General features: G+C 42.7%; 1 protein-coding gene across 12 annotated transcripts; it reads left to right on the top strand.

The window, feature by feature from the left end:
- Positions 1 to 10,987: 10,987 nt before the first annotated feature.
- On the top strand, positions 10,988 to 51,564 carry LOC132888076 (ATP-sensitive inward rectifier potassium channel 1-like). Of its 12 annotated transcripts, XM_060924028.1 has the most exons (5): positions 10,989 to 11,247; positions 29,608 to 29,716; positions 35,318 to 35,356; positions 35,491 to 36,538; positions 48,522 to 51,564. In XM_060924028.1, the coding sequence occupies exon 5, from the start codon at positions 48,539 to 48,541 to the stop codon at positions 49,655 to 49,657; it is 1,119 nt and encodes a 372-aa protein (XP_060780011.1). In that variant the 5' UTR covers positions 10,989 to 11,247; positions 29,608 to 29,716; positions 35,318 to 35,356; positions 35,491 to 36,538; positions 48,522 to 48,538; the 3' UTR covers positions 49,658 to 51,564. The 12 variants fall into 12 exon arrangements, with proteins under 12 accessions (XP_060780012.1, XP_060780009.1, XP_060780006.1 ...); XM_060924029.1 differs by lacking the exon at positions 29,608 to 29,716 and adding an exon at positions 46,776 to 46,927 and having other exon boundaries at positions 10,988 to 11,247; positions 35,318 to 36,538; XM_060924026.1 differs by lacking the exon at positions 29,608 to 29,716 and adding an exon at positions 46,362 to 46,927 and having other exon boundaries at positions 10,988 to 11,247; positions 35,318 to 36,538.
- Positions 51,565 to 61,623: the final 10,059 nt, after the last annotated feature.

Genomic DNA, 61,623 nt, shown 5'->3' with positions numbered 1-61,623 from the left:
AACTTGATGTTTCATCATTTATAGCCAGTAATGACAATGGTAAAGTCTTGCCTTAGCTTTAGTCATTGTTAAAATTATGTAAATGTACTATAAGTAGGGGCCGAGGGGATAATGGACAACACGGCGTTTAAAATTTGACGCATCGCTGATGTGGTAGGGGCCAACGACATGGAGCTTTTTTTTCAGTCAGATGATTTTTCTTTTTTTTTTGCTTTAATCCATGAGTGCAGACATCCCAAGTCTCCCGGAAGTTCCGGGAGTCTCCCGCATATTGATAGTGGCTCCCTGATGCCCGCAAATTGGAGAATATCTCCCGGAATCTAGAGCAAGTGAGCAAGAGCGTGCACGCGAAACATTAATGTCTGCATCGCGCATATGACGGAGTGCGCGAGGGAGCCTGTGTGTGTGCCTGTTCATGTAGCGCATGCTCGACAAAAGGCATCCTGATTGGTTTACAGACATCCAAACTCATTTAGAACAGTGTAGAAATGAGCAGGAGAAAAACAGGGAGGGCTCGGAAAATGACTGCAGGCCGGAATCAAACCCAGGTCCCCGGATTTATGGTGTGGCGCCTTATACACCTGAGCCACAAAGTCCTGTTGGTATTGCTTTTAAATAGCCTACTTAAATCCTTAAAATGAGTCATGTAACGCATGTCTTCTGTGATCTGATCTCCAATGGTGAAATAAACCAGTTGTGATATGAGTACAGTCTGTTATTTTAGAAGATAAATTTAATATATCATTTAATATATAGCCTATAATGAAAAATAATATTTTATAATATAATATCACGACATATTACTGTCTGTAACTGTTCGTCACTAAAGCGTTTTCTAAGATCATAATGTCTGATATCTCATCTCATTATCTCTAGCCGCTTTATCCTGTTCTACAGGGTCGCAGGCAAGCTGGAGCCTATCCCAGCTGACTACGGGCAAAAGGCAGGGTACACCCTGGACAAGTCACCAGGTCATCACAGGGCTGACACATAGACACAGACAACCATTCACGGTCAATTTAGAGTCACCAGTTAACCTAACCTGCATGTTTTTGGAGTGTGGGGGAAACCAGAACACCCAGAGGAAACCCACACAGACACAGGAAAAACAGGCAAACTCCACACAGAAAGGCCCTCGTCGGCCGCTGGGCTTGAACCCAGGACCTTTTTGCTGTGAGGCAACAGTGCTAACCACTACACCACTGTGCCACCATGTCTGATGATATTATTTTTTATTACATATTAATATTACAACATCACTTTTAGCGATTTTAACAAAAGGTCTGCAAACATGGTTTTTTTTTCTCAAGACCACATTTACACCGTAATGTAATCATATGAAAAATACCATTACAGACTGGTGGAGCAGCGTGCCGAAAATAATATGTATTTGGTCCAAGGTGTGGGTTTTTTTCATACGTCACTGGCTCTTTTGCCAGTAGCGCATCACTTGCGCAGGTCTGGGGTTACCCTGCAATTTTCGGGTTGTTCTATTATTATTAGGCTACCGCATAAAAGCGGTCACATTGTGTGCTCAATACCTGTATACAGCGCTGAAATAAACATTTTGCAATGAATAAGAAGTGTTTTGAGTTAACAGCATATTTTTAACACTAGAAGGCCCAAAGTGCAGACTTTAGTCTGCAATGAAATCCCCCCCCAAATTTGTGAATAAGGCTACATCCACACGACAACGGCAATGAGATGTTATTTAAAAATATATCACGTCCAAATGGGCAACGATCAGTAAAATATCAGGTCCATATGGCAACGCAACGCTTGTTGAAAACGATGCAATACACATGCCACACCTCTAGGGGCGCTGTAAGACAGTCCCTTCGGAGACACCAGAACAATAGAAGAAGTAAGGACGCATGCGCATAAACTATTATGCGCGAGACTTCATATTAGCCACAAAGTCAGGAAAATCTGTTCGTAAAATTACATTATAATGACCAAATACAATGAAAAGTATTTTTCCAGTCTCACCTGTGAAAGGTAATCCCATGTGATCTCGTTTGGACGGCAAACCTGTTGGTACAGTTAAATGCAGCTAATCTTTATTCTCCGCTTTGACCTATCCAATATGGCGACGAGGATAACGTATAATTCTACGCGGAAGGCGGCGTCTTTAATCGTCCGGAATAAATTGAATGCTACACATTGATGGATTAATTTGTTGTTTCTCACCTGTGAAAGGTAATCCCATGTGATCTCGTTTGGACGGTAAACCTGTTGGTACAGTTAAACGCAGCACATGAATCTTTATTCTCCGCTTTGACCTATCCAATATGGCGGCGAGGATGACGTATGATTCTACATGGAAGGCGGCGTCTTTAATGGTCCGGAATAAATTGAATGCTACACGTTGATGGATTAATTTGCTCTTCTACGCCCTTTTTGAGGAATGTATTGTAGGATTTAAACCAACATCTGAAGAGGTGAGATCGCTCCTTTTTTTCCCTATTTTTGCATGTGGGATTGACTCTGCCCTAAGGGCAGAGTCTCTCTCTCTCTCTCTCTCTCTCTCTCTCACTTTGCACCATTACACAATAAATATTCACAGTGAAAATATTTTGTAAGCGCATTTCATGAACCAAGTTATAGGATTTGTTGACAACTCGCATCGAGTTCGTTACACTTCTACCCGGCGTGAAGCACTCACAGTCATGTGGTTGTGACGTCATCGTAAACAAATCCGTTCTACTCATCCAGACGACTTCACAACGGTAACGTTGCCAGATCTTTCCACTCTGGAACCCGTTCTCAAAAAGATTGCGTTTTGGGCACCCAAAACACCAGTGCCGTGTGGACGCCAGGCCTAAACGATAAGCAATTGTATCGGAGTCACCTGAATCCGTTGCCGTGTGGACAGGGCCTAAGTCTAACGTACCATTACCTGCCTCCCATTGTTGTGTAAAGAAGCCTAATTATTGTGTTACCTGAGAAATAGCCTCTTTGTTTCTAACCCTAACCAGACTTCGTCACAATCACAACCAAGGCAACCAAGAAGGATCAGTTCTAAGCCTATCCCCAAATCCTGGCTCTAACCCCAACCTGAGCTCACCCCTAACCCAACCCCTAGCCTTAGCCCCTAGCCCAAAACCTAGCCTCAAATAATGTGGCAAAAGTACCGTAGGAAAGACTCACCATGGGAATGTGGAAACTACTAGATGGGACAACTCTATGCTACATTTCTGTGCTTTGTATAGCCTCCATGTGTAGTGAGTCTGCTTTTCTTAGTGTGAAATAAATGTTTATTTTCTTCCTGAAGTTATACCGTCTGTAGTTTTTCCAAGCTGAAATTGTGTTTTTTGGGGCACTCAGTTCTCTGTCCTCTGACATTGTAAGCTTGGCAGAGTAAATTGTCACTGAAATTAGGGTGTAACCTAAAACCAAATTACCATTCATGAATAGCAACCTCAGTGGGGGGTGGAGTGGCTGTTCACAATACAATGGAGACAGTTAGCACCTTGAGAGGAATACACAATTTTTGCAGAGAGGAGGGGGCATGCAGCAGAAGTGGGCCTTTTCACATCACTCGCTGCTGTGTGCGAGCTTCCCTGCCCCCTATTTGTTGAAAATCTTCTGTAGATGTCGGGGTTGTATATTGATTTATTATTATTATAATTGTTAATAATTAAACGTGATAAATCTGGTTATTAGGAACAAAGGAGGGCATAGTGGGAAATGATACGGTAACTGTCTCTTGTCGGTTCAAATACGATACTGTTTTGTGATTACACTGTACCGGTTAATAAAAATAGACAAATGGCATGAACCTCTCTACTGTCTCTTATTACACTAAAGAAAGGGCCTGGCCGAGTCATTGCGTATTACTGAAAAAAAGAAAGAACGAATGATACACGGATTGTGTATCATTCGTTCTTTCCATTTTTAATTGGCAATCAAAAAATGAAAATAAATTGTTTTTCATTTCAATTTTAGGCTCATATAAAAAAAAAGAAAAACCAGTCATTTTTTCATTTTTTTGTGTTAAAATAAAAACAAATAACAAAATAACCAGTCACTTTTTCATTTTTTGATTTTTGATTGCCATTTGAAAATAGAAAGAACGAATGACACACTGATTCATGTCCTCTAATAAAAAGCAAAGTTGGTCTGACACAATATGTTGAAAGCGACAAAATGAATGCCATGTTGTTATTGTTATCATTATTTATTATTACTATCAGTGGTCGAGTTGTAAAATCAAACCAGGGGGGATGGTCGCGTGTCGACCCATCGGTCGGTCCGTCGGTGGGAAACTGGTTTGCTTTTAGGAGGGTTTGCATACAACGTAGGTCTGTGGACCTTGTTCATTTACCAGACATACAGTATTTTGTGCTGATAAAGTGTGTAGTACACACTGTGTACCGTTTTTATTGTTGTAAAAAGCATAATACACTGGTATTTTACTGTAAAACATGCACAGTGTGGATGTCGTGTCATATTTAGTCAGTCTCCTGGCTGACATACCTACCACATTCTCCATATTAGGGTGAAATGCAGATGACAAATTTGAAGTGCAACTTCATAGTCATGGTAGGCTCCTTTTAAATCATTTGGTAAATAATTTATTAAAACCTCAGCAGGCAATGTAAATGAACAACTGAATCTTTTCATATCAAGTCAATAGAATTTTTATTCAAAGCTGAACATTGGGAACATTGAATTAAATACAGAGGTAGGTAGATAAAACCAATAAGCTAAAACAAGCAACAGTAAATTGTAAATCTTCAGCTCTTCAGCTGTTGGTTCTCCTGCTTGCTCCTGCTCCTGTATTGTCTCACACTCCGGGTCTTCCAGCTCCTGTCGCACTGTGTTGCAGTTGCTGCTGACTGTCATCTGGAATAAAGAGCAGTGGATAAGATAATCTCATCTCATTATCTCTAGCCGCTTTATCCTTCTACAGGGTCGCAGGCAAGCTGGAGCCTATCCCAGCTGACTACGGGCGAAAGGCAGGGTACACCCTGGACAAGTCGCCAGGTTATCACAGGGCTGACACATAGACACAGACAACCATTCACACTCACACCTACGGTCAATTTAGAGCCACTAGTTAACCTAACCTGCATGTCTTTGGACTGTGGGGGAAACCGGAGCACCCGGAGGAAACCCACACGGACACGGGGAGAACATGCAAACTCCACACAGAAAGGCCCTCGCCGGCCCTGGGGCTCGAACCCAGGACCTTCTTGCTGTGAGGCGACAGCGCTAACCACTACACCACCGTGCCGCCCGGATAAGAAAATTTAATTAAATATAATTATAATGTTATTTCTGTTTTATTTATTATCTGAACGAGGATTTGAGCTTTGAAAAATGACCGGATTCTTTCTGTAACATTGATTCCCGCTGTTATCTAGGTCACGTGACACCATAACATTGACGGTTACCAAGGAGCTGCCTTGGATACTTTGATACTTTGCTTCGATACATACCAGCACTTTGATACATACTGGATACAAGCTAGCAAAATGAGTTAAAAGCAGGCATCTTTGGAAAGTTTCTTTGGAAAGGGGAAAAGGCCCATTGAGGAGACAGAAGAAGAGCCTATGACGAAGAAAAAGAAAGCTGCATTTTAGCAGACACTTTGTCAAGTCCTACACCAATCCTGCTCTGCCTTACATGTTGTGACCGGCTCTCTAATGAGGCAATGAAGCCTTCAAAACTGCTAGTGTAATTTATTTTAGCCTTCCTGTCTTGAATAACACTTTTTGTTGCCTGAAGAATAACAAACGAACGTCCAGGCTGATTAAATTAATGGCCTTATACAAGAAATCAAAGCTAACATGAACCTGAGTAAGCTATCGATAGCTGGATAGACTCCAAACTAACATTCATTATGATAGCTGTGTTGTTATCCGCCGCCCACAAATTAGGCTCCATATCGGTAACTTTACAGCATGATAGTGGGCTCACAGAAAGTGTGACTGATATTCGTAACTCTTGACTTACCTCCTGAAATGTTTTTTTCTTGCGATCTTAAAGCCGAACTTGCTTAGGTCTTGCTGTCCACTCCGCTTGGCCATGATGCTGCAATCCGCTGCTGTCACTGACGCCGAATGAAATAAAAAATAACGGAACCCCAACTGAATGTCACCTCCTCAAAAGCTTCGCTTGCGCGTGCCCTCTCTCGCGGTAGCTTACTGTATGCTCAGTTTCAGCAAAGCTACGTGGAATGGCATTTCTAATTCCAATGCTAAATAGAAGTAATGTCCACATTTATTGATAAAATTGCTCAAGGGAAGGGAGGGGGGGTGCCCATTTTAGAGGGTGGATGATTTTGACCATTTTTTATTCCAGGGGGGAAGGCATCCCCTCCATCCCCCCTCAACTCGAGTACAGATTACTATTATATTGAGATAATAATAATTAAGAGATCATCAGCTTAACATTAACAGCTTAATATATTAAATGAATAGGATGTATGAATAAATTACTTGATATATACATGCACATGCAATTTTTCTGTTTCATAGACGCAGAGATGATGATGGACTTTCGCTGAGGATCATGGGAAGGCTAATGTAGCGTGGGGAATAGAGAAAATCAATAATCTTAAACTAGAGTTATTATTTCGTTTTGGTTTCCCTGTTTATTATTTGTTCTATTTTGAGTTGGAAAAAGGAAAACAAACACCAATCCCTCATTTTTTGGTCATACAGAAAAACAGGAAAACGAAATATTGAGTGTTTTTTTTTTCAGATTAAATGGAATACTTGAATGATCGGATGATACATGGACCTACATGTAACACTAAAAAGTGCACAGTGCTTCATTGCAAGAGTCATTTTTTAAAATATTTATTTTTGAGCGAGTAAACCCAAGGCAAGAATCAAACCATGTTTCAGGAGTTACCGGTACAGGACGTGCAGTAACCACCAGACTACCAAGACCCGCAGTTTCGTCTGCTCCTGCACTGAAAAAGTAACCTACCATATAGAATTTACCCAATAAATCTGAGGTAACAATTTGCATTGACTTGTTTGGGGTACATTTAATTGCATATATTGAGTATAAAATAACTGAAATAAAAAGCTATGAAATACTTAAATTGGGTAAAATTTACCTCACATTTATGTATCTATTCTACAGCTACTTTCTCACTGAAATCGGGAAGCGCAGTACAAAAGCTTCACACATCATTTCAAGATTTTTTTTTTTATGATAGAAGCGCCATCTAATGGCGACACCGTGGAATCGAATAAATGGGCATGTTTAGAATTAAAATAGGGGAGGAAGGGGGGTCTGAGCCATTCATGGCAGCCACCTGGCATTCAGCTGGGAACTGCACGGCAGTCGCATGGCAGTCGCATGGCGTGCGGTTGGAACGGGAAAAATTCAATTGCTGCTACTGTACGTATCCCCTTGGATGCTCACCGGTATGCGATACGCTCCGGCCCAATTGAGGGCGTGTCGGGGACCCAGACCACCGCGCCCACCTCCATCGCCGAGCACTGATGCTGGAGGTGCCCCGGTTCCCCGCAGTGCCAGCGTACCGGCCCAGGCTCTCTCCCTGCACCAGTGTTCCAGAGATCACTCACCTGAGGGGGGGAAGACACAGACAAGTAAGTAGGAAACGGTAGGACACGGCAGGTGCGGCGGGCTGGCTGGTGTGGACCCGGCCCCCGCCTCCACGGTGGGGGAATGGGGGGCGAGGACAAGGAACAGAGGGGGAGAGAGAGAGAGAGAGAGAGAGAGACAGAGGGGAGAAGGGGAGACATGGTGTCCTGCCATCAGAATGGCCACCATATGGTCCTCCACCAGCTTGATGGCCTGATCCAGCGACGCCGGGCGATGGCACTGGACCCACTCCACTATTCCTTCCAGAAGTCGGGTGACGAATTGTTCCAGTGCCACCAGATCGATGATTCCCTCGGTGTCGTAGTTGTTGGCCCTCAGCCACTGCTGGCAGGTGTCCCGGAGTTGCTGGCCAAACGCGAACAGCCGGCTGACCTCCTCCAGGTGCAGCACGTGGAAGCGCTGCCATTGCTGTTCTGGGGTGCGACCAACGCATTGGAGGACGGCCCTGTGGAGGTCCGCGTAGACCAGCCGGCTGTCGGCGGGGAGCTGTAGCATGGCCAGCTGCGCCTCGCCCATTAGCAGGGGGAGGAGGCGCGCCACGCGCTGTTCCACCAGCCAACCCCACACCTCTGCTGCCTGCTCAAAAAGAGCGAGGAAGGCTTTGGGGTCGTCATGCGGACCCATCTTCATTAGGGTGAGGTGGGGATGGGTCCGCGGTGGTGGTGATCGTGGACCCCGCTGATGCGAGCAGGTGCCGGAATGCCTGGCGATCTTCCTGTTGCGCCAGCACCAGGGCTTTGAACCATTGTTCCTGCTCCTTCTGGAGGGCAATCAGCACCTGGTGCTGGCTCTGTTGGGCCGTGGCGAGGGCATGGACCAGGTCCTTGAAGGGGGAGGACTCCATGTGGCCATTCCCTTCTGCACTCCTTCCAGGTTTCAGCACCACTGTTGTATCTGACCAGGTGGGTGGAGCACAGAAGCATGGCAGGCCAGAACTGAGTTCTCAAAACTCTTTTTATTTTTAGCTTTTCAGCTTTTCCCAATCTCCCAGCCACACACGCACACACACAAGTGTTCTGGTTGGGGAGAGAGCTCCCTTTCTCTGCTCTCTCTCTCCTTTTAAAGGGCGTGATCACTGGGGAAGACACACAAACACAGGTTAATTCCCATCAGGTGCAATGATTCCACCACTTACCTTCCCTGACTCAGCCCTCCCTTCACAGAGCGATGCTTGGCCATGCCCCTGCTGTCACAGTCACCTTCACCCAGCATGAAGAACCTAGGCGTGGTGTTCAATGACAGATTCTGCTCCTCAGCAAACATTGCTGCAGTGACATAGACATGCAGATTTCTCCTTTACAACATCCAAAGGATCCGCCCCTTCCTCATCACCTACTCTATTAAGCTACTGGTCCAAGTGCTGATCCTCTCCCATTTGGACTACTGCAACTCTCTCCTTGCTGGCCTTCCAGCTTCTGCTATCAGACCCCTGCAGCTCATCCAGAATGCTGCAGCCCACCTGGTCTACAACCTCCTTCATTCCTCCCATGTTACCCCTCTTCTTGCTGCCCTTCACTGGCCACCTGTTGCAGCTTGCATCAAATTTAAGATGTTGGTGCTAGCTTACCAGGCAGTCAAGGGGTTAGGTCCAGCATACCTCTAGAGACTGAGCCAACCCTACACACCAGCCAGATCCCTAAGCTCCACTACTACTGGTTACCTGGCCCCTCCTCCTCTCTGCTCCTGGCCAGCCCACTCAAGACTGCTCTCTGCCTTGGCTCTCTGTTGATAGAATGATCTTCCCATCGAGGTCAGAACTGCTGACTCCCTGACCATCTTCAAGCATAGACTGAAGACCTACCTCTTTAGGCCGCACCTCTCTCCTGCTTCCCTACCCACTGTCTAATCGCATAGCAATCTTCACCAACCCAGGCTGTACTGTTTAACCTGGTCAAATGACTTGGGGTTAGCCATTGGAGTTTTATTTTTCTGTACTTAGTTGTACTTTTTCAGCTCATTTGTATAGTTGGCTTGTTTTCCTTGGCTCTTTGCTGATTGTTGGTACTTCAACAGAATATTACACTAAGTGTTATTCTATCACTTGTTCAGTTGTTACCAGAACTTTCCTGTCTAGAAGTTCAGCACTTCTTCTACCTGACTTTTGCACTTGTTGTACATTGCTCTGTAATGCCTGTAATGTAATGTAATGTAATGTAATGGTTATATGGCACAGATTGTGCTTTTTTATATTGCACAGTAGAAATATATTTTTATACATGTCTGGAATATTTTTGTATACAGTTAGAATAAATGGGGAAAGATAAAAAAACTATCAGTATATTCATACTTCTTTTACCCTTGTCTTGAAGAACATGGCCTTGGTGATGATACAAGAATTGATTTTCACCAATGATGTTATTACATTATAGCAAAAGTGTTTATAATATTGTATGGCAAGGCAAATTGATTTATATAGCACATTTCATACACAGTGGCAGTTCAATGTGCTTTACAGAGGTAAAGGCAAAACAGTAAACAATAAAAAAAATAAAATTACATAAAATAAAGGGGGAAGAAGAGAGAAAAATAAAAATAATATGAGAATTAAGCAATAATAGAAATAAAGTAATAAAATGAAGTAAAAGTTCAGGAAAAAACAGCAGAATAAAATGGAATAAAAGTTAAGTAAAATTTAAAACATGCAAGGACTGTAAAAGTTAAGTAAAGTTTAAAACATGTAAAGATAATGACATTTATCAGTTAGCAGAAAGCATCTGAGAACAGCTTGGTCTTTAATCTAGATTTGAAGCTGCCAACAGCAGGAGCATTTTTGATGTCCTCTGGGAGTTGGTTCCATAGTTGTACTGCATAGTAGCTAAAAGCTGCTTCACCATACTTTGTTTAAACAACAGGTTTTACCAGTAAATTTTGCTGCTGCGATCTGGTAGATCCTGATTGGGTTAGGCCGCTGCAACATATCAGAGAGTTAGTTGGGCCCTGTACCATATTTTATGCTCAGACATGATATTGTACAGGCTTACCTCTTGAGGAACTTCAGATGGGAAAAAGATCGTATTGTTTCTAATCTGAAGCCTTGATTCATTCTTATTAATGGTTCTTGTAGTCAGATTTATGTTTCTGAATGTAGGACTACACAACTTAAATGCAGCTTCTTGTAAAAGCACTCATATCATCTGTTGTTTACATTAAATTATTTCTTTCATATAAAATGCACTCCATGTTTGTTAAAAGAAGTAGCATTATACATGGCAATTGATTAATAATCTAAAATATATCATTACCTTAATCAAGCCATAATTTCTGAATTTTGTAATACTGACTTTCTTTGTTTGAAAAATTGGCTTTGTTTTATGCAATTTCATGGTTGTAGCATAAAACTCTCAGTACATCCCAAATTATTTGTGCTTAGAATAAACAGTAGCAACTCAGCGAATAGTCTTATCAGTAGGAGGGTGGATGAACAGGGCAGGGAAAACCCAGACCTTGGAAACAAGGTGAGAGAAGCATAGTTTTGGAGTGTGTGAAAGAGGAAAGAGTTTATTGAGTCTATATTGCTATATTTGATATGTCATTTTGAGATTAATTATGAATAATCAAAATTAAGGACGAAAGAAAGAAAGAAAGAAAGAAAGAAAGAAAGAAAGATATATTATTTCACTTTTTACTTGGATATCCACTAAAGAACTTCTGTAACGGGTAAGTGCCATAGTGAACACTTTACTACAATACATGTTGAGTTCAAAACTAATCAAGCTGAAAGAAAAGGAATGCTTAGAACAGAATCTAGTATCATTTTATTTAAGTAGAATGGAAAGAAAGAATTTCTTGATGAATTTTATCTATAACTGCCAAGCATAGGGACATAGATTAAACAACTGCTGGTAATAACATATGAGCCCTTTAGCACTGAAATATTATTTGACTTTAGTTTGAGTCTAAACTGAAGACGCAGCCATAGGCCATTCAATAAATAAAGGGGGGGGGGGAGTGACATGTATATTCTACCTCTATTTTTAATGAAATGCTACATATACTAAATACCTACATTTAATGAATTACATGTTATAAACCATTTGGAATTTGTACTTTAGCATCACAATAGACATCTACAATGAATTTGTACAGAGTTGCTTTTTTTGTATTTGAATAATTACTCTTAGTGTTACCAGTAGAACATTACAAAATATTTGAGCAACATCATTAGCTTATGCTTCTTTAGACAGCACACACTCAGAGTTTCTATTTTTGAATGTGCTTCAATCATTAAATGATGCATCAGACACAAATGATAGCTTGCTAGAATTCCATATTTGCATTTAGATTGAATCTGTTTGCTGCTTTGAATGCCAAATATTCTGGCACTGGTTTTAACATGATTATGATTTGATTTAAACATTGACCACTATGGGCACATCTTTGGAATGATTCCCAATGCCTGGCCTCACTAATTTTATTATTATTATTATTATTATTATTATTATTATTATTATTATTATTATTATTAGTTTTGTACATTGCATGTAAACCCTTCCTCTTTAATGAGATCCATTTTACAAAGTGTGGATAGATTTTTTTGGCATGCCCACTACTCCATATTCCATAGCTTACCCTATGCTCTATTCTCATCACTGTTTATTCTATTCTGTTCAAAAGTTAACAAGTCACACTGACAACAACAGTTAACACAACTGGGAGATATTTCATATGTAGGGTGACCAGATTTCCCTAGTCTGAAACCGGGACACTTTTGCGCACGACCATGCTCACGCACGCACACCTATTTTTTTTACGTAAACGTGACACTCAGAGAGGTGCTCTTATCATTTTGTTGAAGCTCACATTTATCAACATCTCACATGAAATAAAACAAACAGGCATTTTGTTATCTAGTAGCACAGTGGTATAAAGATCAGTTAAATTATGGTCAGACAACAGATTTTGTAATGGCTGAGAATAGGCCAGGCTATGTCCATAGGCCACATTTAAACTGATTTATTTCACCTGTTTGTGAGAACACCAAGAAGAATGCATATGCACATGTAGGCTATATCTCTAAAATTGTATGCACTATAGCATGAACTTAAAAAGTAAATATGTGACCTCAACATAGCCTAGGTCAGAATCAACCTTACTAACCATTCCCCACAACTGAATGAATAAAGCAAGAAGATGTGTACAAAAGTGAACACTTTAATGGAAGGTGCAACAAGCTGTTCAACACAGCAATATGGCCAAACTGTCAGAATGGTATGTTATACAGAAACAAAAAAGAGACAAGTGATTTGAGAATATATACTACGGAAGCCGAGAGAGGCCCTTCATATAATCCTTTTTTTAATTCACCTTGTTATCCCGAGATAACGACATAATTAATTCAGGATCTTGAGAAAACAACACAACTAATTCGAGATCTCAAGAAAACAAAACCGTTATTTCGAGATCTCAAGAAAACAAAACAATTATTCCGTGATCTCGAGAAAACAAAACAATTATTTCATGATCTCGAGTAAACAGCTGAGAAATGGTTCATTCAGGTGCGCCAAGAGACTTGTGATATGCTGACTTTGGGGCTATTTCTCATTCTGTATAGACGCAACTTTGGTCATTAGAATGTCTGGAATAATCGATCACCTAATAAGGCAATATTTTGATCAGGGGTTGACACAGGGAGAGATTGCATTAAGAGATAATTTCAAAATTAGTCCACGGCACCTCCGCAGAAGACTGGCCCGGCTTTGTCTCTACCGATGGAGATACGGTGATCCAGCTGAGATCATGAAATAATTGTTTTGTTTTCTCGAGATCTCGAATTAGTTGTGTTGTTTTCTTGAGATCCTGAATTAATTATGTCGTTATCTCGGGATAACAAGGTGAATAAAAAAAAAAGATTATATGAAGGGCCTCTCGCGGCTTCCGTAAATATACACTCAAACAAAACAGCAATAAAGGAGGAGAGGGGCAACAGCCCGAGGAAAGCCCCCACAGGAGCGCACATCATTTGCAACATAGGCTACCCAACTCAGTACAAGAACAAAGCACTTACAGTGTGTGCAGTAGGCTTCGTGCGCATTGTTCTGCACCTCTTGGAGGAAGGGGTAGGTGCCCAGTAAATCTTTGGAAAAGGTACATTTTCTTTTCGGCATAATTGCTGCGGCATTACTGCTGCTAGCTGCTAGACAAAGAACATTCGCACCAGTTAATGTTTATTTTATTGTTGCATGGCAACACGTTCTGTTGTCTGGAATAATGTGGCTAAATAAACACCCATGCCACAGGGCCAGGGGGCAGTAACCAGGAAAGTTTGCGATTCCTGACAATTCATCAAAATAGTAAATGCAGACATTTCTCCGATAATGATTCCCATGCTGCTCAGTCGCAAACATCGCGAGTGGCGAAAACCGGGACATATCCGTGTCCCGACAGACTTTTGTGGGGACTCGGGACACACAACCCCAAATCGGGACTGTCCCGGTAAAACCGGGACGTCTGGTCACCCTATTCATATGTCAACTACTAAGAAAACATTGTCTACACTGGAGAGAACAGGTCTATGAACAGTATTTTTCTTAGATGTTATAACTCAGGTCAAGGAAATAAAACAGAAGGACACAGGCTTTTAATAATAAATAAATAAATAAATAAATAAATAAAAACCTCAAGGATTTATTGAAGAAACCTAAACAAAACAAGGATGAAAGCATAATGAAAATCATAAAACAAAATTTTCAGATGGAAGTAGTCAGTAAAAATTAGTAATGTAGAGTACATGTTTGGATGAATGAGAGGTAAGGTGTTGTGCAATGTGAAACTAATGCAAAAAAAAACAAACAAACATGGAGGTATACACCTGCTCCCTGCCTCTCTGACTTCCTGGTTCAAGCCTGACTGAGATTTTTAAAGAGGAAGGCACAGGTGCACAGGTGAGGTAGGTTTTCAGATGACAAAGTGGTCGGGGGCAAGGTAAAGAGAAAGAAATCAGTAAGCACAACCAAAAGCAGATAAGCCCATAGGTTGTCACATCTTCCCCCTTAAGACTGGGGTCTTTCCATGGAACCCTGGAAAAATATCAGAATAACATGTATAAGTATATAGACCACCAAAGTTCACAGCACATACAATTACAATCACCTTTTCCACCAAAAATAAATAAGTAAAAGAGACCAGTCAGAGAATGACATCCTCAATTCTAAGCACAGGAAAAAAGCATCTCTGACCTCTTGAGGTGAAGGATATCTAAACAAAAAGACTGCAAAAAGAGCATCCAGTGAGCTAGTCTCTGATTTGTGCATTTCAAATAACTCAAAAATACCAAGGGATTGTGATCCATAAAGACAATCAGTGGCACACTACAATTAATATATATGGCAAAATGTTGAATTGCCTAAATGAGTGCTTCTTTTTCTACCACTGAGTAAATTAAATGGTAGAAGCAAAATTTCTTGGTGAAGAAGCTAAAAGGATGAACACCGCCTTGGTCCTCAGCCTGAAGCAGTATAGCACTGGCCCCAATGTTGCTGCCTGCAATGAAAAAGTTCAGCCAAAGCATGAAACTGGCAAAACAGGGGCAGATCAAAGAATAGAATTAATGTCATCAAACGCCAATTGGCAAGTTGATAACCAAATGAACTTTTCCCTATCCCTCAAAAGATCAGTCAGTAGAGCTACAACTATTGACCAGTTTTTGCAAAAACAACCCCACCAAACATAAAAATCGATGGAGGTCTTTTTTTTTGCCACTGGAGACAGATAATTATGAACAGCAATGACCTTAGCATGGACATGATGAACCTCACCATTGGCTACCACTTTCCAGAGATATATGTCACAGTGCCCCAGGCAAATTCCCACTTCACCAAGTTCACAGTAAGCTGCACCTGGGTAAAGTGGTCAAACACAGCCCAAAGTCTCTTTAAATATGATTCCCACATATCACAAAAGACAGCCAAATCATCACCTGCCAATACCCTATTAACAGGTCAGATTTAGTCACAAATTTGGCCAAACCCACCTCTTCAATACAGTCTTCAACACACAGCAATGGAAAACAGTCAGTTTTTGTGATAGTTTTCAAGCATCAGTGCAAAATGTAACTGCTTTATCTGTTTGTTCACCAAAATATATGAAATAGCCCAGTCAGAGGAAGATGGTATTACATTATTTTTCAGCATATACTGAATCTCAGATTCAGGTTTTTCAGGTGAGGCCCGATAGAAGCATTTTTTAATCAATTTGGAGTTACCTACATCTACAGTGCCAGTCAAAACTTTGGACACAACTACTCATTCATAGGGCTTTCTGTATTTTGACTATTGTCTACATTCTAGAACAATACTGAAGACATCAAAACTCTGAAATAACATATGGAACATAGAGCACTTTTGGGGTTCATGTGCAATGAGGAAGTGGGAGACAGGCTTGACAACCCAAGGTGCATTTTATTATTTTCTATTTTACTATCACTTTTCACCAACTTTATTTTATGCACTCTTAGGTACACACTCACATGCACACACACACGGCACTGGGTTTCTCCACTCTCTCTCTCTCTCTCTCTCTCTCTCTCTGGTTACCAGCTTCTCTCTGCAAGAACACAAGAGACACACATAAATAAACTGCAAGTAATAAGACACAGGTGAAACTCATCACATGTCACCTGCTGGTTCTACCTGACTCCTTACTGTCCACAGATGATGCTCAATCACAGCCCCCCCCCCCCCCCCCACACACACACACACACACACTGGCACATACACCCACCACCTGACTCAGGCTGGGGAGCCATCTGGTCTGCAGCTGACTCCCCCAGTGGGAGAAGTAATCTGCCACCACCATCCGTGACCCTAGCCTGTGAACTACCTCGAACCTAAAGGGCTGAAGCGCCAGATACCAACGAGTGATCCACATATTGGCATCCTTCATGTGGTGGAGCCACAAGAGCAGGGTCTGATCAGAACACAAAGTGAAAGGGCATCTCAGCAGGTAGTATCAGAGATAAAGGACCACCCATTTGATGGCCAGACATTCCTTCTCGATCATACTATACATACTCTTACACACTACAAGCTTGCTGCTTATTTACAACATAGGACACTTCTCCCCCATCCACCAGCTGAGACAAAACGGCCCCCAGCCTTTGTCCAAGGCATCAGTCTGCAAGACAAAAGGAACAGAAAAGTCAGGTGAATGCAACAACGGGCGCCCACACAAAACCACTTTAACCTAGGTGAAAGCCTATTCACACAACTCCATCCACTGGACTGGATCTGGTGCCCCATTTTAGTGAGGCCCCATTTTAGTGAGATGGTGACATCCAAAAAATTAGGTACAAACTTCCTTTAATAGCCAGCCAGCCCCAGGAACTGCCTCACTAGCTTTTTCATCCTGGGTCTCAGGCAGGCTATAATCACTACAGTCTTATGAATTTGGGGATACACCTGCCCATGACCCAAGTGGAAGCCCCGATACCATACTTCCACCCACCCATTTGCACACTTCCTTGGGTTTGCTGTAAGTCCCATGCATCTCAAAAATCTCAGGACAGCCCTCAGAATGACACTGCTAATCCTGACTGTGAATAATGTCATCCAAATAGGCACCAGCAGATGCACTGTGTAGGCAAAGGATTCTGTCCATGAATGACAGAAATGTCACTGGGGCTCCAAACAAACCAAAAAGAAGCATGACAAACTGGTGCAACCCAAATGGATTGGAAAAGGCCATTTTTTCTTGGGATATTGGAGTCAAGGGTATCTGCCAGTGTCCCTCAGTCAAATCCAATGTTAAGTCAAAGCAAGCCAAGCTTCACTGATCAAGCAATTCATCAATGTGAGGCATCAGATATGCATCAAATTTAGACACTGCACTGACTTTTCTAAAGTTAACACAGACCCAAACTGACCTGTCGGTTTTGGGAATCAAAACCACTGGGCTGCTGCAATCACTGTGCAAATCCTCAAATACCCAATGTCGAGCATAGCTTTGAGGTCATCCCAAACCACAATTTTTGTGTTCAGGTAGCTGATACTGGTGGCTATGTACAACCACCACTGGAGGAGTCTCAATCTAGTGCTCTATCAGGTTAGTGCAAATGGGCAGAGATGAAAACACATCAGAGAATTCCTCCTGCAACCTGTGCTCTCTGGGACATTGAGAAGTGGTTACACAGGGGACTGGGGTGAATTGGGAAAAACTTTTTAGACTTACCTCCAGTCCCAACTCCTCTTTCTTGAGAACCACCATTGCTAGAGACACAGAAACCTCTTTCCATGTTTTCATGAAATTGAGGTAGTAAAACTGAATTGCATTGACTCTATTCATTCACCTATCCTCATTGCCAATTTTTTCTGAATTATAACCTCAAAGGGTCCCTGTCAATTAGGGAGTAATTTAGAGCTTGACATGGGTAGTAAAATGAACACTTTATTTCCTGGTGCCAATTCCTGTAGCTGAGCTCAAAAATTCTGAAGAATAGAAGATTGAATTAATAATCTCCATGCATCTCCCTCTCAGTGATTGGTTTCCTCATGGGCTCAGGAGTAACAACACTGAAGACAGAGACCAGGTTCAGAGATGTTTCTTGGTTTATTGAAAGACAAACATGAGTATATATTCACACTAAGGGTGTGGTGCGACAAACATGATTGGTGAATTTGAACAAAGAAATACATATATTCTATAATTGGTTAAGACATGGTGGCAGATAAATGATGTGCATAGAAATGGATACAGAGTGCTGTATCAGAGCACTACTAAGTAAGGAGTTGACCTTGGGAGCAGAAGAAGAGACATTAATGGTTCTGTCAGAACCACTTTCATCAAAGAATATTATTTACATTGCAATATTTGCAACAGATTGTATTTGGCAAGTGGCTCTGTTCTGGGACGTCCCTGCCATTCCATGTGCATATATGGAAAGCCTTAGGGCAAGGAAAGCACACCTCCCTGCCCTACCATGTGCCAATATGGAAAGGCTAAAGCAGGGAGAGCTGCAGCAAACCCCCCCGGGTACAGAACAGAGCAGGCATCAATGACAACAGATATGACATTGACTAAGTTCAGGCACATGCCCTTCCATGTGCCTCTGTGGAAAGCCTTGAGGCAGGGAGAGCAGCTCCCTGCCCTTCCATGTGCCTGCATGGGATGGCTAAAGCAGGGAAGGTGGCAGCCATGGAAATGGCATGAATTCAGGGACCTACCTGCCCTTCCACATGCCTACATGGAAAGCCTTGAGGCAGGGTGAGCACCTCCCTGCCCTTCCATGTGCCTACATGGAGTGGCTAAAGCAGGGAGGGTGGGAGCAGTGGAAATGGCATGGATTAAGGGACCTCCCTGCCCTTCCACATGCCTACATGGAAAGCTTTGAGGCAGGGAGAGCACCTCTCTGCCCTTCCATGTGCCTACATGGAGTGGCTTAAGCAGGGAGGGTGGGAGCAGTGGAAATGGCATGGATTAAGGGACCTCCCTGCCCTTCCACATGCCTATGTGGAAAGCCTTGAGGCAGGGAGAGCACATCCCTGCCTTTCCATGTGCCTGTATGGAACAGCTAAAGCAGAGAGGGCAGCAGCAATGAAAGTGCATGGACTAGGGATCTTATATTCTTTTTGACAAGGGCCAAATGCAATGGTTAGATGACTGGGTCAACACATTTCCAAAATTGTATGTCATGGAGTGTTCCGGTATGCAGTGATTATCATCTATCAGAAAGTGGTCCAAGGAAGGACAATCAGTAAACCACAGAAGAGCACCTGCACAACTGCTGAAAAACTTAATGCTGGCTATGATAGAAGGTGTTAGAACAAACAATGCAACACAGCCTGCCTTGTATGGGTTGAGGAACTGCAGACTGGTCAGGGCGCTCATGCTGACGCCTGTCTGTCAAGGAAAGTGCCAACAATAGGCATGTGAGCATCAGAACTGGACCATGGAGCAATGGAAGAAGGTGGCCTAGACTGGGTTGTGAGCCGGCATCAATGATACAAAAATGGCATTGATTAAAGTCAGACAACATGAAAGGGGAGGAGTTGGGGTGGAGGTGGGTTGCAAAATGGCTTGCAGAGGAAACAGCAAAGGTAGGCAGGCTAAAGCAGCTTAAATAAGACATTCTATGAGAGATTTGCTAATAGAATGCATAGAAGGGAATCAGCTGAGCAGACAGCTGATGTGGGTTGGCTTGAGATCAGCTGAAGTCAGCTGATGTAGCTGGGATTGAGAGCTGAGTTTGATGTTGTGACCTGCCAGAACTACACTATGCTTGAGTCCTGTCAGAACCACTTTTGACAAGGAACATCATTTCCATTACAATATTTGCAACAGGTTGTATGTGGTGGGTGGTTCTGTCCTGGGACCTCCCTGCCCTTCCATATGTATACATGGAAAGCTTTGGGGCAGGCTGAGCACACCTCCCTGCTCTATCATGTGTCTACATGGAAAGGCTAAAACAGCAAAACTCCCCAAAACCACCATGCCAGGCAGACCTCCCTGGCCTTCCATGATTTCATGGAAGAGCCAGCAGGAAGAGCTCACTGAACTATTAGTGGGAAGCAAGTTAAACCAAGATGAAATATGGTGAGGTGAGTTGAAGCTTCACAGATTGCTGTTAGGATAATATAGCTAGTAAGTTTATACAGAGAGCCTGAGCGGCTATGCAAAAACATTTATCATTTAAGCACAGTTTGAATGAACGGGGCAGGTCAGACTGGATGACGCTGCCTCCGGGCACAATTGGCAAAATTCTGAAATTCAAAGTGGGACAAAAATTGGCCACTGTTGTCCAAATCTGGAATATGGGCTATTGAAACGATGAAATTATCCAATGCAGAGGACCATGTAAAGTGTATCACAAATCTAATAATGGAACTAAGGAACGCCCTTGTTAATGATGTTTACAGCTGCTACCTCATTGTCACAAAAACAGGATTTTTGTCATGCTCCGCCCCGGACATCCACTCCAGAGATTATGGATCTCTCACGCCAGCGCCGATCCGGATCCGGGACAGGAATTCCTTCTCCCCTGAACTCACTTCCTGGTTTTCACTGCTGCTTATTTAAAGGCCATTCTCAGACTCTGTTTTTACCAGAATGTCTTATTTGCTTCTCTAGCTGTTTCTGTGCCTCTCTTGCTCCTCATGGGTTTTTTTATCTAGTGATTTTTGCTTGTCCATGGTTTTTGTACTAGCGTTTTTCTGGTTCTTGATTTTTTGCACGGATTATTTATGGTTCATGGTTTTTGCACTAAGGGTTTTCTGGTTCATGGTTTCTTGCACTAAGGGTCATTTCTTATTTGTTTTTTTGCGCTAGCATTTTTGTCTTTGCCTGTCTCATCTTTTTGTCAAGTTGTTTGTTCTCATTTTGCCCGGACAATTTTTGCTATTTGTTTTTCATCCTGTTTGTTTATCTTTTGCCACACCCTTTCTTCCCTGTATTAAATCATCTTATTTATTGGATTACTGTCTGTGTTCTGTTTTTGGATCCTAACTTCACCATATCTCCACCAGCCCTAACAATTTTCTTCTTGACCAGTGTTTACCCCACAGAAGATGAGCTACACAATTGGGTAGATTCCATTAGAGCAGTGGAAGAAATGTTAGACGGGGAGCTCTCTTACAGAGTTAATGCAAGTTATCAAATTGAGTAGTTGGGTGGTGCTTGCAGAGGAAGCAGCAAAGGTAGGCAGGTAAAGGCAGCTTAACCCTCTGGGGTCTGAGGGTATTTTCTGGCACTCTAATGATTTTGGTATGCTCTGATTTTCTTGTCAATTTCAACAAATCCTAGCAGTATTTTCAAAGTCATATGATTTTTTTTTTTTGTATTCAGCACAAGTTCAGCTACAATAATATCTATGTAATATGTACTGTATGTTATGATTGTACATTAAAAATAAGAGATAAATGAAGATGATGTAAAAAGCAGTTTTAGAACTGTGTTGGAATGTGTGAAAAAACATTACCTTACCCATTGTGACGAACTGTTTTGATCACTTGAGGCGATTCTGTTCAGTCTTAAGAGTGTATCAAGCACAAAAACTTAAATCTGCTCCATTGATTTTGGGCAATTAACTGGCCATCAAAAAATGTGCGTCCTATTGTTTTGGGATAAAGGGTTGGCAGTGGGAGGGGCATTCAATGAGAAGTGTAAAAAATTCCATTCAATGAGAAGAGTGAATACCCCTCCCACTGCCATCTCATAATCCCATCAAGTGATCAAAATGGTTTGTCACAATGGGTGAGGTAATGGTTTTTCACACATTCCAACACAGTTCTAATAAATTTTTGGTCTCTCCCACTATAAAACAAAACCTGTTTGGTTAATTAATCTGTCACTTTCAACATAAACATACACTGCCATGACCTTCTGTCCCAGCAATGAAGTCCTAGCCAATGAGTGAGCCAGCTCTAAAGCATTCTCTGCCAAGAGACAAGAAAAAAAATCTAATTGGATAGCTCTATTTTAATGTTTTCAGACAGTAAACGTTTCATTTCTGAAGCAAATTTGATAGAAAATGAGGTCAAATTAGAAGAGAATAATTATAATGAAATCGAGAAAGCAATTAAAGAATGAAAGAAATTAAATATAACATTTGAAATGCAATGTCTGGGCCTTCTCTGAATGCCTAGAAGGCCCTGACAGTTCCCCTCTGCCTTCCCTGGCCCCACACTCGATTCACAAACTGACACTTGACCATGCCACTGCTGCCACATACCCCCACCACCCGACTCAGGCCAGGGAGCCATCCAGCCTGCAGTGGACTCCCCCCCCCCCCCCATGATGGGACAGAAAGTCCACTACCATCATCTGTGCCCACAGCCTGTGGACCATGTCAAAGTGGAAAGGCTGGAGGGCTAGATACCAATGGGTGATCCATGCATTGGCATCTTTCATGTGGTGGAGACACTGGAGCAAGTTATGATCTGAACAGAGGGTGAAAGGGCGCCCCAGGAGGTAGGACTGGAGGGTGAGGACCACCCACTTGATGGCCAGGAACTCTTTCTCGATGGTGCTGCACGTACTTTCTTGCATCGAGAGCTTATGGCTGATGTACAGCACTGGACGTTCCTCGCCCTCCACCTCCTGGGACAGAACAGACCTCAGCCCTCTGTCTGATGTGTCCATCTGTAAAATAAAAGGGAGAGAGAAGTCAGGGGAGTGTAACAGTGCCCCCCATCACAGTGCAGCTTTTACCTTGGTGAAGGCCTGTTGGCACTGCTCCGTCCACTGGACCAGATCTGGTGCTACCTTTTTAGTGGGATCAGTCACCGGGCTGGTGACATCCGAATAGTTAGGTATGAACCTGCGATAGTAGCCAGCCAGCTTCAGGAACTGTCTCACCCTCTTTTTGGTCTTGGGCCACAGGCAGGCTGCAATCGCTGCAGTCTTGTCAATTTGGGGATACATCTGCCCATGACCCAAGTGGAAACCCAGATACCATACTTCCACCCACATCAGTGAACACTTTTTCAGGTTAACTGTGAGGCCCGCATGCCTGAGTGACTCTAGGATGGCCCTAAGGTGTTCTAGGTGCCGTGGCCAATCATTGCTATATATAATGAAGTTGTCTAAGTAGGCTGCGGCATAGGTGGTATGGGGGGTGGAGGATTTTGTCCATGAGCTGCTGGAATGTAGCGGGAGCACCAAATAACCCAAAAGGAAGCATGACAAATTGATGTAAGCCAAACGGTTTGGAAAAGGTTGTTTTACCTCCAGCCCCAGCTCTGCCCTCTCCAGAACGACCGATGCCAATGCCACAGGAACCCCCTTGTTCCAATGTTTTAACAGGTTGAGGTGGTATATTTGTAGCACCCAGCCCTGTCCATTTGCCTCACCTCATAGTCAACATCCCCGATTCGCCGTGTGACTGCAAGGGGCCCTTGCCACTAGATGATCAATTTTGAGCTTAAATTGGGCAATAATATGAGTACATTACCTCCTGGTGTGAACTCTCTAAGGTGCGTGCCCCTGTCATACAGCCGGGCTTGACATTCTTATGCCTGCCATAAATTCTCCTGGGTTAAGTAATTGAGAGTGTGGAGCTTTGCGTGCAGGTCAAGAACGTACTGAAATTCATTTTTACTATTTGAAGATCCCTCCTCCCAATTTTCCCACAGCACGTCCAAAATGCCACGAAGCTTATGCCCATATAATAATTAGAATGGGGAGAATCCCGTGGAGGCTTGTGGGACGTCCTGCGAATAACAGGGGCTCGAGCCATTTATTCCAATTCTTCATGTACAAACTTCCAAATTAAGTTTTTAAGTGTTCGGTTAAACCGTTCTACCAAGCCATTTGTGGGTGATATATGCTGGTGCGGTTAGATTTAATTGGCAATAACTTGTAAAGCTCGCAAAGTGTGTGTGACATAAATGTAGTGCCTTGCTCTGTCATGATTTGTTTGGGAATCCCGACTTGGGAGATAATTTTAAACAGTGCCTGTGCCACATTGCATGCGGAAATGTTACGTAGCGGGACTGTTTCCAGATATCACATTGCATAGTCCACTAGGACAAAAATAAAGCGATATCCTTGTGCTAACCAATCTAATGGCCCAACGAGATCCATGCCAATTCTTTCAAAGGGGGTCTTGATTAGAGGGAGAGGGCGCAAGGGTGCTGTTGGAGTGGCCGCTGGATTGACTGGCTGACATTTGCAACATGCCACACACCACCGATGGATATCCCTGCAAATCCCTGGTCAATAGAAGCAGGCCATTATTCAGGCTAGTGTCTTGTCCTGACCTAAGTGACCAGCCATTGGATTAAAGTGAGCTGTGTGGAATACAAGTTCCCTATGTCTCTTTGGGATTAATAACTGGGTTATTTGCTCATGGGTTTGAGTGTCCTGCATTACTCTGTATAATCTATTTTTAATAATTGCAAAATATGGGAAGGAGAATGTTGCATTTGGCTGGAGAGTTTGACCATCAATTACTCTCACTTAGTCAAAGCCATGATGCAGAGACTTATCTTGCATTTGTTCTAATGGGAAATCCTTGGGGGAATTCCTGAGAGAGAAAGGAGAGGTGGGCCACCCCCCCCACTCCTCGTATCGCTCTGACACGGTGCTGATGTTGATGGCTCAGACATGGCTTCCCCATTCAATGCCACACTGGAATCCTCCCGTGATGTGTTACCGCAGGACCCACCCAGTACTACACACTCCATTAACCCTTTAAACCTCAGCCAATCTGTCCCCAGAATTAGTGGGTGGGTGAGGCACAGGCTAACTGCTGCCTCTACACTATGCTTTTTGACCCAAAATAGAATATGGATGGACACTAGTGGATATTCATGAGCATTCCCATGTCCACACAAAACTTTCACCACTTGTGCTGTCCCCAATGCCTCACCTTGAACCAGGCTTTGGTGGATTGAGGTCTGATTACAGCCAGAATCCACCAATGCATGATATGTATGTGATATGTACTCACTGGTATGCGATATGCTCCAGCCCAATCGAGGGTGGCCTCTGGCGCATTGGGGATCCAGACCACAGTTCCCACCTCCATTACAGAGCACTGGACCTGGAGATGCCCAGGTTCCCTGCAGCGCCAGTAGACTGGCCCAGGCTTCACCTCTGCACCAGCAATTTGGGAATCACTCACCTGGAGGGGGAGACAGACACAAAAGGGAGAGAATTTCTACAGCGATTTCCATGGTGGGGGAATGGGGTTTCTGTTGTGGGGGAATGGGGCAGGGATGGGGAGAAGTGAAAGGGGGAAAGGGAGGGGGAGAGAGAGAGAGAGAGAGAGAGAGGAGGCAGGATGTCTGCCTGTCACTAGAACCAATGCCAAATCATCCTCCGCCAACTCGATCGCTCAATTCAGCGATACCAGGCGATGGCACTGGACCCACTCCGCTGTCCCTTCCAGCAGCTGCATGATGAACTGCTCCAGCACCACCATGTCGATGATCCCCTCTGCATCATGGCCTTCCACCCTCAGCCACTGCCAGCAGGCGTCCTGGAGCTGTCAGCTGAAAGCGAACGGCCGGCTGACTGCCTCCAATATCAGCGTGTGGAAGTGCTGACAGTGTTGTTCTGGGGAGCAGCTGATATGCTGCAGGATGGCTCACTTCAAGTCAGCGTATTTGAGCCAATTGTCAGCAGGGAGCTGTTGCGTGGGGAGCTGGGCCTCTCTAGACAGCAGCAGTAGTAGACAAGCTGCGCATTACTCGACCAGCCACCCCCATGCTTCAGCTGCTTGCTCAAAGAGCACGATGAAGGCTTCTGGGTCATTGTGCGGGACCATCTTTGTGAGCTTGACCTGGGGTGGGTCCACAGCGGTGGCGGTTGAAGACCTCGCCGATGCGAGCAGGTGCTGGAATGCCTGGCAACCTTCCTGCTGGGCCAGCAGCAACACTTCAAAGCGTTGTTCTTGCTCCTTTCAGAGAGCAATCAGCATTTGGTGCTGGCTCTGTTGGGCATCAGCAAGGGCATGCATGAGGTCCTTGAGCAGGGAGGAGTCCATAGGTGGTTGCCTTCAGTATCCTGGGTTTCGGCACCACTGTAGTATGTCCCTGACGTGGGTGAAATACTAAAGCACAGACAGGTGGGAAATGATGTTAACACAGACTTTATTTTCACTACTTTGTTGCTTTTCAGCTTCACTAAGCTCATTCACTTGCTCAAACACACACATGTGCTCTGGTCGGGAGAGACCTCACCTCTTCGCTCTCTCCCACTTTTTCTCTGCTCTGTCATCACTGCAACAGACAAAGACACACCATTAATTGACAACAGGTGTAATGACTATCACTCACCTTCCCTGGCCCCACCCTCGATTCACAACTGACGCTTGACCATGCCCCCACTGCCACACAACTATACTGAATTTCCTGGTTACACAACTGTACTTTTTAACCATATAGGGCACATTTATAGAAATGAGTTATTTATAATCACACTATCTATTATCACCTACAGTGGTGCTTGAAAGTTTGTGAACCCTTTAGAATTTTCTATATTTCTGCATAAATATGACCTAAAACATCATCGGATTTTCACACAAGTCCTAAAAGTAGATAAAGAGAGCCCGGTTAAACAAATGAGACAAAAATATCATACTTGGTAATTTATTTATTGAGGAAAATGATCCAATATTACATATCTGTGAGTGGCAAAAGTATGTGAACATTTGCTTTCAGTATCTGTTGTGCTCCCCTTGTGCAGCAATAACTGCAACTAAACATTTCTGGTAACTGTTGATCAGTCCTGCACACTGGCTTGGAGGAATTTTAGCCCATTCCTCCGTACAGAACAGCTTCAACTCTGAGATGTTGGTGGGTTTCCTCACATGAACTGCTCACTTCAGGTCCTTCCAAAACATTTCAATTGAATTAAGGTCAGGACTTTGACTTGGCCATCCCAAAACATAAATTTTATTCTTCTTTAACCATTCTTTGGTAGAACAACTTGTGTGCTTAGGGTCATTGTCTTGCTGCATGACCCATCTTCTCTTGAGATTCAGTTCATGGACAGATGTTGTCGTGGAAAAATGACAAACACCAACACCAGTCTCATCCTTTTGCAAGTCAAAAAAGGTTTATTGCAGAAATGGACACATAGTGATGAGGGTTCAGCATACCACTCATACCACCTCTTTGTTCTCAAATCTAAAAATAATCTTTACTGGATAAAAAGGAGACATCTATTGCATGACATCTATTGCATTACATGCCCTGATCATGCTCCAGGAGTGTGATCAGCTCTCAAGCGGATTGGTTCTGTCTCTAATTGCTGGCTTGCATGCACATCTGTTATGCACGTCTGCACATAACGCACATAACGTACGCACATAACGAGCATGATAAGATGAACATGTTTCAGTACAGAATGTTCTAAGTCGTTAGTCCTTGAACAGGCAACAATCAGTGAAAAGGAAAATTACAAAACAATATGACACTAAAATTTACTCTACAATTCCCCCTTTTATCATGTAAATGATAACATTAAATCTATAATACTGTTAGAGAAAATGAGATAGAGGTAGTTCATGACAACAGGTACATCACTGCCTGGAATTCAAGACCATTCAACAAGGCCTTTCATGAGGCATGTCATGAGGAAATAATGCTAGGGCTGTTTTTGTGAACCGCCAGGTGTGCGGTTCACAAATACCACTTATGCCAGGTGCTGGCATGCAGAATGTGTTGGAATGCACAGTCTGTTATGTGGCTGTGTGTGTGTGTCGTTGCTCGTGTTCGTTGGTCCCCCTCAGGGTCTCTTGATAGCAGAGTGTCCACTCAGGGTGCAATGAGTGCCTGAAGGCTTCTTGAATGCTGTCTTAATCTCCTTCCTGTACCAGGCCCTCATTGTGCTGCTTGTCCATTGGTTCAGGTACTCTTCTGCAGTGGCTGGCGTGTACCCACATGGCTCTGTTGTGTGTGTGTGTGTGTGTGTGTGTGTGTGTGTGTGTTTGTTTGTTACAGGGATGGAGCATAAAAGGAGAGAGAGAGCAGAGAAAAGGGCCTCTCTCCCTGACCACAATCCATGTGTGAGTGAGTGAGTGAGTGAGTGAGTGAGTGAGTGAGTGAGTGAAAGAAAGAAAGAAAGAAAGAAAGAAAGAAAGAAAGAAAGAAAGAAAGAAAGAAAGAAAGAAAGAAAGCTGAAAAGCTCAGTAAAGTGTTTGTGTGTAAACATCAACTCTCGCCTGCCGTGCGTCTGTGCTCCACCCACATCAGGAACTGTTACAAGCTTCTTTAACTCCTCGCTCATACCAATGATCCTCTCTGGCTAAAATGCATACATTGGAATCCTGAATTGAGTATCCTTTGTTGTTAAGATGAAGATAGACAGCAGAGTCCTGGCCTGAGGAATTGGCTCTCCTGTTTTGAGCCATGCACCTGTGAAGCGGTTGTTTTGTTTCCCCAATATACGAGTCCGTATATTGCACTGCACTGAATTGCATACACTACGTTGTTCTGTTTGTGTCTGGGTATTCTGTCCTTAGGGTGGACCAGTTTCTGTGGACCAGAAGAGTAGGTACTGGTCTGTGTGTGGGGGTTTCCAGTAGACCTCAATGCTAAGGCTTCTGTCTTGTCTAACGTGTACATCACAATCCAAGAAGGCTAGATTATTCCCACTGACGTCCTCCCGAGTGAAATTGATGTTGATATCCACTGCAATGATGTGCTTAGAGAAGGCTTCCACCTCATGGGTTTTGATTTTAACCCAGGTGTCATCCACATATCTGAACCAGTGGCTGGGAGCAACTCCTGAAAAAGTGGTCAAAGCTTTATGTTCCACTTCTTCCATGCATAGATTGGCCACAATAGGGGACACTGGTGAGCCCATGGTGCATCCATGCTTCTTGCTGTAGAAACTTTCATTAAATTGGAAATAGGTGGTGGTCAGGCAGAGGTCAAGCAGGGTGCAGATCTGGTCCGTGGTGAGGTTTGTTCTATCCAGTAAGGTGCTGTCTTGAAGGAGTCGTTTTCTAACAGATTCAACTGCTTCTGTGGTGGGAATGCAGGTGAATAGAGAAGTAACATCGTAGGAAACCATGGTTTCATCTGAGTCTAGTTTGAGGTCTGCAACTTTAGTAGCAAAATCTTGGGAGTTTTTGACATGATGTGGCATGTTTCCAACAAGAGGAGTCAGGAAGGTGGCTAGGTGTTTGGCAATGTTATAGGTGACAGAGTTTATACTGCTGATGATAGGTCTGAGTGGAGCTCCTTCCTTGTGAATCTTGGGGAGTCCGTATATGAAAGGAACGGCTTCCCCAGGGTACAATCTGTAGTACAGAGATTGGTTGATGGCTTGGTCCTTTTCTAGTTGTTGCAGGCAGCTAACAACTTTCTTTTTGTAACAACTGGTGGGATTCCGCCTCAAGGTTTTACAGATGGTTGTGTCGCTGAGGACACTGGTCATCTTTGAGTGGTAGTCTGCTGTGTTTAGCACCACTGTGTATCTCCCTTTGTCAGCAGGAAGGATAGTGATGTTCTGGTCTCTTTGAAGCAATGTAAGAGCCCTCCTTTCTTGGATAGAGAGGTTGGAGGGGGGTGCTTTCGCATTGGCAAGAGCAGCTGATACCTTCAGTCTAAGCTGTTCTGCTTCTGTGTTGGTCAGATTGTTTCTGATGGCTGACTCTGTGGCTGGGATGAGGTCTACTACTGGTATCTGCTGTGGTGAAACTGCAAAGTTTAGTCCCTTGGATAAAACATCTTTCTCTGGTTGGGTGAGTACCCTGTGGGATAAGTTCTTCACCCATTTCTCTTCTACGTCCGGTTGTGTAGCCTAGTCAGATTTCTTCCTCCAAGTCAGCACTTCTGTCTTGCTGGATTATGGAAACATGTATTTAGGGAGACAAGGTCAACTGTCTGGGCTCGCCCAGACCCCATCTTTAATACTACACATTTCTTTCCACCTGCTGTGGCCCACTGCTGGAGGTCAGAAACCTGTAAGGGAGGTTTAGAAGGGTTATTTGAAAGCATTAATGAAGTTGGGGTGTTTTGTTTTGCCGCTCCATCAGCTCGTGCATTACCTAGAGAGACTGGATCAGATTTGTTAGTATGTGCATCACATTTACATATAGCAAGAGCAGATGGGAGTACAACAGCATCCAGCAGGTCAGAATCTACCAGGAAATTAAACTTCTTTCCCTGTATTGTCAATGGCATGCATGGAAGCTGAGTAAATGGGAAGGCTGCATATTTAAGGAAGGATAAATTTTCATCACCTTGCTGCGTTTGGAGGTCATGTAGCTGTCTTATGTTGTCTGTGCGATTAGGCTGGGGTGTATGTTCCTGTATAATGTGAACTACCTTATTGGTTTTGTGTTGTGTGTTACCACCTCTGTTCTCAGCCGCCTCTCCATCCCTCTCTCCCACCTATCAGTCAACTTTGGGTTGCTCTGCCATACACTCTCTTGCAAAGTGTCCTGTCTTCCTAGAGTTGTAACACACCAGGTCAGATCTGTTGACTCTTCTTCTGCCTCTTCCTCTTCCTCTACCAGGTCTCCAGTCTATGCCCATCTTGGCCATAAGTCTCAGTTCATGTGTGGTAGGTCTGATTTCTCTGCAAAAGATCAACAAACTTCCTTCCTCCCACTTCACGCACGTTAGGGAGGTGTGTCATGCATTCCTTGATATCTGCCAGAGTCTATGGGCGGTGAGCCAGCATAGGCCCATCTGTCCCTGTCACTTCCACCATTGGCATGTTCAATGCCTCATCGCCATCAGGATGTCAGAAAGCAGCAGGATGTGAGCCTGCTGCATGCTCTTTAGCTTTTCTCTGTTTCCTTGTCATCAGTGGAAATGGCTCGCTCCGACGAGGTGTCATGGGGCAGTCCTCATATCTGGGTGGTGGACCTGTGACCTCTGCCAGGTTTGGGTAGAGTGGACACTGTGCCAGGGCCTGCAGGGGAGGTGCACTGGGTGTAGGCATTGTGAGGACTGGGGCTCCTTCCTTCTTTACTGGTGGTGTTGTAACAGGAAGTGTTGGATCATTCTCATCTGGCTGTGGTGGTTGTCGTCTTGGCATGGTGGAGTTGAGGTCAGGATCAGCCTGCAACTTAGAACACTGAGAAACAGATGAGGGCCCTGCCTGTCATCTTTCTCGCTTATGTGCCTCATTCTGCCACTCTCCAAATGCTTTCCAGTTCACTAAAAATGCCTCATTTTTTTGTCTAATTCATCCTTTTCTTTCTTATCTAAAGCCTTTTTTAAGCCTTCCAACTGCCTCATACTAAAACTTCCCTTTTCGGGAAACCCACATTCTTTTACCCAGATATCAAACTGTGCTAGAGAGTCTTCCCATAATTAACTCTCATGAACGTTATGTTAGGACTATCATATGAACAACCAGAGTGCCTTATCATGTGCCGTGTTGTATCTTTGGTGCCTTTGTTATGGCACGAACTCATTTTACTTCAAATTACTTGACTCTTTGTTACAGAGGGAAAATCTTATTACAACTGTACACATAGAATAATGAAATAAAACTTGCATTCACAGTATATAAAACTTGCACCACCCAAGCTGCGTACACACACACACCGGAAATCTGTCACTCTCGTGGCGCAAATCGCGCACACACACACACACACACACACACACACACACACACACACACACACACACAGCACCTTGCAATTGTGTGTGAGAAGAAAGCAAAGAGAGAGAGCTCAGAGTAAACAAAGGAGAGCACACCAGTGTATATAGGATGAGTCTGATGTTCTTATTATCTATGTAGGAAAAATGTAACATGTCATGGGTGATGTTCAGTGACTGAGAGTCAATGGTGGATCCGTCTTTTGCTGGCAACTACCCGTCACAAGTTACTCCATTACCCAGTACAGCCAAACTACGTCATTCATTAGTTTAACCAACTTGCTGTAGTTCCATAAGATATACCTGTCATTATAAATCCTTAGTTTTCTCAAGAACTAAGGGAAACTTAATCCTTGGCTGTCGCAGAGGTCGAAGTTCCCTGAACTTTTATCTTAGAAAACCAGTTTCTAGATCATTGACTACGTTTACATGCACATAGAGAGAATCGAATTTCTGCCATTGCTCGACTGAAATCGAAGTTCAAAATGCCATGTATACATCTTAATTCAGCTGAAATTGAACCGAACTTGATTTCTCAGAATCGAGCTACACGACCTAGATTATGCGATTTCTGCCAAGCTACTTAGTGCATGTATACCCTATCGAGCTAGTAGTCGAGCTACTTACTGCCCCTTCCGGAAGTGACGAGTGATGAGACCACAAGCGGGAAACACAACAGCCTCGGTCGGCATGACAACAGTAGTAGCGAGCAGCAGAAGAGGTCAGGAGGAACAAACGAAGAAGAGAAAATGGCGATGTAGAGCTCTCTGAAGTGTGGGTGGAGCACAGAGGACGGCAGGACAAAGCTTCTGGTACTAATAGGCTTTTTATTGTCAGACTTTTCAGTTTAACAGCCTACTTTTATTCTTGAGAGAAACACACACACACACACACACACGCGCGCGCTGTGTTCTAGTCCCGGGATGAGCTTTCCCCTCTGCTCTCCCTCTGCCTCCTTAAATAGGGCGCGGTTACTGGGAAGACACACAAACACAGGTTAATTACCGTCAGGTGTAGTGATTCTGCCACTCACCTTCCCTGGCTCCGCCCTCCTGTCACAGACCGGCGCTTGACCACGCCCCCACTGCCACAGGCAAGCAGAAACGTGCACTTCTGGAGCAATGAGGAGACAGAGTTCATGCTCATTCAGCTTAAGGAATTGAATATATTAAAATTCATGGATGGGAGAAAAACGCGCAATGGAGAACATGGAACTGATAACTTTGTTTACACTCTTGAATAGCTCTTCTTCATGATGACAACCGGAAGTGTACCAACACGATGGGGCATGTAGCGCCACCTGTGGCTCGGGTGCACAATGCACCTCACACAATAGCCCGATTTCATTGTGTGCATGTACGATTGGATTTCTCTGGCACCCTGCTGGGACCTTCAGCTCGATTACCGACAGCAGCTCGATTTGGATGTGCATGTAAACGTAGTCATTGACTCCTCACTGATACATCTTTACCATGACACAGACATTAACTTCACTGATCAGCAATATCAGTACTCCTTTAATTTTGTAAACTTTAAATAAGATCAAACAGAATTTGTGGTTCCTACCTATTTAATGGTGGACTGCAGCGTTTCCCATCTCTGGGCGGCAAAGGGTGCACCACCTTCTCTCTGAAGAATAAGAGGTTAAGGGTGGAAGTTTATTTCTCCATGAGCATCCTCTGGTCTGCTTGCTGCTCAGAAGACCACAGAAGTCGTGCAGACTAGATAAAAGAGAAACATCTATTGAATTATATCTATTGCATTACATACTCTGATCCTGCTCCAAGAGCGTGATCAGCTTTCAAGCTGATTGGTTCTTTCTCTAATTGCTGGCTTGCATGCACATCTGCTACTCATGTAACAAGCATGATAAGATGAACATGTTTCAGTACAGAATGTTCTAAGTCATTAGTCCTTGATGAGGCAACACTCAGTGAAAAGGAAAATTACAAAACAGTATGATACTAAAATTTACTCTACAATGTCCTAACATTTTCCTTTAGAATTCACTGGTATAATTCAGAAATCATTGTTCCATCAATGATGGCAAGCCGTCCTGGCCCAGATGCAGCAAAACAGGCCCAAACCATGATACTACCACCACCATGTTTCACAGATGGGATAAGGTTCTTATGCTGGAATGCAGTGTTTTCCTTTCTCCAAACATAATGTTTCTCATTTAAACCAAAAAGTTCTATTTTGGTCTCATCTGTCCACAAAACATTTTTCCAATAGCCTTCTGGTTTGTCCACGTGATCTTTAGCAAACTGCAGATGAGCAGCAATGTTCCTTTTGGAGAGCAGTGGCTTTCTCCTTGCAACCCTGCCATGCACGCCATTGTTGTTCAGTGTTCACCTGATGGTGGACTCATGAACATTAGTGAATGTGAGAGAGACTTTCAGTAACTTAGAAGTTACCCTGGGGTCCTTTGTGACCTCGCCAACTATTACATGCCTTGCTCTTGGAGTGATCTTTGTTGGTGGACCACTCCTGGGGAGGGTAACAATGGTCTTAAATTTCCTCCATTTTTACACAATCTGTCTGACTGTGGACTGGTGGAGTCCAAACGCTTTAGAGATGGTTTTGTAACCTTTTCCAGCCTGATGAGCATCAACAATGCTTTTTCTGAGGTCCTCAGAAATCTCCTTTGTTCGTGCCTGTGGCAGCGGGGGCGTCGCCTCACGTTGGTTTGTGAATGAAGGGCGGGGCCGGGGAAGGTGAGTGGCAAAGTCAATGCCCCTGTGCCTAATTAATGTTGTGTGTCTGTGTTGCAGTGACAGAGGATAGAAAATTAGGGAGAGAGCAGAGAGCTCTCCTGACCAGAACGTGTGTGTGCGTGCGTGCGTGCGCATGCGTGCATGTGTGTGCGCGTGCCTGGGAGAGTGTGAGTGTGTGAAGCTGAAAAGCAGAAAATAAAGAACACGCTCTTTATTTTCTGCTTTTCAGCTTCACACACACACATGTGTTCTGGTCAGGAGAGCTCTCTGCTCTGTCCCTCCTTTTCTGTCCTCTGTCACTGCAATGCAGACAAACAACATTAATTAGGCACAGGTGCATTGACTTTGCCACTCACCTTCCCTGGCCCCACCGTCCATTCACAAACCGACACTAGGTCACGCCCCCGCTGCCACAGTGCCATGATATACTTCCACAAACGTGTTGTGAAGATCAGACTTTGATAGATCACTGTTCTTTAAATTAAACAGCATGCCCATTCACACCTGATTGTCCTCCCATTGATTGAAAACACCTGACTCTAATTTCACCTTCAAATTAACTGCTAATCCTAGAGGTTCACATACTTTTTCCACTCATACAGTATATATGTAATATTGGGTCATTTTCTTCAATAAATAAATTACCAAGTATAATATGTTTGTCTCATTTGTTTAATTGGGTTCTCTTTATCTATTTTTAGGACTTGTGTGAAAATCTGATGATGTTTTAGGTCATATTTATGCAGAAATATCGAAAATTCTAAAGGGTTCACAAACTTTCAAGCACCACTGTAGGTGATAATAGATAGCATGATTATGAATAACTCATTTCTATAAATGTGCCCTATATGGTTAAAAAGTACAGTTGTGTAACCAGGAAATTCAGTATAGTTGTGTGGCAGTGGGGGCATGGTCAAGTGTCAGTTGTGAATCGAGGGCGGGGCCAGGGAAGGTGAGTGATAAAGTCATTACACCTGTTGTCAATTAATGGTGTGTCTTTGTCTGTTGCAGTGATGACAGAGCAGAGAAAAAGTGGGAGAGAGCGAAGAGGTGAGGTCTCTCCCGACCAGAGCACGTGTGTGTGTGTATATGAGCAAGCGAATGAACATAGTGAAGCTGAAAAGCAACAGAGTAGTGAAAATAAAGTCTGTGTTAACATAATTTCCCGCCTGTCTGCGCTTTAGTATTTCACCCACGTCAGGGACATACTACAGTGGTGCCGAAACCCAGGATACTGAAGGCAACCACCTATGGACTCCTCCCTGCTCAAGGACCTCATGCATGCCCTTGCTGATGCCCAACAGAGCCAGCACCAAATGCTGATTGCTCTCTGAAAGGAGCAAGAACAACGCTTTGAAGCCTTGCTGCTGGCCCAGCAGGAAGATCACCAGGCATTCCAGCGCCTGCTCACATCGGCGAGGTCCTCAACCGCCACCGCTGTGGACCCACCCCAGGTCAAGCTTACAAAGATGGTCTCGCATGACAACCCAGAAGCCTTCATCGTGCTCTTTGAGCAAGTGGCTGAAGCATGGGGGTGGCTGGTCGAGTAATGTGCAGCTTGTCTACTACTGCTGCTGTCTAGAGAGGCCTAGCTCCCCGCGCAACAGCTCCCTGCTGACAGTCGGCTCAAATACTCTGACTTGAAGTGAGTCATCCTGCAGCATATCAGCTGCTCCCCAGAACAACACTGTCAGCACTTACACACACCTGCTGGCATTGGCTGAGGGCGGAAGGCCATGACGCAGAGGGGATCATCAACATGGTAGTGCTGGAGCAGTTCATCATGCAGCTGCTGGAAGGGACAGCGGAGTGGGTCCAGTGCCATCGCCTGGTATCGCTGAATTGAGCAATCAAGTTGGCGGAGGATGATTTGGCATTGGTTCCAGTGGCAGGCAGACACCCTGCCTCTTCTCTCTCTCTCTCTCTCTCTCTCTCTCTCTCTCTCCCTCTCACTTCTCCCCATCCCTGCCCCATTCACCCACCACAGAAACCCCATTCCCCCACCATGGAAATCGCTGTAGAAATTCTCTCCCTTTTGTGTCTGTCTCCCCCCCCCAGGTGAATGATCCCCAAATTGCTGGTGCAGAGGTGAAGCCTGGGCCAGTCTACTGGTGCTGCAGGGAACCTGGGCATCTCCAGGTCCAGTGCTCTGCGATGGAGGTGGGAACTGTGGTCTGGATCCCCAACGCGCCAGAGACCACCCTCGATCGGGCTGGAGCATATCGCATACCAGTGAGTACATATCACATACATATCATGCATTGGTGGATTCTGGCTGTAATCAGACCTCAATCCACCAAAGCCTGGTTCAAGGTGAGGCATTGGGGAGAGCACAAGTGGTGAAAGTTTTGTGTGGACATGGGAATGCTCATGAATATCCACTAGTGTCCATCCATATTCTATTTTGGGTCAAAAAGCATAGTGTAGAGGCAGCAGTTAGCCTGTGCCTCACCCACCCACTAATTCTGGGGTCAGATTGGCTGAGGTTTAAAGGGTTAATGGAGTGTGTAGTACTGGGCGGGTCCTGCAGTAACACATCATGGGAGGATTCCGGTGTGGCATTGAATGGGGAAGCCATCTCTGAGCCATCAACGTCAGCACCGTGTCAGAGCGATACGAGGAGTGGGGGGGGTGGCCCACCTCTCCTTTCTCTCTCAGGAATTCCCCCAAGGATTTCCCATTAGAACAAATGCAAGATAAGTCTCTGCATCATGGCTTTGACTAAGTGAGAGTAATTGATGGTCAAACTCTCCAGCCAAATGCAACATTCTCCTTCCCATATTTTGCAATTATTAAAAATAGATTATACAGAGTAATGCAGGACACTCAAACCCATGAGCAAATAACCCAGTTATTAATCCCAAAGAGACATAGGGAACTTGTATTCCACACAGCTCACTTTAATCCAATGGCTGGTCACTTAGGTCAGGACAAGACACTAGCCTGAATAATGGCCTGCTTCTATTGACCAGGGATTTGCAGGGATGTCCATCAGTGGTGTGTGGCATGTTGCAAATGTCAGCCGGTCAATCCAGCGGCCACTCCAACAGCACCCTTGAGCCCTCTCCCTCTAATCAAGACCCCCTTTGAAAGAATTGGCATGGATCTCGTTGGGCTATTAGATTGGTTAGCACAGGGATATCACTTTATTTTTGTCCTAGTGGACTATGCAATGTGATATCTGGAAGCAGTCTCGCTACATAACATTTCCACATGCAATGTGGCACAGGCACTGTTTAAAATTATCTCCCAAGTTGGGATTTCCAAACAAATCCTGACAGAGCAAGGCACTACATTTATGTCACACACACTTTGCGAGCTTTACAAGTTATTGCCAATTAAATCTAACCGCACCAGCATATATCACCCACAGATGGCTTGGTAGAATGATTTAACCGAACACTTAAAAACTTAATTTGGAATTTTGTACATGAAGAATTGGGATAAATAGCTCGAGCCCCTGTTATTTGCAGCATGTCCCACAAGCCTCCACGGGATTCTCCCCGTTCTAATTATTATATGGGCATAAGCTTAGTGGCATTTTGGACGTGCTGTGGGAAAATTGGGAGGAGGGATCTTCAAATAGTAAAAATGAATTTCAGTATGTTCTTGACCTGCACGCAAAGCTCCACACTCTCAATTACTTAACCCAGGAGAATTTACGGCAGGCATAAGAATGTCAAGCCTGGCTGTATAACAGGGGCACGCGCCTTAGAGAGTTCACACCAGGAGGTAAAGTACTCATATTATTGCCCAATTTAAGCTCAAAATTGATCACCTAGTGGCAAGGGCCCCTTGCAGTCACCCGGCGAATCGGGGATGTTGACTATGAGGTGAGGCAAATGGACAGGGCTGGGTGCTACGAATATACCACCTCAACCTGTTAAAACATTGGAACAATGGGGTTCCTGTGGCTTTAGCATTGATAGTTCTGGAGAGGGCAGCGCTGGGGCTGGAGATAAAAATGAAAGTAACCACTCAATTCACTCCGGTCCCCTGTGGAGACCACCTCTCACTGGCCCAACTCACAGAGGTTGTTAGGTTGCAAGCACAATTTTCTGATGTATTCTTGCCCCTTCATGGCTGCATACACCTCATAAAACACCAGACTGAGATGCCCCTGGGGTGGTGGTGTGTAGCTGCCCATACCACTTGCCTGAACACAAGAAAGTGGTGGTTTGGAATGAACTCAAGGTCATGCTCAAAATGGGAATAATCAAGGAGTCCCACAGTGACTGGAGCAGCCCAGTGGTCCTGGTCCCCAAGACCGATGGGTCGGTGCAGTTCTGTGTAGACTATAGAAAACTCAATGCAGTGTCTAAATTATACGCTTATCCCATGCCTCACATTGATGAGTTGCTGGATTGAGTAGGTGCTGCTCGTTTTTATTTGACACTGGATTTGACAAAGGGATATCGGCAGATCCCCTTGACTCCTCAGTCCCAAGAGAAAATGACCTTTTCCAAACTGTTTGGCTTACACCAATTTGTCACGCTTCCTTTCAGGTTATTTGGCACTCCCGCTACATTCCAGCAGCTCATGGACCAAATCCTCCACCCCCATGCCACCTATGCCACAGCCTAATTAGACGACATCATTATATATAGCAATGATTGGCCGCGGCACCTAGAACACTTTAGGGCCATCCTGGAGTCACTCAGGCATGCGGGCCTCACAGTTAACCTGAAAAAGTGTGCAATGGGGCAGGTATGGTATCTGGAAGTATGGTATCTGGGTTTCCACTTGGGTCATGGGCAGTTGCGTCCCCAAATTGACAAGACTGTAGTGATTGCAGCCTGCCTGAGGCCCAAGACCAAAAAGGGGATGAGACAGTTCCTGAAGCTGGCTGGCTACTATCGCAAGTTCATACCTAACTATTCGGATGTCACCAGCCCGGTGACTGATCCCACTAAAAAGTGAGCACCAGATCCCTCCTTTTCTGTCCTCTGTCACTGCAACACAGACACACAACATTAATTAGGCACAGGTGCATTGACTTTGCCACTCACTTTCCCTGGCCCCGCCCTCCATTCGCAAACTGATGCTAGGCCATGCCCCTGCTGCCACAGTGCCATGATACACTTCCACAAACATGTGTTGTGAAGATCAGACTTTGATAGATCCCTGTTCTTTAAATAAAACAGCATGCCCACTCACACCTAATTGTCATCCCATTGATTGAAAACACCTGACTCTAATTTCACCTTCAAATTAACTGCTAATCCTAGAGGTTCACATACTTTTTCCACTCATAGATACATAATATTGGATCATTTTCTTCAATAAATAAATGACCAAGTATAATATTTTTGTCTCATTTGTTTAACTGGGTTCTCTTTATCTATTTTTAGGACTTGTGTGAAAATCTGATGATGTTTTAGGTCATATTTATGCAGAAATATAGAAAATTCTAAAGGGTTCACAAATTTTCAAGCACCACTATAAATAAGGATGGGTTCCCTTTTGAGTCTGGTTCCTCTCAAGCTTTCTTCCTCATATCATCTCAGGGAGTTTTTCCTTTGCCACCTTTGCTTCAGGCTTGTTCATTAGGGATATACTTCTTATCTCATTATCTCTAGCCGCTTTATCCTGTTCTACAGGGTCGCAGGCAAGCTGGAGCCTATCCCAGCTGACTATGGGCAAAAGGCGGGGTACACCCTGGACAAGTCACCAGGTCATCACAGGGCTGACACATAGACACAGACAACCATTCACACTCACATTCACACCTAGTACTAGTTCATATGTTTGAAATCTTTATTTTAATGTAAAGCCACTTTGCAACAATGTTTATGGTTAAAAGCACTATAACAAATAAATTGACTTGACAAACAAACTGCCAGTAACTAGACACAGGTGAAACTCATCACATGTTACCTGCTGGTTCTACCTGAGGCCTCGCCACCCACAGCTGACGCGCGCTCACACCCCTGCTGCCACAGGACATATATGGAATAATATGGTAAACAAAAAAAGGTAAAAAATAACAAATAATTGAATATGTTTCATATTTTAGATTCTTCAAAGTAGCCACTGTTTACCTTGATGAGAGTTTTACACACTATTGGCATTACCTTAACCATCTTCATAAGGTAGTCATCTGGAATGCTTTTCAATTAACAGGTATGCCTTGTCAAATGTCTCAGTGGAATTTATTGCCTTGTTCATGCAATTGAGACTATCAAACAGGAAAAGTAAATAACAAAAATACAGTAAATAGCCCTATTTGACAACTGTAGGAATCCATATTATAGTCAAGGACCGCTCAACTGAGTAAGGAGAAATGACAGTCCATCATTACTTGTTTGACATGAAGTGTCTTTTAATTAATAAATAAGAAACCCCACCGGCGGCACGGTGGTGTAGTGGTTAGCGCTGTCGCCTCACAGCAAGAAGGTCCTGGGTTCGAGCCCCGGAGCCGGCGAGGGCCTTTCTGTGTGGAGTTTGCATGTTCTCCCCGTGTCCGTGTGGGTTTCCTCCGGGTGCTCCGGTTTCCCCCACAGTCCAAAGACATGCAGGTTAGGTTAACTGGTGACTCTAAATTGACCGTAGGTGTGAGTGTGAGTGTGAATGGTTGTCTGTGTCTATGTGTCAGCCCTGTGATGACCTGGCGACTTGTCCAGGGTGTACCCCGCCTTTCGCCCGTAGTCAGCTGGGATAGGCTCCAGCTTGCCTGCGACCCTGTAGAAGGATAAAGCGGCTAGAGATAATGAGATGAGATGAGAAACCCCACCTGAATTTTGTGGAGTCAGCCAATTACACACATCTGCAGCGGCTTAATCGATGGCTCTTTTCACCCTCCATAAACAGCTGGGAGTGTATAAGGTGGCACCATCACACAAAAAGGTCAGTTAAGTTCTGCATGCAGTACGAGGCTGATATTTTCTCTCCCCCTACCTACAGGCTATCTTAGTGCCACTGAGGATGATAAGAACAATCAAAACATCATCCCCTGACCTGTTAGAGCTCTCCTGGTCTGGCTCCCCTGCTCCAGCCCTTGTCTAGAAAGCCTCAAAGAGCTGAACCACTCACCTCACCGCCCACTTGTGACCTGCAGCCTGGATGGCTCTTACACTTCACCCCTGCATGAGTGAGCACCAGATTCCTGCTGCACTCCCAGCATAGTCACGCCTTATTCTCTCTCTCACTCCCCTATCCCCTGCAACTCATCACATCTCATCTCATTATCTCTAGCCGCTTTATCCTGTTCTATAGGGTCGCAGGCAAGCTGGAGTCTATCTCAGCTGACTACGGGCAAAAGGCGGGGTACACCCTGGACAAGTCACCAGGTCATCACAGGGCTGACACATAGACACAGACAACCATTCACACTCACATTCACACCTACGCTCAATTTAGAGTCACCAGTTAACCTAACCTGCATGTCTTTGGACTGTGGGGGAAACCGGAGCAAACCCACACGGACACAGGGAGAACATGCAAACTCCGCACAGAAAGGCCCTCATCGGCCACGGGGCTTGAACCCGGACCTTCTTGCTGTGAGGTGACAGCGCTAACCACTACACCACCATGCCACCCCCTGCAACTCTATACACTGAAAATAAAAGACCACTTGTATTCCTCAACACCTGGGTCTGTGTCCATCTTCACCCACTATAGCTTGCTACAACCTGTTAATGAGCTGAACCAGCTCAGCACGATGAAACAAACAAATATCCTAACAATTTTCAAAATGGTTTAAAGACTGAATTTTTCAGTCATACCCTCAAAATATCATCATCAGGTGCAATCATCATCCACACTTACTCTAGCTGGATCAGAGACAGGCAATGAAGCGACAGCTAGGGTGGGCTGGACACAGTCTGAAACATAATATGATTTTATCATATTAACATGATACAGTACGTTTATTTTCTATGTGATGGAGTCTAAACCAAGAATTCTTGTCAGAAATTTAACAGACCACTGTAAAAGGGTGTTCGAATTTAGCCTCAATAGGCAAACCAATCAGGGGTCAAAGCACAAGAACCTGGTCACCAATGTCAAATAAATGATGCTCTAACATGTGGTCACACAAACATTTCATTTTAACTTGAGACTTCTCAAGATATACTCTTGCAAACTCTCTTGTTCCATAGAGTGTCTTTCTAAAGCCATTGGTAAACAGTACAAGTCAGAATTTTAGACACACCTTCTAATTCACTGTTTTTTCTTTATTTTTATTAATTAAAAGACACTTCCTGTCAAGTCAAATTTATTTGTATAGCGCTTTTAACAACAGACATTGCTGCAAAGCAGCTTTACAGAAAATTAAAGACTTTAAACATGAACTAATTTTATCCCTAATTTATCCCTGATGAGCAAGCCTGTAGCGACGGTGGCAAGGAAAAACTCCCTCAGACGATATGGGGAAGAAACCTTGAGAGGAACCAGACTCAAAAGGGAACCCATCATCATTTGGGTTATAACAGATAGCATGATTATAAATAACTTGCTTTTATAACTATGTCCTATATAGTCATAAAGTGCAACTTTATGTCTTAAAGTAATGATAGAATATTGTTTCTCTTTACTTGGTTGAACACTTCTTGGCATTTGGTTTACTACAGTTGTCGAATAGGGTTATTTACTGTATTTTTATTTTTTACTATTTACTGTTTGATCGTCTCAAATACATTAAGAAGGCAAGAAATTCAACAAATTATATTTTGACAAGGCACACCTGTTAATTGAAAAGCATTCCAGGTGACAACCTCATGAACTTGGTTAAGATAATGCCAAACTCAGGCAAAGCTGTCATCAAGGGAAACAGTGACTACTTTGAAGAATCTAAAATATGAAACATATTTTGTTTTTTGAAACACTTTTTTTACCCCAAAATTCCATACATGTTCCATATGTTATTTCATTCTTTTGATGTATTCTGTATTGTTCTACAATGTATTATTTTGACATGCAGAAAAACTGATGAATGAGTCAGTGAGTCCAGTCTTTTGACAGGTACTGTAGGTCACAAAATTTTTAGGATGCTCAGTCTTTCTTATCCAGCTCACACAACATGGACAGACATCCTCAAACCTTATGACCAAACACCATATCATTTGGGCTGAACCCAGTGCTTTCCTGCACCACTTCTTGAGCAGCCAGCATAAGCCAGGGTAGCCTTTCTTCCCAGTCCCTATCTAGCTGTACACAATACGCACACAAAAGATACTTAGTTTTGCCCCCATTTTGTTACAACCTGGCTCAAGGAAGTAACAAATAAGGAAGACATGCTTTTAATAAAAAAAAAAAACTCAATGATTTATTAAAGAAACCTAAACAAAACAAGGATGAAAGCATGTTCAAAAATCATAAAGAATACAAAATTGTCAGTAGGAAGTAGTCAGTAAAAATCAGTAATATAGAGTGCATGTTTGGATGAGTGAGAAGTAAGGTGTTGTGCAGTGTGAAGCTAATGCAATGAAGAGAAGAGAAGAGAAGAGAAGTGCACCTGCCCCCTGCCTATAGTCCTCCCTGGTTCAAGCCTGGCTTAGATTTTTGATGCAGTAGGCACAGGCAAAACAGATTTTCAGGTGACAAAGTGGGAGGGACAAAGTTAAAGGGAAAGAAAGCAGTAAGCACAACCAAAAGCAGACAAACCCATAAATCGTCACACAGAGTCAAACAAAAATAAAACTGTTCTAATTAATAAAAAAAAAAAACGGCCCAAATAACTCTTGTACTTATTCATTATACTGAATACTTATTATAGCTATAATTTATTTTGCTATTTGTTTGTAGTTTGGGAATAGCTGAGAATCTCTCTTTCAAGATTTTAACGTGAAAAAAATTAGGAGAATAAATTGGGGTTAAACTGTGAATTGTGATAAGTTGTGGACTGGCTGTGCTTGAGGAAAGATAGGAGATACCACCCTTTGGTTGCATCATCAATGAGAATTGAGGAACATCTTGGTGAACTAGTGGTCCTCTTAATGTTGTGTTAGGCAGGTACTTAGAGCTCAGCATTTGTAGACAATTCTGTTACTGTTGCATGCAATTATTTTTAGAAATTATACAATGTTACAAAAAGCACAACAGATATGACCCTCACTATGTCAGGCTTTTTTTTTAGGTATCAGTATTAGGTTTTACTTGTTTGTTTGTTTTTGTTTGTTTGTTTTGTTTTAATATTAATTTGAGGTGCCAGTAAAAGTACATCTGAGAATGATTTATATATAAAAGGTCAGAGCTGAGAACTGGACATTTTGCTCAATAGTTCTACACACTATCACTAAAAGTATTACATTGGTTTTGGTTTAATCTTCTGTATTGTGTCACTTTCACTACACTATGAAACCATGTTATGAAATAATCTAAACAATAAACTTTTAGACTTATGGGCAAATTATATTTGGGTTTAGGATAAGTTCAGTGTGTCCATTTCATTTGTTAGAGTTTACAGTACAATTTATGAAGTAGTAAACACAAATTCCCAGAGTAACGTAGTTCATGGTAGACTTAAAGTGCTAGTCTTACAAAAATGACATCACCCCTGGAAATTATACCTCATAAAACTAGGCATGTTAAATAGTTTACTATCTAAATTGTATTTTAATATGAGACCTGGAGCATGTTCTATTTAGTTGGTAAAGTTTAGCTCTTTGAGTCCGCCATGACACGAATGCATTCCTGGTAAGTTACTGTTAATTCAAAGGAAGTGACATCATATGCACAACACTTGAAAGTTTGCAGCATTTCTGGCTTCATCTGCTTTGCAGGGGGCGGCACGGTGGTGTAGTGGTTAGCGCTGTCGCCTCACAGCAAGAAGGTCCTGGGTTCGAGCCCCGGGGCCGGCGAGGGCCTTTCTGTGTGGAGTTTGCATGTTCTCCCCGTGTCCGTGTGGGTTTCCTCCGGGTGCTCCGGTTTCCCCCACAGTCCAAAGACATGCAGGTTAGGTTAACTGGTGACTCTAAATTGACCGTGAGTGTGAATGGTTGTCTGTGTCTATGTGTCAGCCCTGTGATGACCTGGCAACTTGTCCAGGGTGTACCCCGCCTTTCGCCCGTAGTCAGCTGGGATAGGCTCCAGCTTGCCTGCGACCCTGTAGAAGGATAAAGCGGCTAGAGATAATGAGATGAGATGAGATCTGCTTTGCAAAGTGTAGCACATTTTTAACAATTTTTTTTTATTCCACAAGAAAACTGAACCCAAAGCATGCCTCCTAAGAGGTGTGTCGTTCAAGGCTGTTCAAATGTAGGCAATAAAAAAGTGGAATTTCGATCCATTATAGCCCAAAGTCGGCAGGACACTTATGAAATGAATGGGTTTGATTTGTACAGACAAAGAGAGGCAACTTCAAGCCAACAGGATGGTTTGGTGCCTGCTCCATACATTTTGAAAAAGATAAATTTGTGAGGCAGATTCGCATAGAAGGATTTGAGCAACGTCTGGTATGTGGAGCAGTTCCTATGATCTGGAAACAAAAGTCAGAAGCGTCATCCCAAAAGAGCTCACTGCACCGTAAGTGTCAAGCTTGTGTGTAGCCTGTTGCTTGAATTTATTAGTTGTCCTTCATCTTTTATCCTTTTCACTGATAGCAGTTCTGAATTTTTACACAAGGCTAAATAATGGCAGTAATTAGGCACTTTCACTTTTAGTGCTGGAGCCAGCAGGAATGGGTGGTGCATTGTGTCATATGCATTGTGTGCAGCAAGCACACAACAGCCAGGAATTTGTGAGGGCTCACCTCTAAAACTAAGTTGCTCATAAAACTACAACCTTTTCTGGTTCTAACAGTACCAATTAGGACCATGTAGACCCTTTCTATTTTGTGCTACAATGTTAAGTAGTGGTATGTGTGTGTGTGTGGGGGGGGGGGGGGGGGGGTTTAGCATGCAATTACGGTTATTTATTTTTACTAAAATCTCTGAAACCATAAAAGATTTTTTCAAAATTCCCAAACCTATGATCTTCTGACATTTTGCTCATGTTGTGAGAGAATCTCTTTCAGAGATTGCCAAAATAATTTTTCAAACCAATTTTTTATTTATGGGTGTAGAGAGGGCTGCCAATCCGTAGCCATAGTAACCATCTTCCCCCTTTCACAGTACAGCATTGAACACACCAATCCCTGTACGTGATGCCATGTTCTATCTCCACCCATTCTTCTGACTCCCTGTAATGGTATTGGATACAGAGATGATACCGGATACCAAATACAGTGACGTCACGACTGTGCTTTAAACCCAAATCGTGGCAGAATCGAAATTCTTTCTCTCTGGCGGTGGGTTTCCACACATGAAAGAGAGACGTCGTTGCATCTGTGCTACAGGAGAACAAAGGTCAAAGAACGAGCTATTGATACCGGACCTTTAGCCAAAGTTCAATGTATTTGATCTTCACATAGTTGCAATAATAACTGAACCGGTTAGTTACTGCAGCCCACGCAGTATTTTAAAGAGAAAATGCGACCGGATCCCTTTTCCCTTTCTCAACATCGATGAACTACAAACAAGATTCCTTCCAGATCATCGTACAACCAATGGGACACCGAAGATCTTCAGCTGATGAGCTGTGAAAGTGAAAGGAACAGAACTGTTTTCTCCCCGGACCTACACTCTGCGCTGTCTTCGGATAACAGATGGTGCACTTTCAGTCGCCAAACAAGAGCGATCTCAAGTAAGGCTGGCATCTGGGCAATTGTTAGTCTTAGTTGTGGCTAGTTAATGTGAAGAGTGTTGTTTATTTGAATTCATTCATGGTTTAAATGTACGCATTTTGATTCACATGAAAGTCAGTCTTAGACCGCGTGTTGTTTGACTTACTTTGTTTACTATCTGTATTTAGTTAGATCGTGCATGCTCTCTCTCTCTCACTCTCTTTTTAACTCCCTCCATCGTACTACACTCCTCCACATTGGGTTTTCAGGAGAAGCTGAGGGTTGAGTAGAAGTTGGATTTAAGACCTAGCCAAGACTAGTTTAAACTACAGATCCTTTGTCTCCCCTTTTCGCATTCTCCTTGTTGACCATCCCCCTCTAGGTGGGGCCTAGCACAAGGCTCATGCATTCCATTCGCATTCCATACACACACACACACACACACACACACACTCTTACACACACACACCTACTCATACACACACCCTCACACAGACACACAAACACGTGATTTCCCTATCACATTTTAACATCCATTCGCCCCTACACTGGGCGGCATGGTGGTATAGTGGTTATCACGGTCGCCTCACAGCAAGAAGGTTCTGGGTTCAAACCCAGCAGCCGGCGAGGGCCTTTCTGTGTGGAGTTTGCATGTTCTCCCCGTGTCTGCGTGGGTTTCCTCTGGGTGCTCCGGTTTCCCCCACAGTCCAAAGACATGCAGTTAGGTTAACGTGGGGTGGCCTTGGGCTGAAGTGCCCTTAAGCAAGATACTTAACCCCTGACTGCTCCCCGGGCACGCTAGTGTGGCTACCCACTGCTCTAGGTGCATGTGTTCACTGCTTCAGATGGGTTAAATGCAGAGGATGAATTTCACTGTGCTTGAAGTGTGCATGTGGCAAATAAAGGTTTCTTCTTCTGTAACACTGGCATAGAGCTTATTACTTCTGATCACCATTAGTACCTTAGTTATCATCATATACACTACTGATTCTTATTTGTATACATTGTATCACCATTTATATTGAATTATTCCTTGGCTGCTATTGTTGCTATATTTGATCAGTATTAGTTTGCTAATTCATGTCAGCTATTTCAATAAATGGTATCTTTGGAATAAACTGTGTCCTGTCTATTGCTACAACATTCACTGAGTGACAACCTCTGCCAAACAAATATTCTAATTGCCTTCGCCCATTTGATTGTTATATGAATGTTATAGATCTAGAGTTAACGTATCACATTAGAGCTACAATACTCAATAAACTATAGCAACATCACTAAGTATTCCATTGATTTTAATAGTTTAGCTATAAACTATTAGACACTTGAATTAATGATTAATGAATTTATGAGACTGATCCCTTTTTACATGAGACTGATTTGCTAAGCCTATTGCATCTACATGGGTGAACTTTAAAACCTTTTTGAGCATATCACACACAGAAAACCTGTGATTTTATGATGTAATTTTCATTAGACTAGCACTTTAATATATGCCCTGAATATAGGCTATATTCTATGCAGATGTTCTGTAAGAAAAACAAATACTGTACATGATTATAATTTTTTTTCAGTGATATACTGTATGACTGTACTTATGTCATCTCTTCCTAGACTGAGACTCCTGTAAAATGAAGTGCTACCTGAGACAGATGCTCAGAAACTACCTGGCCAAGCGCAGACTTTGTCAAAAACGGTTGGTGACAAAGGATGGCCACTGTAACATTGAATATGGCAATGTGAAGTACAGCGACTTCTTTGCCTATGTGCTAGACTTCTGGACCACCTTTGTAGAGATCCGCTGGCGTTTTGTTTTTGTCTTCTTTGTGGCCTCATTCACTCTTAGCTGGTTCATTTTTGGACTCCTATGGTATTGGATTGCCCGCAACAATGGAGATTTGGCTTGGCAAAATCCATCAGCTAACCACAAAGTATGTGTACTTAATCTACATGGGCTGACGACTGCCTTCCTCTTCTCCATGGAAACACAGACAACGGTGGGGTTTGGGGGACGAGATATCACTCCATACTGCCCTAGTGCTATTGCTCTCATTATTATCCAGACTCTTGTGGGTGCAATCATTAACTGCTTCTGGTGTGGAGTGGTGATGACCAAAATATCTCTGCCCAAGAAAAGGGTCAAGACCATAGCATTTAGTGAGATGGCAGTTGTCTGTCCAAATAGAGGAGTCCTCTGTTTGCAGATAAGAGTGGCTAACTTGCGTAAATCTTTGCTGATTGGCAGCCAGATCTATGGAAAGCTGCTTAGAACAACAGTAACTCCTGAAGGTGAAACCACCATCCTGGATCAGGTCAATGTTGACTTTATGGTAGACGTTGGAAAGGATAACCTGTTTTTTGTATGCCCTTTGACCTTATGTCATGTGATTGACAAAACGAGTCCATTCTTTGAGATGTCAGTGGAGACTTTAAATCAACAAGAGTTTGAGTTGGTGGTGTTTCTTGAGGGAATGGCCGAGTCCACCAGCTCTTCTTGCCAGGTCAGGACTTCTTACCTACCTCAAGAAATTATGTGGGGATACAAGTTTCTGCCCATCATTTCCCGCAGCAAAGAGGGCAGGTATCGTGTGGACTTTTCCAATTTTGCCAGAGTGGAGCCAACAGTGACTGCCAACTCAGCCAAATGCATCAATAATTATAACCATTATTATCACTGCACCACAAATGGCTTTGATAATCATGGCTTTGTCGTCATCAACATTGACAATTCTATTGATACTAAAATGTGAATTTTTAGGGTTTAGGAGGTTTTGATAATTTTGATTCACTTACTACATTAAACACAGAGATATGAAGTCTTCATGACATATTTAAAATTATAAAATTTAATATGAAGATTTATCAAAATTGTAAAAAGTCAGGAAATCCAATCGAACATGTGAGCTTATAGCTTTACAGTACACTTGAGCTTATATTATAACAAGCACACGATCTGGCTTGGGTTTAAGGTCTAACAGTACAAATGACATACTTTCTAAAATTTGTGGAGGATATCATTTTTGTACTTTTATGCTAGAATAAAATTCCGATATGTGTGAATGCTGAGATACTGTTCCAGAGTACTTGATGTACATAAACTAAGTAAGGCTTTAGATTAAAAGTTTGGTTGTCATTGCAGTATTTCATACTACTACTACTACTACAACCCCAAATCAGTAAATGTTGGAAAAGTATGTTGAAATTTAAGTTAAAACTGAAAAGAATGATTTGTAAATCATCATCTTTGACCTATGTTGCATGCAAAACAATACAGCGGCACATTATTTGATGTTTTACCTCATGAATTTTATCGCTTTTTTCAAATTAAACACTTGTTTCAGTTTTGATTCTTGCAACACATTTTAAAAAAAGTTGGGATGTTAAAGTATTTACCACTTTACAATGTTGCCATTCCTTCTCACAACGCTTAAAAGATGTTTAGGGACTGACGACACCAAGGGATGAAGTGTTTGTGTTATTTTGTCCCATTCTTTCTGCAAACAGATCTTAAGATGTGCAACAGCATGAGGTTGTAATTGTAATATTTGTCATTTCAAAATTTGCCACACATTCTCTATTAGGCACAGAGGGGACAGGCACCCTCTTCTTCTGCAGCCATGCCTTTGTAATGTGTGCAGAATGTGGGTTTGCATTGTCTTTTTGAAATATCCCTGGAAATGGCAGTCTTGAAGGTAGCAGATGTTGCTTCAACATCTCAGTGTACTTTTCTGAATTAATGCTGCCATCACAGAAGTGCAAGTTACCTTTGCCAGAGCACTGACACAACTCCATACTATGAGAGAGCCTGGCTTTTGGACCTGTTGCTGGTAAGAGCCTGGATGGTCCTTCTCATCTTTAGTCCGGAGCACACAGTGTCCATTTTTTCCCCCAAAAACAACCTGGAATACTGATTCATCTGACCACAACACAAGTTTCCACTGTGTAATGGTGCATGCAAGATACCTCCAAGCCCGGGGACCTCAACAACACTTCAGGGCACAGTTAACATAAAGCTTCCTTTTTGCACAGTAAAGTTTAACCAGCATTTGTGGATGTAACTCCATACTTTAGTGCTTGACAAAAGTTTGCCTAACTAATCCCAAGCCCATGTGGTTATATCAGCCGAGCCTATGTGGTTATAGGCTTGTACCATTGCCCTCCATACACTGAAATTCCTCCAGATTTCTTGAATCATTTAATGATATTATGCACCATAGAGGATGAAATATCCAAATCCCTTCCTTTCTTTGAAGAACATTGCTTTTAAATATTTCAATGATTTTCTCACACATTTGTTGACAAACTGGAGATCCTTGGCACATCTTTGCTCCTCAAAGACTTGGCTTTTCCTGGATACTGATTTTGTATCAAATCATGATTATTAGCACCTGTTGACATCACCTGTTTCAAATTACATCATTATTTAATTGTTTTACCACATTAAAAAGCTATGGAACAGTTTGAATGTGGAGCTTATGAAATGTACAACTATAAACCAGTTCAAAAAAAGGTATAAGGAACAGATCTTTACAAGGTATAGGGAGGAGGAATTACAATAACATGCTATTGATAATATAAGTGTATATATGTGAGTATGAGTACATACGGATATGTAATATAAAAAGTGAGTATTTGTATATATATATATATATATATATATATATATATATATATATATATATATATATATATATATATATGTATAGTGCATAACTGTATATAATATATAAGCATAATATGCATAATTATGATATGGGTGTCTGTGTACATATGGATGTGTATAGTTATAGGTAGGTGTATATGTATGTACTGTATATATGTATTGTATGTGTGTATATATGCATAGCATAAGTATTTGTATATATATATATATATATATATATATATATATATATATATATATATATATATATTTGATTTAGGCGATATACCATGTTAGTATGTATTGGTATGTTGTTTTTTTTTTGTTGATTTTGCTTTCTTTTGTATATATAGTTTATTATGGTGGAAAGTGACATTTGATTAACGGTGGTATAGAGGGTTAGGATTTGATAAGTTATTTACTTCTTCCTAATCCTTTCTGAACATTATTATGTTACTGCCTTGTGGCTACGCTATTCTGTTTATGACGATGTTTTGATGATTACATTTTTTATTTTTATTTATTTTTTTTGTTTGTTTGTTTTACATCTTCTTTACTGTTCGGAATCAATCAATTACTAGCCCTAAATTTTCCCATTGCAATTTTTATGGAATATGTTGTAGGCCTGAAATGCAGGAATGGATGTATGGTAACAAATGGAATGAAATAGATTGGACAAAACATGAAATATCTTGGGTTCATGTAGTCTGCAATGAAATAAACATCAAAGTACACTTAGAAAATCACTGCTTTCTTTTTTTATTTGCATTTTCCATACCATCCCAACCTTTTCTGATTTGGGGTTGTACTACTACTACTGTTATTAATGTGTATTATTGGGTATCATGACTTTGGTTGTTTTTTTCTGTTCTTCCTACAACCGTTTTGCACATATTTTTGGTTAAACATATTTGCTTTGTTATATAATCTTAATGTTGATATGGCTTAATTAAATGGTGCAACTCCCAGAATTTAATGGAAATATAATGGCTCAATTGGAGTAATTCAGAGTATTCTCAACTGCTGAACCCTCTCAGCCAGGGCCTGAGGTTTTTAAAGTCCATATTGCTGATGCAAGTTCAGAACCAAAAACAAACAGGACACTCACATATGTGAAGATAAGCCGGTCTGTGTTTTCTTCACTGCCACTCAGAGTCTAAACAGTCTCATGTACATTCTTAACATTAGTATTTCAATTATCTTAATATTATAAACATTTACTTTTATTGATTTGGCAGACACAAAAATAAGGTGGTATATATTACAAGCTTTTTTGTTTGGTATTGTTTCTTATATATGCACTCCCCTCTGAAAGTACTGGAATGACAAGGCCAATTATTTTGTTTTTGGTGTACACTGAAGGCGTATGGGTTTGAGAGCAAAAAATGAATGAGATGATGGATCACAATTTCAGATTTCATTTCCTGATATTGAAAATTATGGTAAACAACTTAGAATATGGCACCATTAGTGGCAGACTACCAAAATTTTAGGTGATCAAAAATTTTGGAATAGATACATAAAGTAAATTAAAATAAATAACACTTAATATTGTCTAGCTGGTGACCCACTGACATCACCAAACTGTTGCATTCTCCTTTTGTGATGCTTTTTCAGGCTTATACCATAGCTTCTTTCAATTGTTGTTTGTTTTGGGGGTGTTTCTCCCATTTTAAATACAACATCCGTTAATGTCTGAGATTTAAAAAGAAAACATAGCCTTAACCCTAGATTTAAAAAAAAAGCATTTCCATTCATTCTTCCTTAATGGTAAAGTAATAGAAAAGTAACAGATGTAGTGTATCCCCACCTAATAGAGGCTTTGCACTGTCATGTGACCCCCATAGCAATGGTAACTATGCTGACATGACTGGAGGCATGCTTGTAGTGCTTCATTCAGATGAGTTAGTTATTCTTGATTGATATGGGAAGGTTTTGCGAATATATAGGAAATCCCATTTCTTGGAAAATCCCCTCAGCTATGGTGTTGTATTTGTAACTATCGAGAACTCGGTACACCATTTTCTTAGCTGCCGAAAAGATAGTGTGTGTATAGGTGGCCGGGGCGTAGCACCAAATTCTGGACCCTATGCACCATGGGGCATGTGGCCATGGGCCCCCCCCCAAAAAAGAAAAAAGTTCAGCAGTTAACAATGCTGAAAGTATCTAACAACAAGGGCGTACTACCAGTTCAGTCAGTTATGTAGCCACACATTAATCTAACAACTCTTAAATGAATAAAAAACGCTAATCACACAATACTTCACTGAATCTTTGTTTTATTTGCAGAATGATTAAAAGTTGTAAGACAATAATCCAGACAATAATGAATGCTGAAGATTTTCCATTTCAAATAGCATTCCTTATGAGGCATGTTTGTCTCGTGTTCTGGTAATTTTCTGTACATTTTTTTGCCATTTAATGTGTGATAATTTCACACCATCCAAGCTGTTGAGAGCACTTTTAGATGGCTTTTTCAGCTCGTCAGAAAAAAGAAGGCATGGGGTGCGATACAGAGTCTCTGCACTTTCATTATAGATTAGCCAATCCCTTTTGATTTTCTCACGGCCATTGGCCGACTTTGCAAATTGAAGGTAGTTAGGAAATGGTTTCCCTTCCTTGTCTTTTGCTGTAATTTGATTAGTCTTTTCTTTGCTTGCCAATCTGCTTACTATTGTGTCTCTCTCTTCATTGGTCAACTTCTCTGGCCATAGTGCTGGATCCTCTGGCTTGCATTCCTTGGCACTGCCCTGACTACTCTCTTCATCCCTTTCACTTTTCTCAGAACCTTCTCTGCTTTCACTTCCTTCATTTGCATCATCCTCTATCACATCTTCTCTATCTACCTGGACAGATCCCTCTACAAGCATGAAGCCTATGATATTAGCAGGCAATGTAGCCTAACTGATGTGATTGAACATGCTTAATATATAAATATTTTGTGTAAAACTTCCTCAAACTTCATATATTCATTTGCATCATAAAAAACTATGTGGCATTTTATTTTTCTTATGGATGTGACAAAAATGTAAACTTTTAGTCTCTTATTCTAATTAGGCTATAGCCAAACATAGGCTTCAGTAAAACACAGAGCATGACTTTAGTGTTGCTTAACACATTACAGTAAAAATAGCTAAAATTGTGCGGTTTCATTTTAAACTAAAGGCTCACCTTGTCTTAGATCCCCAGTATCAGAGGATGAGGGGTCTGTTGCTGCTAGGGTTGCCACCATTCAGAAATGAAAATAAGGGACGCCCACCACGGCTCCTTGGGGCCATGACCACCACGGGCACAACTCCCATGGGGTGGGGTGCCCGCAGCAGTGGTATGTTTTATTTTGTAGGTGTTTTTAGTAAAGGGGTGATCAAGAAAGCAATTACTCATACTTAAAGCTAGAAATGCTTTATTGCCAATGCTGTAAAAATGTATAATGTACAAGTGGGCAACAATAAACTTTTAAAATATAATCTAAATATATTGAGAACTTAATATCACTGTAAATGTAAGTGCATAACTGTTCTTGGTGTAGGGACTCTGTGAACCTTGGGGACATTTTTTACTTATAGAGGAAAAAAGAGAACAAAAAACAACAAAAACACAACAAACCTGTATGTCTGCTTATTCAAGAATGCAGAAAACAAGAAAGTGCAGAAAATTACTCCTTCCCTCAACAGTCCTGAGTTCATCAGGAACTGTTGTGTTTCTCTTGTCTGTGGAGTAGACCAGATTTAAACAGTCAACAGATTTCCCTCACTTCTTTTTCCAAGTGTACTTCTTGTTACTCCTTGCTGCACTGAGTAACTCTTTGTCTTTCAACTCTTTGTCGACATTTTTAAAAGGCCCAGGTTTTTTGAGCAGCGCCGGTGTGTGTTGTCTGTCTCTAGGCAACCGTGACAGCACCACACGCAGTGACGCAGGCAGCCAGGCATAGACGCACAGAGCGTGACACAGAGTGGAGGGGTTTGTGTCCTGGGTAGATCCCGCAACGGAGTATTTCCTGTTTTATTTTGTTCATTATTGTTAGATTTAGTGCTGATATGTGTGAGACAGACATGTGTATTGGACATTTATGGAAATACGGAACAAATCACGTCCCATATCTGTTCAATACAGGACACAAGATTTAATTGCCAAATAAAGGACGATTCCATATTTTACGGGATGGGTGGCAACCCTAGTTGCTGCATCCCCCTCTGTGACAGTCTCTGAAACTGAGTGCCATGTGTTTCACAAGTTAGCTTTGCTACTAATTTGACAGCCTACCCTTATGAACCTATGACATTGAGACTAAATTAGGCACGGGTGCAGATAGAGGGTGGGACGGGTGGGATTCATCCCACCCAGATTTAAATTCACCTCGTTCGGTTCCCCCCCACTTATAGGGAGGAAAAAACATCTATGCTGTCTTTCTTTGCATAAGGCAAACCTCACGGAAAAATCAAAAGACTAATTACCATTCGGTTTATTGAGGTGCACAGCGGTACATACATAGTTGCAACAACTCACATAACACAAAACAAAGACTGATATTCGGTTGGTTGAGCTGCGCAGACTGCACAGGTTGCGAGCTCGAGCTTGGTTGCTATAGTTACCCACAACAAGTTTGACAGGCATATCGGGGACAGCTCCTAGTTCAGGACCCCAACATGGCATGATGAAGGGTGCCAAACCGAAAAGGCAGAAAATGATTGCATCGTTTTTTCAAAAAACAACGATTGTAAGTAAACTGTGCCTTACTTTATCATATCACCTTGCAATTTTTTGATAGTCTGTTCAAAGTAATGTCATAGTGAAAGTAAAATCGTACGGAGTAGAGATGTCTTTCTGGTAGCCTCCTTCTTTCGGTGGCAGCCTGTAGATACAGTGCTCAGAAGGCAGTTTTAATGTTTAATCTGGCGCTCCCTGCCATAATTTCAGCGAGCATATTGTTTCATAAGGAAACTTTGCGAAGAGTTGTTGACTGACGGCCGCTCATGCAACACACAGGCATAGTTAGAAGGTCAGGATGCACTGGTTTACACTTTACACACACACACGTAGCCCAGCCTCTCGCTATGTTTAACAATTGGAACTTAGCGGTTTTAAAACTAGTTTTGCAGTTTTGCAATTTCTGTGTGTGATGATAATGTGTAAACTTCATGTTGTGCATCAGAGTATATTCCTCGCACAACACATGTTGGGGGTGGGGTTGGTTTGCTGGCAGCTTTGTCCCCCCCAGTTCAAAAAACGTATCTGCGCCCCTGAAATTAGGCTATTAGCCTAATTATGTTATGGCCCCAGCGGCACGGTGGTGTAGTGGTTAGCGCTGTCGCCTCACAGCAAGAAGGTCCTGGGTTCGAGCCCCGGGGCCGGCGAGGGCCTTTCTGTGTGGAGGTTGCATGTTCTCCCCATGTCCGCGTGGGTTTCCTCCGGGTGCTCCGGTTTCCCCCACAGTCCAAAGACATGCAGGTTAGGTTAACTGGTGACTCTAAATTAACCGTGAGTGTGAATGGTTGTCTGTGTCTATGTGTCAGCCCTGTGATGACCTGGCGACTTGTCCAGGGTGTACCCCGCCTTTCGCCCGTAGTCAGCTGGGATAGGCTCCAGCTTGCTTGCGACCCTGTAGAAGGATAAAGCAGCTAGAGATAATGAGATGTTATGGCCCAATAATAAATATTAATTTAATTTTCGATTAGTATACTATTGCAATGCAAACAAAAAAGGCATCATGTTATTTCTAATTTTGTGTTGTGCAGTTTTTTAGCACTGACAATCGCGGTGGTATTGAAGCATTTATAACCACAGGTGTTCATTTAATGTAAGCTATTTGCTTTCACATTTGGGCTCACCTTTCTTGGGAAAAAAGTTTGTGAGCAGTTGCTTTCCCTCATTTCTTTTCTCATCTCTTTCCTGCCTCTCTTTTTGTTTCTGAAAACCGGATTTTGTTTTCTTGTGCATCATCTTCCATAGCACAGATAGCCTACAATGCGCATGTGCTGCTTCAGCAGCATGAACGCTATGTATGCGCCGAGTTAAAAAGCCCGGTGAAAGCGGACTAAACCATTTCATGCAAAGGGTGTGGGGGCTGTCCCCAGACACTATATGTAGGCTAGGACACACAATTCAATCCATTAATCAACGATTTATTTATCCAAACCATTACATTTACATTAGTTAGCAACATATATTGTGATCTTTAAATAGTATTGATATTTAAAGGAAAATAAAATTACAGACTCCTCAAGGTCCCTCCCCCCACTTGGGGCCCTGGTAACTCAGTCCCCCTTTCCCCCCACTACGACGCCCCTGTAGGTGGCACTATCACTTTCAGATATAGCCAGAGGGCAGCAAGGTGATGTAGTGGTTAGCACTGTCACCTCACAGCAAGAAGGTCCTGGGTTCAAGCCCAGTGGTCAACAAGGGCCTTTCTGTGTGGAGTTTGCATGTTCTCCTCGTGTCTGCGTGGGTTTCCTCTGGGTGCTCCGGTTTCCCCCACAGTCCAAAGACATGCAGGTTAGGCTAATTGGTGGCTCTAAATTGACCGTAGGTGTGAATGTGAATGGTTGTTTGTGCGTCAGCCCTGCGATGACCTGGCAACTTGTCCAGGGTGTACCCCCACCTCTTGCCCATAGTCAGTTGGGATAGGCTCCAGCTTGCCTGCAACCCTGTACAGGATACAAGGTTGGATAATGGATAATGGATGGATGGATAATGGATGGATGAATATAGCCAGAATTTGCAGAAATTTGGTCAGTTCATCCAACTAACTGTTTATTTTATTTTGTCTGAATATAAATGCAAAAGTTGGCAGCCTTTTATTATTAGTTTGGCAGAACACCTTATACTATCAAGAACTGGTAATGCCAGGATACTGGTTTAAGTTTCATTTCTATCAGAACTGTTAGACCATGTATTTTACTCGATATTAATTTTAGACCTTTAGACAAATTTGCTGACTTGAATGTCAAAATGGCACAGGCAGGTAATTTATATGGCACAAATACAACAGGGAGATTTTTCTACTAATTATTCAGTTCTACTAATTATTCAGTTCTACTAATTATTCAGCATCATGAGGAAGAAATACCATCAAGTCCGGTAGAATGATGCAACAGTTTCAATATGTTTAAATGGACATTCCTCTGCCTAGTTTGTTGTCATGACTTATAAGAGTTTCAACTGAAATGAGCATTTATGAAAGAAACAGTTGTATGTTTAATCTTTTTAATAGTTCCTGATGTTCTTGTTTTAAAGACTTTCTTGTGTCATCAAGCATCAACTGACTATAAAAAATGTTAAAAGCAGTGTACATAGTTTTGTCATTTATTGACTACCATGCAGAACATGTCTCTTCCTATAGAGGATGTGCAGTCACGTGACCCGTCCGTGTTTACTCTGCCATATTGGACGGCTTCAGGATTGTTTACCTTGCGCGAGCGTAATGAATCCAGGGAGTAATCCCCAAGAAAATTCGGAAAATACCCCATCTACATCACGCAATAACTTGTCTAAGTTTGTTCAGCATCTTGAAGGTGACGTGAGGCAGCATTACGTGGAAAAGTGTTCCAGGTTGGGGATTGCAGATCCGTAAAACTTGCCGCAATCCTTGTTCAGGGATATTCGGAGCTGCAGTGCCGGCAATTTGCCCGATCTGGCCTACCACGACATTTACAATTTTCTTGTTAATCGTGAATCGTGTTACACTGGCAAAGCCCTCAAAGCTTACAAGAGCCTGGAAGCTTATAAATATTTTGTTGCGGGATGGGTATCCCAACTATACCTCTGGAAGGTTCCGAAGAAGAATGTCTACTTGATAACCTCACGGGTAAGTGGCATTAAGACGTTTATCATAAAGAGACTATGCAGGACGTTTTATCGTAAGAATGTTCGAAATCTAAACTCAGTTCCAGATAATGACAGGGTTGTAAATATGTATGTTTTTGTCTGAAAAAAAAATCACAAATCACCGCTATCTTTATCTGTGCAGAATTATTATTCAATATCAGATATAAATGTATTAGAAGATTACACCTACCTGATATGAAGTGTTCACTACAAATTCAGCTGGTAGAACTGGGGTACCAGTTTTCTCTTCGCACAGTGGACACCCATTTTGCGCGTCTCTCCTCATCTGCGGGGAATCTATAAAATGACAGGCCCTCCTTTTGGCCCTGTCTATTGGTACAACCAAATGCTGAACAAGATATAACCATTCTCGAAAGATCTACTCCCACACACTTGTGTGGACGGCATCTTGGACGGCATGGCCGCGCATAGAACTTAGACGAACCCGTTCTAATTATAGAACGGGTTCGTCTAAGTTCTATGCGCGGCCATGCCGTCCAAGATGGCAGATAAACAAATATCACGTGACCTCGTGACGTCACGTGCACGCTCTCTATAGAGATTGGCACATGCATCTTTCCACTGGACATTAACATTGCTCTAGAAAACACGAGGTGAGTGAAAAATTCTGCTATTCTTAGTCATTTCTCATTAATCTTTTTTTCCATTTTTCTTCATGAATGAATGTATAAATGGCCTAGCTACAAATAAAAATACACTTAAGATAGAAGAAATTATCTATTTAATTACAACCGGGAATGGAAAGCTTACAGTGTCCTGCAAAAGTATTCATCCCCCTTGGTGTTTGTCCTGTTTTGTCACATTACAAGCTGGAATTAAAATGGATTTTTGGAGGGTTAGCACCATTTGATTTACACAACATGCTTACAACTTTAAAGGTGAAAATTGTTGTTTTATTGTGGCACAAACAATTAATATGATAAAACAGAAATCTGGGCTGTGAATAGGTATTCACCCCCTTTCGTATGAAACCCCTAAATAAGAGCTGGTCCAACCAATTAACTTCATAAGTCACATAATTAGCTAATTAAAATCCACCTGTGTGCAATCAAAGTGTCACATGATCTGTCACATGATGTCTGTATAAATCAACACGTTCTAGAAGGACCCTGATTCTGCTACACTACTAAGCAAGCAACATGAAAACCAAGGAGAATTCCAAACATGTCGGAGACAAAGTTGTGAAGAAGTATAGATCAGGGTTGGGTTATAAAAAAAAATATCCCAAACTTTGAATATCCCAGGGAGTTCCATTAAATCCATTATAGCAAAATGGAAAGGATATGGCACCACTACAAACCTGACAAGAGAAGGCCACCCACCAAAACTCACAGACCAGGCAAGGAGGAGATTAATCAGAGATGCAACAAAGATACCAAAGATAACACTGAAGGAACTGCAAAGATCCACAGCAGAGATGGGAGTATCTGTCCATAGGACCCTTTAAGCCATACACACCACAGAGCGTGGCTTTATGGAAGAATGGCCAGAAAAAAAGTCACTGCTTAAGAAAGCAAATTTGGAGTTTGCCCAACAGCATGTGGCAGACTCCTCAAAGGCATGGAAGAAGATTCTCTGGTCAAATGAGACTAAAATAAATCTTTTTGGCCATCATGGGAAATGCCATGTGTGGCGCAAACCCAACACCCTGAGAACACCATTCCTACAGTGAAGGATGGTGGTGGCAGCATCCTGCTGTAGGAATGTTTTTCATCTGCAGGGACAGGAATGTTGGTCAGAACTGAAGGAAAGATGGATGGCACTAAATACGGGGCAATTCTGGAAGAAAATCTGTTTGAGTCAGCCAGAGGTTAGAAACTGGGACAAAGGTTTGCGTTCCAGCAGGACAATGACCCTAAATATACTGCTAAAGCTACACTGGAGTAGTTTAAAGGGAAACATTTAAATGTCTTGGAATGGCCTAATCAAAGCCCAGACCCTCAATTCAATTGAGAATCTGTGGCATAACTTGAAGATTGCTGTACACCACGGGCGATAGCTCTAAGACAACGAGGGAGGCTCAGCCTCCTCTAAAAATGCCCTTATAACTTTAATGTGTGCGTGAGTTTCTCCCCCTCGTGACAGCACGATGCAGCGCAGCCTCAGTGGACTTCAATGGCATTTGGGAGCGATGCGCTTTTCAATCTCAAAATGCAAGACGATTATTGGACAAATACTGCGAAAATGCCCGCCTACGGACTCCCACGGACTCCCAGCCTCAGTGGACTT

Source organism: Neoarius graeffei, chromosome 6 (assembly GCF_027579695.1).
Source record: "Neoarius graeffei isolate fNeoGra1 chromosome 6, fNeoGra1.pri, whole genome shotgun sequence".
NCBI classification, from domain to species: domain Eukaryota; kingdom Metazoa; phylum Chordata; class Actinopteri; order Siluriformes; family Ariidae; genus Neoarius; species Neoarius graeffei.
Note: the sequence above shows the minus strand (reverse complement) of the source record. Positions and strands in the feature narration are given on the sequence as shown.

Coding starts and splice junctions, on each gene's coding strand:
- LOC132888076 (XM_060924032.1), top strand. CDS start 48,539: ATGAAGTGCTACCTGAGACAGATGCTCAGAAACTACCTGGCCAAGCGC.